A 68,623-nucleotide genomic window follows, 5' to 3' on the forward strand; every position below is an offset into this window, starting at 1 on the left:
GCCTCGGCTCAGGAAAGCAGCGCAAGCCGTTTTCTCACCCGGGCCTCCGTTCTCCATATGGATAAAGGGGGGCTGGGTTGCCCCTGGTTCCCTGGGCCCTGCTGCCCTGCTGGGGGTCTCAGGCACTTGAAGCCCACTGCCAACGTGTTCTGCTTCGTGGGGAAGCAGGATTGGGCATGCCACTGCCCTCTGCGCCCAGGCCCCTGCCATGCCGCCTGAGCCATCTTGGCCGCTCACTGCCGAGCCCCCGTCGCACCAACAGCCCAAAACGAGCTTCTGGGAGCTGCATTCTGCAAGGTGAAACTCTTCTCGGGGAGGAAATATGAGCCCCAATGCGCCAATGCTCAAGGAAGCAGCGCAAGTCGTTTACTCACCCGTCCATCCGCTCTCCATAGGGCAAAGGTGGGCTTGACTGCCCCTGGCTCCCTGGCACTGCTTCTTTGATGGGGGTCTCCAGCGCCTGAAACCCAGTCCTAACGGGTTCTTCTTCGTGGGGAAGCAGGATTGGGCTTGCCAAAGCCCTCTGCGCCCAGACGCATGCCATGCCCCCTGAGCCAGCTCGGCCGCTCAGCGCCGAAGCGCCGTCGCACCAACGACGCAAAAGGAGCTTCTGGGAGCTGCATTCAGCAAGGTGAAACTCTCCTCGGGGAGCAAACAAAAGCCCTAAGAAGCCTCAGCTCAGTAAAGCAATGCAAGCCGTTTTCTCACCCGGCCCTCCGCTCTCCATAGGGTAAAGAGGGGCTGGGCTGCCCCTGGCTCCCTGGGCACTGCTGCTTTGCTGGGGAACCGGGGCCTGAAACCCACTTCTAACGTGTACTCCTTCGTGGGGAGGAAGGACTGGGGATGAGAAGGCCTTCTGCGCCCAGGCCCCAGCCATGCCACCTGAGCAAGCTAGGCTGCTCAGCGCCTAGAACCCGACCCACCAACGGCCCAAAACGAGCTTCTGGGAGCTGCATTCGGCAAGGTGAAAAATCATCGTGGAGCAAACAACTACCCCAACATTCCTTTGCTCAGAAAAGCAACGCAAACCGTTTTCTCACCCGGCCCTCCGTTCTCCATGGGCAAAGCGGGGCAGGACTGCATCTGGCTCACTGGACACTGCTGCTTTGCTGGGGTTCTCTGGCGCCTGAAACCCACTTCCAACGTGTTCTCCTTCGTGGGGAAGCAGGATTGGGTGCGTGAAGGCCTTCAGCGCACAGGCCCCAGCCATGCACCCTGAGCCAGCTCGGCCGCACAGGGCTGAGGCCCCGTCGCACCAAGGGCCCAAAACGAGCTTCTGGCAGCTGCATTCAGCAAGGTGTAACTCTCCTTGGGGAGCAAACAACAGCCCCAACGCGCCTCATCTAAGGAAAGCATCCGAAGCCGTTTTCTCACCCGGCCTTCCGCTCTCCATAGGCCAAAGCGGGGATGGGCTGCCCCTGTCTCCCTGGGCACTGCTGCTTTGCTGGGGGTTTCCCGTGCCTGAATCCCACTCCCAACGAGTTCTCCTTCGTGGGGACGCAGGATTGGGCACGCGAATGCATTCTGCGCCCAGGCCCCAGCCATGCCCCCTGAGCCAGCTAGGCTGCTCAGCTCTGAGGCCCCTTAGCACCAACGGCCCAAAACAGGCTGCTTGGAGCTGCATTCAGCAAGGTGAAACTCCCCTCAGGGAGCAATCAACAGCCACAATGTGCCTTTTGTCAGGAAACCAAGCAAGCTCTTTTCTAACCCAGCACTCTGCTCTCCAGGGGCAAAGAGGGGCTGGGCTACTATGGGCTCCCTGGGCAGTGCTGCTTTGCTGGGGGTCTCCGGCGCCTGAAACCCACTCCCAAAGTGTACTCCTTCGTGCGGAAGCAGGATTGGGCGCGCCACTGCCCTCTGCGCCCAGGCCCCTGCCATACCCCCTGAGCCAGCTAGGCCGCTCAGCACCGAGGCCCCGTCGCACCGACGGCCCCAAACGAGCTTCTGGCAGCTGCATTCAGCAAGGTGCAACTCTCCTCAGGCAGCAAACAACAGCCCCAACGCGCCTCGGCTCAGGAAAGCAGCGCAAGCCGTTTTCTCACCCGGGCCTCGGTTCTCCATATGGATAAAGGGGGGCTGGGTTGCCCCTGGTTCCCTGGGTACTGCTGCTTTGCTGGGGGTCTCCGGCACCTGAAACCCACTCTAAACGTGTTCTCCTTCGTGGGGAAGCAGGATTGGGCACGCGAAGGCCTTCAGCGCACAGGCCCCAGCCATGCACCCTGAGCCAGCTAGGCCGCTCGGTGCTTAGCCCCGTCGCACCAACGGCCCAAAATGAGCTTCTGGGAGGTGCATTCGTCAAAGTGAAAGACTCCTCGGGGAGCAAACAAAAGCCCCATCGCACCTCTGCTCAGGAAAGTAACGCAAGCCGTTTTCTACCCGGCCTTCCGCTCTCCATAGGGCAAAGCGGGTCTGGGCTTCCCCTGGCTCCCTGGGCACTGCTGCTTTGCTGGGGTGTCCGGCACCTGAAACCCACTCCCAACGTGTTCTCCTTCGTGGGGTGAAAGGCCAGTAAAAGAACAATCCCCCTCGTCCGGGCTCGGAAGAGGCGACACCCCAAATCACTCACGAGAAGCGGTCTTGATGTAAACAGCAAGAGGATTTTTATTCCAAGCGCGCTGCGGCCCACAGTCGTACACCACGCAGGGGTAGAGGACTGCAGCCCCGAGTGCGGAATCGGGACAGCTTTTATGGGGTTCACAACAAAGCCTGTGCGTCACAAACCAATCATTTTAAAATATTGAGAGCCCGCGCTCCGTGGACCAATCGTTTTAAAATATCGAGAGCCCGCGCTCCGTGGACCAATCATTTTAAAATAGCTCCGGAGGTCCGCATCTGCGTGGGCTCCTGGGCAGAGTGACAGATTGCAGTTGAGATAGGTCACTAGGGCTGTCAATGTGTAATCAATTCTTCTATGGTGCCAGTCAGTTTTACAGAATCCAGATAAGCCATTAGTCAACTCATTTCCTGTTATCTTACTTAGGCCAGGATAACAGGCCCTGGAACAATAGGAAGTGTGACCTTCTACCTATTTACTGGCAGCGAGCAGGGTCTGGAATTCGGGGGCATTTAGAGCTTTTTATAAACTTCCTGGGTTCTGGGAGGGTTAGGTTGCATTTTCATCCTTTCATTCCCCACTTCTTCTCTTGTTAATAGTTCTAATCTTAGAACTGGGAAGGCTAGAGGTCAGTTTCTCTTTGGCTCAGAAGGCCTTGGTACTGTTGCCTAAGTACCATGATCTGGACTGCACTCACTCGTTCTCTAACAAAGGCAACAAACCTATTAATTAAGCAAGGCCCAACTGTAAGTAACAGGAGCAGGACTACTAGCGGTCCCGTCAGAGCAGAAAGCAGGGTGGTCATCCAAGGAGACCTGTTGAACCATCCTTCAAACCACCCCTGGTCAGCCTCTCTTTCCCTTCGACGCCTCTCTAACCTTTCTCTAAGCTTGCTCATGGAGTCTCTGATGGCTCCTGAGTGATCTACATAGAAGCAACATTCTTCTTTTAAGGCTGCACATAACCCACCTTCTCTTAGAAACAGCAGATCTAATCCCCTCCGGTTCTGTAGAACCACTTCAGACAAAGAAGTCAGGGACTCTTCTAGGTTGCTAACAGACTCCTCTAAGGCTCGGAGATCTTCTGTCATGGCCGCATGTAGCTCACCAAGTCCTTTCTCTAGCTGCTGTGGTCCTGTGATCAGGGCAGCTATCCCTGTTCCTACGCCAACAGCCGTCCCTAATCCGAGCATTACAGCTAGGGTAAGGGATACAGGTTCTCTTTTCGGTCGGTTATACCGATAGTCATATTCATCAAGGACCACTTCCTCGGGATGGTAGTACACTCGGGGGACGATTTGGACCATGACACAGAAATCTTTGGATTGGTTGAAGACTGAGGTGGAAACACAGGGGGTTAACCCAGTATTGCATGCCCACCACCTGTTATAACCAGGTACTAAATACTGATTTTCTGAGGCCTGCTCATAAACCACAGTACTATAGCAAAGGTGTTGGTGGGATGGGGGAGCTTTTCCTATGCATGTCCCCTTCCCGGAAACTTCAGTGAGGGTAAGCTTATTTCGGGACCCCCATGTACATTGATTTCTATGCTCTTTGGTCACATTGAATTTTCCTTTTTTAGCCATCCCCTCATAATAAGGAGGCCCTGAGGATAGACAAAGCCAACAAGAAGAAGTGGCATCGGGATCGGTGGAGTTGATGGCTTGGAAAGCTCCCTGGATGAGACTGAAGGGTCTCTGTCCTGTCTTAACAGGAACACCTGGGGAGTTTCTAGGCGTGTTGGTAGGAATCAATCCAGTGGTACCGTTGCTAGGCGGCTGTGTTATGTCAGGCCGCAGCGAGGTTAATTGGGGCACCGGCAAGTTATGCGGTGGCTCCAGGGCTGGGGGCCCCTGTTCAGCCAGTACTTTATCGGGTCCCACTGCCACAGGGGGTTCCGTCCCCGTCTCTATCCTAAGGCGAATGGTTAAAGTGGACCCTGCTCCCCCGCCATATTTATAAAAAACTATTCCCCAGCTCATACCATTTATCCACTTTTGAATATTTTCCTGTTTTCCTTTTTCAGTGAAACTTATCTTTAGATAATCTAAGTCTGATGGGGAGCAGCTCTTATCTTTATATAGTTTCATCACTTTGTACTTGCCCGGGCCGGAATTGACAAAGGAGAATTTTACCCGGTCCTGGAGAGAGATCGGCCATTTCCAGTCTCCATCGTTGGAGGTGACGCAGCTCCATCTCCTACAGAAGGATTCCCCAGAACCCCCACAGTATTTCTCTTTCTCTGTGCCTGGGCAGCAATAGAACCCATAACTACGGACTAGGTTGGGAGGTGTGCTTTTAACAGCGGGGTTAATCAATTGGAGGCAGAAATGCAGTTCAGGCCACCAGGTGCCTCTAGGAGCAACACCTCGAGTGCTATTTACAGTGACACCCGTATCAGGGTCAATAATCAGCCAGGTAAGGGATAAAGGTCTATGGGGGTTCGAGCTGTCTATAAGGCGTTTACTACTGGCCTGGGGAGTTATTGTTAGAGTAAGGAACCAGGCGATGGAGGCGAAGCTTAAGGGGATTCTCAGTCTTTTCGGCTCTCCACCCCAAGTCGGGACGTGGCGCCAGCTTAACGTGGGACGCATGGATCCAGGTGGAGATTCCTTTGACATTCATAGCCGTTGGTGTGGTCAAAAGTACGAGATAAGGGCCCTTCCACTGAGTCTCGAGGTTTCCTGCACGGTGGCGTCTAACATAGACTGAATCTCCCACTTGGAAGCGATGTGGAACTTGCAAGTCTCCTTCTCCTGAGTAGGCCTCCCGGAGCTGCTTCCACGCTCGTTGCCTCACCCACTCGAGCGCCTTGAGCCTAAAGAACAAAGGCTGGGAAAGCAGCACATCAGCACTATGTACAGAAGCAATTTCTACCAACGGGGGGGGGGGGTCCCCCGTAGAGCAATTCATAGGGGGTCAGCCCAAACTGTCCAGGGGTGTTCCTAACCCTGAAGAGCACAAAGGGCAGGAGAGCTATCCAATCATTAATGCCAGTCTCTGTGGTCAATTTGGTAAGGGTCTCTTTAATGGTTCTATTCATCCTCTCTACCTGTCCTGAGCTTTGGGGTCTGTATGCACAATGCAGTTTCCAATCAATCCCCAATATCTTGGCCAGTCCCTGACTTACCTGGGCAATGAAAGCTGGACCATTGTCTGACCCGATTACCTTAGGTATTCCAAATCTCGGAAAAATTTCCTCCAGTATTTTTTTAGCCACCACGGTTGAAGTCTCTTTCTTAGTAGGATAAGCCTCTACCCATCCTGAAAAGGTGTCTACAAAAACCAATAGATATTTGTTTCCGTATTTAGCCGGCTTTACCTCAGTGAAGTCCACTTCCCAGTGAGCGCCTGGGTGGCTTCCCCTTAGTCTCTTTCCTGGAGGTATTCTGGAAGGATTAGCATTAACCAGCTGGCAGGGCACACAATGTTTGACCACCGAGTCAGCCACTCCTGGTAGCCTCAGAACATGATAAGGGGATGTTCTGACCAACTGCTGCAGGTGTTTAGTTCCTAGGTGGGTGAGACGATGTATCTGTTGGACATATTCTAACCCTTCTTTGTGGGGCAGGATTTCCTTCCCATATGAGGTATAGCAGGTCCCCTCCGGAGTCTCAGAGAACTGGTCTATCTTTTTTATCTCTTGCCAGTCTTCTAGGGTGTACTGTCGTCTGGGTTCTGGGGCTTTGGGTGTTTCTATTATAGGCATAAGGTTAACAGCCTGGGCTGCCTGCTTGGCAACCCGGTCAGCCATCTGGTTCCCTCTAGATATGAGATCTTTGGCTTTCTGATGTCCAGGACAGTGTATAATAGCTAGCCTTTTTGGCAAATGTAAGGCTTCTAATAGGCTTAGAATTTCCTCTTTGTTCTTTATTTCCCTCCCTGCTGAGGTAAGCAACCCCCTTTGTTTATAGATGGCCCCGTGTACGTGTGCAGTCGCAAAGGCATACCTGCTGTCCGTATAAATGTTTATGGATTTCCCTTCGGCCAGCCGCAAAGCTTGCGTGAGGGCCATGAGCTCAGCCTTTTGCACTGAAGTTCCTTCCGGCAGGCTGCTGGCCCAGATCGTGCGGGTCCCGTCCACCACCGCCGCCCCAGCCATCCTCTTACCTTCCACCACATAGCTGCTTCCGTCAGTGAACCAGGTTAGCACTTCTCCAGTCAGCGGTATGTCTGTAAGGTCCTTGCGGACCCCAGTCTCCTCAATCAATAGTTGATGGCAATCATGAGTCACTGGTTCATCAGTCTCTTCAGGCAGAAGAGTGGCAGGGTTGAGAGCGGCTGGTGGAGCAAACGTGACCCTCTCTGTGAGAAGCAGGCTTTGATAGTGGGTCATGCGGGCGTTGGTCATCCATCGGTCTGGGGGCTGCCGAACGATGTTCTCCAATGCATGGGGGGCTATTACAGTTATATTCTGTCCCAAAGTCAATTTGTCAGCGTCCTTGACCAGTATGGCCACAGCTGCGATAGCCTTCAGGCATACGGGCCAACCACTGGCTACAGGATCGAGCTTCTTTGACAGGTAGGCAACAGGTCTCCTCCATGGTCCTAGGGTTTGGGTTAAAACTCCCCGGGCTACTCTCTTACGCTCATCCACATAAAGGGTAAAGGGTTTAGTTACATCAGGGAGGGCCAGAGCAGGTGCGCTCAGCAGGGCCTTTTTGATAGCATCAAATGCCTTCTGGTGCTCAGGAGCCCAGGAGAATTCCCCTTTTTCTTTGGTTAGCGGGTAGAGTGGGGCTGCTAAGGTCGCAAACCCCGGGATCCACAGTCTGCAAAATCCAGCTGTCCCCAAAAACTCTCTCACTTGTTTGGCTGTGGTTGGGGCCGGTATCTGGACTACAGTTCTCTTCCGTGCCTCCGTCAGCCATCGCTGCCCGCCCCGCAAACTGTACCCCAAGTATGGTACCTCTCTCCTGCAAATCTGGGCCTTCTTAGCGGAGGCTCTGTAGCCTAGGTCAGACAATTCCAGCAGTAGTGCCTTCGTACCTTCTAAGCAGTCCTGTTTGGTGGCTCCCGCCAGAAGCAGGTCATCCACGTACTGGAGGAGGGTCACCTGAGGGTGTTGGATCCTGAAGTTGGCCAGGTCCCTGTGTAGGGCTTCGTCAAAGATGGTCGGGGAGTTCTTGAACCCTTGGGGCAGTCGGGTCCAGGTGAGCTGCCCGGTTCTTCCCGTACCTGGATCTCTCCATTCGAAGGCAAAAAGTGGTTGGCTAGTGGGGTGTAATCTCAGGCAGAAGAAGGCATCTTTTAAGTCCAATACTGTGTACCAGTTCCGTTCAGGCGGGAGGGCGCTCAAGAGGTTATAAGCGTTCGGGACCATTGGGTGTATGTCCTGCACCCTTTTATTGACCTCTCTCAAGTCCTGTACTGGTCGATAATCATTGGTCCCAGGCTTCCTAACCGGTAGCAGGGGAGTATTCCAAGGGGATTGGACAGGAACTAGGATGCCCTGTTGGATTAATCTTTGAACATGCGGCCAAATTCCTTCTCGAGCCTCTCTACTCAAGGGGTACTGTCTGACTGATACTGGTGTAGCACTGGCCTTCAGCTGAATAACCTGTGGGGGAACTTGCTTTGCCAAACCCATCCCTGCGGTTTCTGCCCAGGCTTGGGGAAACTGCTCCAACCAGGACTGTATATCTTGATCAGGCTTTACTTGGGGAGAATATAGTCGATATTCATCATCTAATTGGAGGGTCAACACAGTGATGGGTTTGTTATTCACAGACACTTCTGGTCTTCCTTGTTCAAAAGAAATTTGAGCTCCCATCTTGGTCAGTAAGTCTCTACCTAGAAGGGGTACTGGGCACTCAGGGATGACCAGAAACGAGTGGGTTACCCGTCCCACTCCCAAGTCAATGGTTCTTCGGGTAGTCCATGGATACTGCCGTTGCCCTGTGGCACCCATCACCCAGGATTTTTTTTTTTTTCTTTTAGTTTTCCTAATGGTTGTAGCAGCACTGAATGCTCCGCTCCGGTATCAACCAGGAACTCAACTGGTTGCCCCTCCACCTTCAAAGTTACCCTGGGCTCGGGGAGGGGGTCCAAACCCCGTCTCCCCTAATCTTTATCTTCTTCCAGAGCTAGGACCTTCGGTCCTTTGTTTCCCTTCTTGGGGCAGTTCCTTGCCCAGTGTCCTTTTTCTTTACAATACGCACACTGGTCCTTGTCGAGTGGGGTCCTATTGCCCAGGTTCCCTGACTGTCTAGGGCCTGACCTAATTTTCCTAAAATCTCTCTCTCTCCCCCTGCTGCTCTTCCCTTCAACCACTGCGGCCAAGATCTTAGTCAAATTCTTCTCTTGCCGTCTATCATGTCTTTCCTCCCTTTCTTCTCTCTCCTTTTCTTTTCTCTGTTCCTTCTCCTCTTCTGTCTCCCTTCTGTAATACACCTTCTCTGCCTCTCTCACTAGATCACGTAACTCAGCCTCCTGTAACCCTTCCAGTCTCTGAAGTTTCTTTCTGATATCCAGAGCCGACTGCCCAATGAAGGCCAGGGCCACTGAGGCTTTCTGGGCCTCCGAGGTAGGATCAAAAGGGGTGAACCGCCTGAAGGCTTCCATGAGCCTCTCAAGAAATACCGAGGGAGGTTCGTTCGGTCCCTGCATCACCTCTCTTACCTTAGCCAAATTAGTGGGCCGTCTTGAGGCGCCCCGGAGACCCGCCACCAGAGCCTGGCGATAGATTTTCAAGCTCTCCCTACCTTCAGCCGTGTTGTAGTCCCAACCGGGGCGAGTCAAGGGAAATCCCATGTCAATCTCATTTTGCAACTGCGTGGGTCGCCCGTCGGCCCCAGGAACATTTTTTCTAGCCTCTAACAGAATTCTCTCTCGCTCCTCGGTTGTGAAGAGTGTCTGCAGCAGCTGTTGACAATCATCCCAAGTAGGCTGGTGAGAGAACATAAGGGACTCCACCAACCCCGTGAGGCGTTGGGGATCCTCCGAGAAAGGGGGATGGTTAGTTTTCCAATTATAGAGATCTGCAGAAGAAAAGGGCCAATACTGGAGGGGCTGCAATTGGCCCCCCGGCATGGGAGGGCCATAGGTGCACAGCGGTAATATCGCGATCTCGTCTGTCCGCTCCGGGGTGGCGCCTCTCCGGCTCCGAGTCCCGGCAGCAGGTCCCTCCACCACCGGAGCTCCAGGAGGGGCAGAGGGTCCCCTCGCAGCACCCTGTGCTGGATAAGGGGGTGGGGGAACAGGTTGGGGTTCCGGCCAAGTCGGCGGCTCCTCGATCTCGGGGTAGATATGAGGAGAGGGCTCGACTTTTTCGGCCGAGTGTTTGTTTTTCTCTCCAAGAGCCAGGATTCGGGGGCCTGGCTTTCTTGGTTTATTTAGCCATGGTTTAACCCATGGCGGAGGATCTTCTGCCAAATCTTGCCACGTAAGGATATAGGGCTCCTGATCAGGATGAGAGCCGGGTCCAGTCTGAAAAATGATTGCTTTAACAGCCAGGATAATTTCAGAATTAAAAGTCCCCTCTGATGGCCATCCAACATCGAATGTTGGCCATTCAGAGGCACAGAAAGTCTGCCAAGGTCCCTTCTTAACCTGAACTGACAAATTATGAGCCCTGGATCTAACTTCAGTCCAATGGTCGAGAGTCAAACTAAGGGGGGTCGTCACTGTCTGTCCCATATTAAAACTGTAGACAAGGACGCACAAGACAAAGACACACGAAACAGAAACCAACAGATCCAGACACACGCGACCCGTCCGCGTCTTCCACAAGCAGGCAAAAGAGTCGGACGGCCGCGGAGGGGGAAGCTTTCGCTTCAACAACAGAACTCGGTCCTCTGACCGACAGTAGGAGACCACCAGGCGTCCCTGGCTCTCCCCACCTCCCAGGGCGTCCCCCAGGGCGGCAGCCTGTGATCCTCCTAGCACGTCTGCTGATCACAGTCCTCCAGTCCTTACGGTCTGAGAGGACAGCTGCAAACCGAAAGCGCGCATCACCGAAAACAGACACTCAGAACAGAGACGCCGGCCGACACACACACACGTTCCAAAGGGGATCCCTTTACCTCCAAGTCGGTTCTCGGGTGTAAGGGGTGGTCGCAGGAGTTCCCGGCCAACGCACCAAATGAAAGGCCAGTAAAAGAACAATCCCCCTCGTCCGGGCTCGGAAGAGGCGACACCCCAAATCACTCACGAGAAGCGGTCTTGATGCAAACAGCAAGAGGATTTTTATTCCAAGCGCGCTGGGGCCCACAGTCGTACACCACGCAGGGGTAGAGGACTGCGGCCCCGAGTGCGGAATCGGGACAGCTTTTATGGGGTTCACAACAAAGCCTGTGCGTCACAAACCAATCATTTTAAAATATTGAGAGCCCGCGCTCCGTGGACCAATCATTTTAAAATAGCTCCGGAGGTCCGCATCTGCGTGGGCTCCTGGGCAGAGTGACAGATTGCAGTTGAGATAGGTCACTAGGGCTGTCAATGTGTAATCAATTCTTCTATGGTGCCAGTCAGTTTTACAGAATCCAGATAAGCGATTAGTCAACTCATTTCCTGTTATCTTACTTAGGCCAGGATAGCAGGCCCTGGAACAATAGGAAGTGTGACCTTCTACCTATTTACTGGCAGCGAGCAGGGTCTGGAATTCGGGGACATTTAGAGCTTTTTATAAACTTCCTGGGTTCTGGGAGGGTTAGGTTGCATTTTCATCCTTTCAGGGGAAGCAGGATTGGGCGCGCAAAGGCCTTCTGCGCCCACGCCCCAGCCATGCACCCAGAGCTAGCTAGGCCGCTCAGCACCGAGGACACGTCGAACCAACGACCCAAAACGAGCTTCTGGGAGCTGCATTCGGCAAGGTGAAATTCTCCTCAGGGAGCAAACAACAGCCCCAACCCGCCAATGCTCAGGAAAGCAACGCAAGCCGTTTTCTCACCCGGCCCTCCGTTCTCCATGGACAAAGCGGGGCAGGACTGCAAATGGCTCCTTGGGCACTACTGCTTTGCGGGGGATCTCCGGCTCCTGAAACCCACTCCCAACGTGTTCTCCTTCGTGGGGAAGCAGGATTGGGCGCGCGGAAGCCTTCTGCGCCCACGCCCCAGCCATGCCCCCTGAGGCAGCTAGGCCACCCAGCGCCGAGGCTCCGTCGCACCGAAGGCCCAAAACGAGCTTCTGGCAGCTGCTTTCTGCAAAGGGAAACTCTCTGCTGGCAGGAAACAACAGCCCCAATGCGCCTCGGCTCAGGAAAGCAGCGCAAGCCCTTTTCTCACCCGGGCCTCCGATCTCCATATGGATAAAGGGGGGCTGGGTTGCCCCTGGTTCCCTGGGTACTGCTGCTTTGCTGGGGGTCTCCGGCACCTGAAACCCACTCCCAACGTGTTCTGCTTCGTGGGGAAGCAGGATTGGGCGCGCGAAGGCCTTCAGCGCACAGGCCCCAGCCATGCCCCCTGAGCCAGCTCGGCCGCTCAGCACCGAGGACACGTCTCACCAACGACACAAAAGGAGCTTCTGGGAGGTGCATTCGTCAAAGTGAAAGACTCCTCGGGGAGCAAACAAAAGCCCCATCACACCTCTGCTCAGGAAAGTAACGCAAGCCGTTTTCTCACCCGGCCTTCCGCTCTCCATAGGCCAAAGCGGGGATGGGCTGCCCCTGGCTCCCTGGGCACTGCTGCTTTGCTGGGGGTTTCCCGTGCCTGAATCCCACTCCCAACGAGTTCTCCTTCGTGGGGACGCAGGATTGGGCACGCGAATGCATTCTGCGCCCAGGCCCCAGCCATGCCCCCTGAGCCAGCTAGGCTGCTCAGCTCTGAGGCCCCTTAGCACCAACGGCCCAAAACAGGCTGCTTGGAGCTGCATTCAGCAAGGTGAAACTCCCCTCAGGGAGCAATCAACAGCCACAATGTGCCTTTTTGTCAGGAAACCAACGCAAGCTCTTTTCTAACCCAGCACTCTGCTCTCCAGGGGCAAAGAGGGGCTGGGCTACTATGGGCTCCCTGGGCAGTGCTGTTTGCTGGGGGTCTCCGGCGCCTGAAACCCATTCCCAAAGTGTACTCCTTCGTGCGGAAGCAGGATTGGGCGCGCCACTGCCCTCTGCGCCCAGGCCCCTGCCATACCCCCTGAGCCAGCTAGGCCGCTCAGCACCGAGGCCCCGTCGCACCGACGGCCCCAAACGAGCTTCTGGGAGCTGCATTCAGCAAGGTGCAACTCTCCTCAGGTAGCAAACAACAGCCCCAACGCGCCTCGGCTCAGGAAAGCAGCGCAAGCTGTTTTCTCACCCGGGCCTCCGTACTTCTTATGGCAAAGGGGGGCTGGGTTGCCCCTGGTTCCCTGGGTACTGCTGCTTTGCTGGGGGTCTCCGGCGCCTGAAACCCACTCTCAATGTGTTCTCCTTCGTGGGGAAGCAGGATTGGGCACGCGAAGGCCTTCAGCGCACAGGCCCAAGCCATTCCCCCTGAGCCAGCTAGGCCGCTCGGTGCTTAGTCCCCTCGCACCAACGGCCCAAAATGAGCTTCTGGGAGGTGCATTCGTCAAAGTGAAAGACTCCTCGGGGAGCAAACAAAAGCCCCATCGCACCTCTGCTCAGGAAAGTAACGCAAGCCGTTTTCTACCCGGCCCTCCGCTCTCCATAGGGCAAAGCGGGGCTGGGCTTCCCCTGGCTCCATGGGCACTGCTGCTTTCCTGGGGTGTCCGGCACCTGAAACCCACTCTCAACGTGTTCTCCTTCGTGGGGAAGCAGGATTGGGCGTGCAAAGGCCTTCTGCCCCCAAGCCCCAGACATGCCCTCTGAGACTGCTAGGCCACCCAGCGCCGAGGCTCCGTCGTACCGAAGGCCCCAAACGAGCTTCTGGCAGTTGCATTCTGCAAAGGGAAACTCTCCTCCGGCAGCAAACCACAGCCCCAATGCACCTCGGCTCAGGAAAGCAGCGCAAGCCGTTTTCTCACCCGGGCCTCCGTTCTCCATATGGATAAAGGGGGGCTGGGTTGCCCCTGGTTCCCTGGGTACTGCTGCTTTGCTGGTGGTCTCCGGCACTTGAAGCCCACTGCCAACGTGTTCTGCTTCGTGGGGAAGCAGGATTGGGCATGCCACTGCCCTCTGCGCCCAGGCCCCTGCCATGCCGCCTGAGCCAGCTTGGCTGCTCAGTGCCGAGCCCCCGTCGCACCAACAGCCCAAAACGAGCTTCTGGGAGCTGCATCTGCAAGGTGAAACTCTTCTCGTGGAGGTAATATGAGCCCCAATGCGCCAATGCTCAAGGAAGCAGCGCAAGTCGTTTACTCACCCGTCCATCCGCTCTCCATAGGGCAAAGGTGGGCTTGACTGCCCCTGGCTCCCTGGCACTGCTTCTTTGATGGGGGTCTCCAGCGCCTGAAACCCAGTCCTAACGGGTTCTTCTTCGTGGGGAAGCAGGATTGGGCGTGCGAAGGCCCTCTGCGCCCAGACGCATGCCATGCCCCCTGAGCCAGCTCGGCCGCTCAGCGCCGAAGCGCCGTCGCACCAACGATGCAAAAGGAGCTTCTGGGAGCTGCATTCAGCAAGGTGAAACTCTCCTCGGGGAGCAAACAAAAGCCCTAAGAAGCCTCAGCTCAGTAAAGCAATGCAAGCCGTTTTCTCACCCGGCCCTCCGCTCTCCATAGGGTAAAGAGGGGCTGGGCTGCCCCTGGCTCCCTGGGCACTGCTGCTTTGCTGGGGAACCGGGGCCTGAAACCCACTTCTAACGTGTACTCCTTCGTGGGGAAGAAGGATTGGGCATGAGAAGGCCTTCTGCACCCAGGCCCCAGCCATGCCACCTGAGCAAGCTAGGCTGCTCAGCGCCTAGAACCCGACCCACCAACGGCCCAAAACGAGCTTCTGGGAGCTGCATTCGGCAAGGTGAAAAATCATCGTGGAGCAAACAACTACCCCAACATTCCTTTGCTCAGAAAAGCAACGCAAACCGTTTTCTCACCCGGCCCTCCGTTCTCCATGGGCAAAGCGGGGCAGGACTGCATCTGGCTCACTGGACACTGCTGCTTTGCTGGGGTTCTCTGGCGCCTGAAACCCACTTCCAACGTGTTCTCCTTCGTGGGGAAGCAGGATTGGGTGCGTGAAGGCCTTCAGCGCACAGGCCCCAGCCATGCACCCTGAGCCAGCTCGGCCGCACAGGGCTGAGGCCCCGTCGCACCAAGGGCCCAAAACGAGCTTCTGGCAGCTGCATTCAGCAAGGTGTAACTCTCCTTGGGGAGCAAACAACAGCCCCAACGCGCCTCATCTAAGGAAAGCATCCGAAGCCGTTTTCTCACCCGGCCTTCCGCTCTCCATAGGCCAAAGCGGGGATGGGCTGCCCCTGTCTCCCTGGGCACTGCTGCTTTGCTGGGGGTTTCCCGTGCCTGAATCCCACTCCCAACGAGTTCTCCTTCGTGGGGACGCAGGATTGGGCACGCGAATGCATTCTGCGCCCAGGCCCCAGCCATGCCCCCTGAGCCAGCTAGGCTGCTCAGCTCTGAGGCCCCTTAGCACCAACGGCCCAAAACAGGCTGCTTGGAGCTGCATTCAGCAAGGTGAAACTCCCCTCAGGGAGCAATCAACAGCCACAATGTGCCTTTTGTCAGGAAACCAAGCAAGCTCTTTTCTAACCCAGCACTCTGCTCTCCAGGGGCAAAGAGGGGCTGGGCTACTATGGGCTCCCTGGGCAGTGCTGCTTTGCTGGGGTTCTCCGGCGCCTGAAACCCACTCCCAAAGTGTACTCCTTCGTGCGGAAGCAGGATTGGGCGCGCCACTGCCCTCTGCGCCCAGGCCCCTGCCATACCCCCTGAGACAGCTAGGCCGCTCAGCACCGAGACCCTGTCGCACCGACGGCCCCAAACGAGCTTCTGGCAGCTGCATTCGGCAAGGTGAAATTCTCCTCAGGCAGCAAACAACAGCCCCAATCCGCCAATGCTCAGGAAAGCAACGCAAGCCGTTTTCTCACCCGGCCCTCCGTTCTCCATATGGCAAAGGGGGGCTGGGTTGCCCCTGGTTCCCTGGGTACTGCTGCTTTGCTGGGGGTCTCCGGCGCCTGAAACCCACTCTCAATGTGTTCTCCTTCGTGGGGAAGCAGGATTGGGCACGCGAAGGCCTTCAGCGCACAGGCCCAAGCCATTCCCCCTGAGCCAGCTAGGCCGCTCGGTGCTTAGTCCCGTCGCACCAACGGCCCAAAATGAGCTTCTGGGAGGTGCATTCGTCAAAGTGAAAGACTCCTCGGGGAGCAAACAAAAGCCCCATCGCACCTCTGCTCAGTAAAGTAACGCAAGCCGTTTTCTACCCGGCCCTCCGCTCTCCATAGGGCAAAGCGGGGATGGGCTTCCCCTGGCTCCCTGGGCACTGCTGCTTTCCTGGGGTGTCCGGCACCTGAAACCCACTCTCAACGTGTTCTCCTTCGTGGGGAAGCAGGATTGGGCACGCAAAGGCCTTCTGTGCCCACGCCCCAGCCATGCCCCCTGAGCTAGCTAGGCCACACAGCGCCGATTCTCCGTCGCAGCGACGGACCCAAAGGAGCTTCTGGCAGCTGCATTCTGCAAAGGGAAACTCTCCTCCTGCAGCAAACAACAGCCCCAACGCGCCTCAGCTCAGGAAAGCAGCGCAAGCCGTTTTCTCACCCGGGCCTCCGTTCTCCATATGGATAAAGTGGGGCTGGGTTGCCCCTGGTTCCCTGGGTACTGCTGCTTTGCTGGGGGTCTCCGGCACTTGAAGCCCACTGCCAACGTGTTCTGCTTCGTGGGGAAGCAGGATTGGGCATGCCACTGCCCTCTGCGCCCAGGCCCCTGCCATGCCGCCTGAGCCATCTTGGCCGCTCAGTGCCGAGCCCCCGTCGCACCAACAGCCCAAAACGAGCTTCTGGGAGCTGCATTCTGCAAGGTGAAACTCTTCTCGGGGAGGAAATATGAGCCCCAATGCGCCAATGCTCAAGGAAGCAGCGCAAGTCGTTTACTCACCCGTCCATCCGCTCTCCATAGGGCAAAGGTGGGCTTGACTGCCCCTGGCTCCCTGGCACTGCTTCTTTGATGGGGGTCTCCAGCGCCTGAAACCCAGTCCTAACGGGTTCTTCTTCGTGGGGAAGCAGGATTGGGCTTGCCAAAGCCCTCTGCGCCCAGACGCATGCCATGCCCCCTGAGCCAGCTCGGCCGCTCAGCGCCGAAGCGCCGTCGCACCAACGACGCAGAAGGAGCTTCTGGGAGCTGCATTCAGCAAGGTGAAACTCTCCTCGGGGAGCAAACAAAAGCCCTAAGAAGCCTCAGCTCAGTAAAGCAATGCAAGCCGTTTTCTCACCCGGCCCTCCGCTCTCCATAGGGTAAAGAGGGGCTGGGCTGCCCCTGGCTCCCTGGGCACTGCTGCTTTGCTGGGGAACCGGGGCCTGAAACCCACTTCTAACGTGTACTCCTTCGTGGGGAAGAAGGATTGGGCATGAGAAGGCCTTCTGCGCCCAGGCCCAAAATGTGCCCCTGGGAGGTGCATTCGTCAAAGTGAAAGACTCCTTGGGGAGCAAACAAAAGCCCCATCGCACCTCTGCTCAGGAAAGTAACGCAAGCCATTTTCTACTCAGCCCTCTGCTCTCCATAGGGCAAAGCGGGGCTGGGCTTCCCCTGGCTCCCTGGGCACTGCTGCTTTCCTGGGGTGTCCGGCACCTGAAACCCACTCTCAACGTGTTCTCCTTCGTGGGGACGCAGGATTGGGCACGCAAAGGCCTTCTGCGCACACGCCCCATCAATGCCCCCTGAGCTAGCTAGGCCGCTCAGCACCGAGGACACGTCGCACCAACGACCCAAAACAAGCTTCTGGGAGCTGCATTCGGCAAGGTGAAATTCTCCTCAGGGAGCAAACAAGAGCCCCAATCCGCCAATGCTCAGGAAAGCAACGCAAGCCGTTTTCTCACCCGGCCCTCCGTTCTCCATGGGCAAAGCGGGGCAGGACTGCAAATGGCTCCCTGGGCACTACTGCTTTGCGGGGGATCTCCGGCTCCTGAAACCCACTCCCAACGTGTTCTCCTTCGTGGGGAAGCAGGATTGGGCGCGCGAAAGCCTTCTGCCCCCACGCCCCAGCCATGCCCCCTGAGACAGCTAGGCCAACGAGCACCGTTGCTCCGTCGCAACAACGGCCCAAAACGAGCTTCTGGCAGCTGCATTCTGCAAAGGGAAACTCTCCTCCGGCAGCAAACAACAGCCCCAAGGCGCCTCTGCTCAGGAAAGCACAGCAAGCCTTTTTCTCACCCGGCCTCCGATCTCCCTAAGGAAAAGCGGGGCTGGGTTGCCCCTGGTTCCCTGGGTACTGATGCTTTGCTGGGGGAGTCCGGTACCTGAAGCCCACTCTCAACGTGTTCTCCTTCGTGGGGAAGCAGGATTGGGCGCGCAAAGCCTTCTGCGCCCTCTCCACATCAATGCCCACTGAGCTAGCAACTCCGCTCAGCAACGAGCCCCCGTCACACCAACAGCCCAAAACGAGCTTCTGGGAGCTGCATTCTGCAAGGTGAAACTCTCCTCGGGGAGCAAACAAAAGCCCTAACAAGCCTCAGCTCAGTAAAGCAATGCAAGCCGTTTTCTCACCCGACCATCCACTCTCCATAGGGCAAAGATGGGCTTGATTGCCCCTGGCTCCCTGGCACTGCTTCTTTGATGGGGGTCTCCAGCGCCTGAAACCCAGTCCTAACGGGTTCTTCTTCATGGGGAAGCAGGATTGGGCGTGCGAAGGCCCTCTGCGCCCAGACGCATGCCATGCCCCCTGAGCCAGCTCGGCCGCTCAGCGCCGAAGCACCGTCGAAGCAATGACGCAAAAGGAGCTTCTGGGAGGTGCATTCGTCAAAGCGAAAGACTCCTCGGGGAGCAAACAAAAGCCCCATCGCAACTCTGCTCAGGTAAGTAACGCAAGCCGTTTTCTACCCGGCCCTCCGCTCTCCATAGGGCAAAGCGGGGCTGGGCTTCCCCTGGCTCCCTGGGGACTGCTGCTTTGCTGGGGTGTCCGGCACCTGAAACCCACTCTTAACGTGTTCTCCTTCGTGGGGAAGCAGGATTGGACATGCAAAGACCTTCTGCGCCCACGCCCCATTAATGCCCCCTGAGCTAGCTAGGCCGCTCAGCACCGAGGACACGTCGCACCAACGACCCAAAACGAGCTTCTGGGAGCTGCATTCGGCAAGGTGAAATTCTCCTCAGGGAGCAAACAACAGCCCCAACGCGCCTCAGCTCAGGAAAGCAACGCAAGCCGTTTTCTCACCCGGCCCTCCGTTCTCCATGGGCAAAGCGGGGCAGGACTGCAAATGGCTCCCTGGGCACTACTGCTTTGCGGGGGATCTCCGGCTCCTGAAACCCACTCCCAACGTGTTCTCCTTCGTGGGGAAGCAGGATTGGGCGCGCGAAAGCCTTCTGCCCCCACGCCCCAGCCATGCCCCCTGAGGCAGCTAGGCCACCCAGCGCCGAGGCTCCGTCGTACCGACGGCCCAAAACGAGCTTCTGGCAGCTGCATTCTGCAAAGGGAAACTCTCCTCCGGCAGCAAACAACAGCCCCAAGGCGCCTCGGCTCAGGAAAGCAGCGCAAGCCGTTTTCTCACCCGGGCCTCCGTTCTCCATATGGATAAAGGGGGGCTGGGTTGCCCCTGGTTCCCTGGGCCCTGCTGCCCTGCTGGGGGTCTCAGGCACTTGAAGCCCACTGCCAACGTGTTCTGCTTCGTGGGGAAGCAGGATTGGGCATGCCACTGCCCTCTGCGCCCAGGCCCCTGCCATGCCGCCTGAGCCATCTTGGCCGCTCACTGCCGAGCCCCCGTCGCACCAACAGCCCAAAACGAGCTTCTGGGAGCTGCATTCTGCAAGGTGAAACTCTTCTCGGGGAGGAAATATGAGCCCCAATGCGCCAATGCTCAAGGAAGCAGCGCAAGTCGTTTACTCACCCGTCCATCCGCTCTCCATAGGGCAAAGGTGGGCTTGACTGCCCCTGGCTCCCTGGCACTGCTTCTTTGATGGGGGTCTCCAGCGCCTGAAACCCAGTCCTAACGGGTTCTTCTTCGTGGGGAAGCAGGATTGGGCGTGCGAAGGCCCTCTGCGCCCAGACGCATGCCATGCCCCCTGAGCCAGCTCGGCCGCTCAGCGCCGAAGCGCCGTCGCACCAACGATGCAAAAGGAGCTTCTGGGAGCTGCATTCAGCAAGGTGAAACTCTCCTCGGGGAGCAAACAAAAGCCCTAAGAAGCCTCAGCTCAGTAAAGCAATGCAAGCCGTTTTCTCACCCGGCCCTCCGCTCTCCATAGGGTAAAGAGGGGCTGGGCTGCCCCTGGCTCCCTGGGCACTGCTGCTTTGCTGGGGAACCGGGGCCTGAAACCCACTTCTAACGTGTACTCCTTCGTGGGGAGGAAGGACTGGGGATGAGAAGGCCTTCTGCGCCCAGGCCCCAGCCATGCCACTGAGCAAGCTAGGCTGCTCAGCGCCTAGAACCCGACCCACCAACGGCCCAAAACGAGCTTCTGGGAGCTGCATTCGGCAAGGTGAAAAATCATCGTGGAGCAAACAACTACCCCAACATTCCTTTGCTCAGAAAAGCAACGCAAACCGTTTTCTCACCCGGCCCTCCGTTCTCCATGGGCAAAGCGGGGCAGGACTGCATCTGGCTCACTGGACACTGCTGCTTTGCTGGGGTTCTCTGGCGCCTGAAACCCACTTCCAACGTGTTCTCCTTCGTGGGGAAGCAGGATTGGGTGCGTGAAGGCCTTCAGCGCACAGGCCCCAGCCATGCACCCTGAGCCAGCTCGGCCGCACAGGGCTGAGGCCCCGTCGCACCAAGGGCCCAAAACGAGCTTCTGGCAGCTGCATTCAGCAAGGTGTAACTCTCCTTGGGGAGCAAACAACAGCCCCAACGCGCCTCATCTAAGGAAAGCATCCGAAGCCGTTTTCTCACCCGGCCTTCCGCTCTCCATAGGCCAAAGCGGGGATGGGCTGCCCCTGGCTCCCTGGGCACTGCTGCTTTGCTGGGGGTTTCCCGTGCCTGAATCCCACTCCCAACGAGTTCTCCTTCGTGGGGACGCAGGATTGGGCACGCGAATGCATTCTGCGCCCAGGCCCCAGCCATGCCCCCTGAGCCAGCTAGGCTGCTCAGCTCTGAGGCCCCTTAGCACCAACGGCCCAAAACAGGCTGCTTGGAGCTGCATTCAGCAAGGTGAAACTCCCCTCAGGGAGCAATCAACAGCCACAATGTGCCTTTTGTCAGGAAACCAACGCAAGCTCTTTTCTAACCCAGCACTCTGCTCTCCAGGGGCAAAGAGGGGCTGGGCTACTATGGGCTCCCTGGGCAGTGCTGCTTTGCTGGGGAACCGGGGCCTGAAACCCACTTCTAACGTGTACTCCTTCGTGGGGAAGAAGGATTGGGCATGAGAAGGCCTTCGCACGCCCAATCCTGCTTCCCCACGAAGAAGAACCCGTTAGGACTGGGTTTCAGGCGCTGGAGACCCCCATCAAAGAAGCAGTGCCAGGGAGCCAGGGGCAGTCAAGCCCACCTTTGCCCTATGGAGAGCGGATGGACGGGTGAGTAAACGACTTGCGCTGCTTCCTTGAGCATTGGCGCATTGGGGCTCATATTACCTCCACGAGAAGAGTTTCACCTTGCAGATGCAGCTCCCAGAAGCTCGTTTTGGGCTGTTGGTGCGACGGGGGCTCGGCACTGAGCAGCCAAGCTGGCTCAGGCGGCATGGAAGGGGCCTGGGCGCAGAGGGCAGTGGCATGCCCAATCCTGCTTCCCCACGAAGCAGAACACGTTGGCAGTGGGCTTCAAGTGCCGGAGACCACCAGCAAAGCAGCAGTACCCAGGGAACCAGGGGCAACCCAGCCCCCCTTTATCCATATGGAGAACGGAGGCCCGGGTGAGAAAACGGCTTGCGCTGCTTTCCTGAGCCGAGGTGCATTGGGGCTGTGGTTTGCTGCCGGAGGAGAGTTTCCCTTTGCAGAATGCAACTGCCAGAAGCTCGTTTGGGGCCTTCGGTACGACGGAGCCTCGGCGCTGGGTGGCCTAGCAGTCTCAGAGGGCATGTCTGGGGCTTGGGGGCAGAAGGCCTTTGCACGCCCAATCCTGCTTCCCCACGAAGGAGAACACGTTGAGAGTGGGTTTCAGGTGCCGGACACCCCAGGAAAGCAGCAGTGCCCATGGAGCCAGGGGAAGCCCAGCCCCGCTTTGCCCTATGGAGAGCGGAGGGCCGGGTAGAAAACGGCTTGCGTTACTTTCCTGAGCAGAGGTGCGATGGGGCTTTTGTTTGCTCCCCGAGGAGTCTTTCACTTTGACGAATGCACCTCCCAGAAGCTCATTTTGGGCCGTTGGTGCGAGGGGACTAAGCACCGAGCGGCCTAGCTGGCTCAGGGGGAATGGCTTGGGCCTGTGCGCTGAAGGCCTTCGCGTGCCCAATCCTGCTTCCCCACGAAGGAGAACACATTGAGAGTGGGTTTCAGGCGCCGGAGACCCCCAGCAAAGCAGCAGTACCCAGGGAACCAGGGGCAACCCAGCCCCCCTTTGCCATAAGAAGTACGGAGGCCCGGGTGAGAAAACAGCTTGCGCTGCTTTCCTGAGCCGAGGCGCGTTGGGGCTGTTGTTTGCTACCTGAGGAGAGTTGCACCTTGCTGAATGCAGCTCCCAGAAGCTCGTTTGGGGCCGTCGGTGCGACGGGGCCTCGGTGCTGAGCGGCCTAGCTGGCTCAGGGGGTATGGCAGGGGCCTGGGCGCAGAGGGCAGTGGCGCGCCCAATCCTGCTTCCGCACGAAGGAGTACACTTTGGGAATGGGTTTCAGGCGCCGGAGACCCCCAGCAAACAGCACTGCCCAGGGAGCCCATAGTAGCCCAGCCCCTCTTTGCCCCTGGAGAGCAGAGTGCTGGGTTAGAAAAGAGCTTGCGTTGGTTTCCTGACAAAAAGGCACATTGTGGCTGTTGATTGCTCCCTGAGGGGAGTTTCACCTTGCTGAATGCAGCTCCAAGCAGCCTGTTTTGGGCCGTTGGTGCTAAGGGGCCTCAGAGCTGAGCAGCCTAGCTGGCTCAGGGGGCATGGCTGGGGCCTGGGCGCAGAATGCATTCGCGTGCCCAATCCTGCGTCCCCACGAAGGAGAACTCGTTGGGAGTGGGATTCAGGCACGGGAAACCCCCAGCAAAGCAGCAGTGCCCAGGGAGCCAGGGGCAGCCCATCCCCGCTTTGGCCTATGGAGAGCGGAAGGCCGGGTGAGAAAACGGCTTGCGTTACTTTCCTGAGCAGAGGTGTGATGGGGCTTTTGTTTGCTCCCCGAGGAGTCTTTCACTTTGACGAATGCACCTCCCAGAAGCTCCTTTTGTGTCGTTGGTGAGACGTGTCCTCGGTGCTGAGCGGCCGAGCTGGCTCAGGGGGCATGGCTGGGGCCTGTGCGCTGAAGGCCTTCGCGCGCCCAATCCTGCTTCCCCACGAAGCAGAACACGTTGGGAGTGGGTTTCAGGTGCCGGAGACCCCCAGCAAAGCAGCAGTACCCAGGGAACCAGGGGCAACCCAGCCCCCCTTTATCCATATGGAGATCGGAGGCCCGGGTGAGAAAAGGGCTTGCGCTGCTTTCCTGAGCCGAGGCGCATTGGGGCTGTTGTTTCCTGCCAGCAGAGAGTTTCCCTTTGCAGAAAGCAGCTGCCAGAAGCTCGTTTTGGGCCTTCGGTGCGACGGAGCCTCGGCGCTGGGTGGCCTAGCTGCCTCAGGGGGCATGGCTGGGGCGTGGGCGCAGAAGGCTTCCGCGCGCCCAATCCTGCTTCCCCACGAAGGAGAACACGTTGGGAGTGGGTTTCAGGAGCCGGAGATCCCCCGCAAAGCAGTAGTGCCCAAGGAGCCATTTGCAGTCCTGCCCCGCTTTGTCCATGGAGAACGGAGGGCCGGGTGAGAAAACGGCTTGCGTTGCTTTCCTGAGCATTGGCGGGTTGGGGCTGTTGTTTGCTCCCTGAGGAGAATTTCACCTTGCCGAATGCAGCTCCCAGAAGCTCGTTTTGGGTCGTTGGTTCGACGTGTCCTCGGTGCTGAGCGGCCTAGCTAGCTCTGGGTGCATGGCTGGGGCGTGGGCGCAGAAGGCCTTTGCGCGCCCAATCCTGCTTCCCCTGAAAGGATGAAAATGCAACCTAACCCTCCCAGAACCCAGGAAGTTTATAAAAAGCTCTAAATGTCCCCGAATTCCAGACCCTGCTCGCTGCCAGTAAATAGGTAGAAGGTCACACTTCCTATTGTTCCAGGGCCTGCTATCCTGGCCTAAGTAAGATAACAGGAAATGAGTTGACTAATCGCTTATCTGGATTCTGTAAAACTGACTGGCACCATAGAAGAATTGATTACACATTGACAGCCCTAGTGACCTATCTCAACTGCAATCTGTCACTCTGCCCAGGAGCCCACGCAGATGCGGACCTCCGGAGCTATTTTAAAATGATTGGTCCACGGAGCGCGGGCTCTCAATATTTTAAAATGATTGGTTTGTGACGCACAGGCTTTGTTGTGAACCCCATAAAAGCTGTCCCGATTCCGCACTCGGGGCCGCAGTCCTCTACCCCTGCGTGGTGTACGACTGTGGGCCCCAGCGCGCTTGGAATAAAAATCCTCTTGCTGTTTGCATCAAGACCGCTTCTCGTGAGTGATTTGGGGTGTCGCCTCTTCCGAGCCCGGACGAGGGGGATTGTTCTTTTACTGGCCTTTCATTTGGTGCGTTGGCCGGGAACTCCTGCGACCACCCCTTACACCCGAGAACCGACTTGGAGGTAAAGGGATCCCCTTTGGAACGTGTGTGTGTGTCGGCCGGCGTCTCTGTTCTGAGTGTCTGTTTTCGGTGATGCGCGCTTTCGGTTTGCAGCTGTCCTCTCAGACCGTAAGGACTGGAGGACTGTGATCAGCAGACGTGCTAGGAGGATCACAGGCTGCCGCCCTGGGGGACGCCCTGGGAGGTGGGGAGAGCCAGGGACGCCTGGTGGTCTCCTACTGTCGGTCAGAGGACCGAGTTCTGTTGTTGAAGCGAAAGCTTCCCCCTCCGCGGCCGTCCGACTCTTTTGCCTGCTTGTGGAAGACGCGGACGGGTCGCGTGTGTCTGGATCTGTTGGTTTCTGTTTCGTGTGTCTTTGTCTTGTGCGTCCTTGTCTACAGTTTTAATATGGGACAGACAGTGACGACCCCCCTTAGTTTGACTCTCGACCATTGGACTGAAGTTAGATCCAGGGCTCATAATTTGTCAGTTCAGGTTAAGAAGGGACCTTGGCAGACTTTCTGTGCCTCTGAATGGCCAACATTCGATGTTGGATGGCCATCAGAGGGGACTTTTAATTCTGAAATTATCCTGGCTGTTAAAGCAATCATTTTTCAGACTGGACCCGGCTCTCATCCTGATCAGGAGCCCTATATCCTTACGTGGCAAGATTTGGCAGAAGATCCTCCGCCATGGGTTAAACCATGGCTAAATAAACCAAGAAAGCCAGGCCCCCGAATCCTGGCTCTTGGAGAGAAAAACAAACACTCGGCCGAAAAAGTCGAGCCCTCTCCTCATATCTACCCCGAGATCGAGGAGCCGCCGACTTGGCCGGAACCCCAACCTGTTCCCCCACCCCCTTATCCAGCACAGGGTGCTGCGAGGGGACCCTCTGCCCCTCCTGGAGCTCCGGTGGTGGAGGGACCTGCTGCCGGGACTCGGAGCCGGAGAGGCGCCACCCCGGAGCGGACAGACGAGATCGCGATATTACCGCTGTGCACCTATGGCCCTCCCATGCCGGGGGGCCAATTGCAGCCCCTCCAGTATTGGCCCTTTTCTTCTGCAGATCTCTATAATTGGAAAACTAACCATCCCCCTTTCTCGGAGGATCCCCAACGCCTCACGGGGTTGGTGGAGTCCCTTATGTTCTCTCACCAGCCTACTTGGGATGATTGTCAACAGCTGCTGCAGACACTCTTCACAACCGAGGAGCGAGAGAGAATTCTGTTAGAGGCTAGAAAAAATGTTCCTGGGGCCGACGGGCGACCCACGCAGTTGCAAAATGAGATTGACATGGGATTTCCCTTGACTCGCCCCGGTTGGGACTACAACACGGCTGAAGGTAGGGAGAGCTTGAAAATCTATCGCCAGGCTCTGGTGGCGGGTCTCCGGGGCGCCTCAAGACGGCCCACTAATTTGGCTAAGGTAAGAGAGGTGATGCAGGGACCGAACGAACCTCCCTCGGTATTTCTTGAGAGGCTCATGGAAGCCTTCAGGCGGTTCACCCCTTTTGATCCTACCTCGGAGGCCCAGAAAGCCTCAGTGGCCCTGGCCTTCATTGGGCAGTCGGCTCTGGATATCAGAAAGAAACTTCAGAGACTGGAAGGGTTACAGGAGGCTGAGTTACGTGATCTAGTGAGAGAGGCAGAGAAGGTGTATTACAGAAGGGAGACAGAAGAGGAGAAGGAACAGAGAAAAGAAAAGGAGAGAGAAGAAAGGGAGGAAAGACATGATAGACGGCAAGAGAAGAATTTGACTAAGATCTTGGCCGCAGTGGTTGAAGGGAAGAGCAGCAGGGGGAGAGAGAGAGATTTTAGGAAAATTAGGTCAGGCCCTAGACAGTCAGGGAACCTGGGCAATAGGACCCCACTCGACAAGGACCAGTGTGCGTATTGTAAAGAAAAAGGACACTGGGCAAGGAACTGCCCCAAGAAGGGAAACAAAGGACCGAAGGTCCTAGCTCTGGAAGAAGATAAAGATTAGGGGAGACGGGGTTTGGACCCCCTCCCCGAGCCCAGGGTAACTTTGAAGGTGGAGGGGCAACCAGTTGAGTTCCTGGTTGATACCGGAGCGGAGCATTCAGTGCTGCTACAACCATTAGGAAAACTAAAAGAAAAAAAAAAAATCCTGGGTGATGGGTGCCACAGGGCAACGGCAGTATCCATGGACTACCCGAAGAACCATTGACTTGGGAGTGGGACGGGTAACCCACTCGTTTCTGGTCATCCCTGAGTGCCCAGTACCCCTTCTAGGTAGAGACTTACTGACCAAGATGGGAGCTCAAATTTCTTTTGAACAAGGAAGACCAGAAGTGTCTGTGAATAACAAACCCATCACTGTGTTGACCCTCCAATTAGATGATGAATATCGACTATATTCTCCCCAAGTAAAGCCTGATCAAGATATACAGTCCTGGTTGGAGCAGTTTCCCCAAGCCTGGGCAGAAACCGCAGGGATGGGTTTGGCAAAGCAAGTTCCCCCACAGGTTATTCAGCTGAAGGCCAGTGCTACACCAGTATCAGTCAGACAGTACCCCTTGAGTAGAGAGGCTCGAGAAGGAATTTGGCCGCATGTTCAAAGATTAATCCAACAGGGCATCCTAGTTCCTGTCCAATCCCCTTGGAATACTCCCCTGCTACCGGTTAGGAAGCCTGGGACCAATGATTATCGACCAGTACAGGACTTGAGAGAGGTCAATAAAAGGGTGCAGGACATACACCCAATGGTCCCGAACGCTTATAACCTCTTGAGCGCCCTCCCGCCTGAACGGAACTGGTACACAGTATTGGACTTAAAAGATGCCTTCTTCTGCCTGAGATTACACCCCACTAGCCAACCACTTTTTGCCTTCGAATGGAGAGATCCAGGTACGGGAAGAACCGGGCAGCTCACCTGGACCCGACTGCCCCAAGGGTTCAAGAACTCCCCGACCATCTTTGACGAAGCCCTACACAGGGACCTGGCCAACTTCAGGATCCAACACCCTCAGGTGACCCTCCTCCAGTACGTGGATGACCTGCTTCTGGCGGGAGCCACCAAACAGGACTGCTTAGAAGGTACGAAGGCACTACTGCTGGAATTGTCTGACCTAGGCTACAGAGCCTCCGCTAAGAAGGCCCAGATTTGCAGGAGAGAGGTACCATACTTGGGGTACAGTTTGCGGGGCGGGCAGCGATGGCTGACGGAGGCACGGAAGAGAACTGTAGTCCAGATACCGGCCCCAACCACAGCCAAACAAGTGAGAGAGTTTTTGGGGACAGCTGGATTTTGCAGACTGTGGATCCCGGGGTTTGCGACCTTAGCAGCCCCACTCTACCCGCTAACCAAAGAAAAAGGGGAATTCTCCTGGGCTCCTGAGCACCAGAAGGCATTTGATGCTATCAAAAAGGCCCTGCTGAGCGCACCTGCTCTGGCCCTCCCTGATGTAACTAAACCCTTTACCCTTTATGTGGATGAGCGTAAGAGAGTAGCCCGGGGAGTTTTAACCCAAACCCTAGGACCATGGAGGAGACCTGTTGCCTACCTGTCAAAGAAGCTCGATCCTGTAGCCAGTGGTTGGCCCGTATGCCTGAAGGCTATCGCAGCTGTGGCCATACTGGTCAAGGACGCTGACAAATTGACTTTGGGACAGAATATAACTGTAATAGCCCCCCATGCATTGGAGAACATCGTTCGGCAGCCCCCAGACCGATGGATGACCAACGCCCGCATGACCCACTATCAAAGCCTGCTTCTCACAGAGAGGGTCACGTTTGCTCCACCAGCCGCTCTCAACCCTGCCACTCTTCTGCCTGAAGAGACTGATGAACCAGTGACTCATGATTGCCATCAACTATTGATTGAGGAGACTGGGGTCCGCAAGGACCTTACAGACATACCGCTGACTGGAGAAGTGCTAACCTGGTTCACTGACGGAAGCAGCTATGTGGTGGAAGGTAAGAGGATGGCTGGGGCGGCGGTGGTGGACGGGACCCGCACGATCTGGGCCAGCAGCCTGCCGGAAGGAACTTCAGTGCAAAAGGCTGAGCTCATGGCCCTCACGCAAGCTTTGCGGCTGGCCGAAGGGAAATCCATAAACATTTATACGGACAGCAGGTATGCCTTTGCGACTGCACACGTACACGGGGCCATCTATAAACAAAGGGGGTTGCTTACCTCAGCAGGGAGGGAAATAAAGAACAAAGAGGAAATTCTAAGCCTATTAGAAGCCTTACATTTGCCAAAAAGGCTAGCTATTATACACTGTCCTGGACATCAGAAAGCCAAAGATCTCATATCTAGAGGGAACCAGATGGCTGACCGGGTTGCCAAGCAGGCAGCCCAGGCTGTTAACCTTATGCCTATAATAGAAACACCCAAAGCCCCAGAACCCAGACGACAGTACACCCTAGAAGACTGGCAAGAGATAAAAAAGATAGACCAGTTCTCTGAGACTCCGGAGGGGACCTGCTATACCTCATATGGGAAGGAAATCCTGCCCCACAAAGAAGGGTTAGAATATGTCCAACAGATACATCGTCTCACCCACCTAGGAACTAAACACCTGCAGCAGTTGGTCAGAACATCCCCTTATCATGTTCTGAGGCTACCAGGAGTGGCTGACTCGGTGGTCAAACATTGTGTGCCCTGCCAGCTGGTTAATGCTAATCCTTCCAGAATACCTCCAGGAAAGAGACTAAGGGGAAGCCACCCAGGCGCTCACTGGGAAGTGGACTTCACTGAGGTAAAGCCGGCTAAATACGGAAACAAATATCTATTGGTTTTTGTAGACACCTTTTCAGGATGGGTAGAGGCTTATCCTACTAAGAAAGAGACTTCAACCGTGGTGGCTAAAAAAATACTGGAGGAAATTTTTCCGAGATTTGGAATACCTAAGGTAATCGGGTCAGACAATGGTCCAGCTTTCATTGCCCAGGTAAGTCAGGGACTGGCCAAGATATTGGGGATTGATTGGAAACTGCATTGTGCATACAGACCCCAAAGCTCAGGACAGGTAGAGAGGATGAATAGAACCATTAAAGAGACCCTTACCAAATTGACCACAGAGACTGGCATTAATGATTGGATAGCTCTCCTGCCCTTTGTGCTCTTCAGGGTTAGGAACACCCCTGGACAGTTTGGGCTGACCCCCTATGAATTGCTCTACGGGGGACCCCCCCCCCCCGTTGGTAGAAATTGCTTCTGTACATAGTGCTGATGTGCTGCTTTCCCAGCCTTTGTTCTTTAGGCTCAAGGCGCTCGAGTGGGTGAGGCAACGAGCGTGGAAGCAGCTCCGGGAGGCCTACTCAGGAGAAGGAGACTTGCAAGTTCCACATCGCTTCCAAGTGGGAGATTCAGTCTATGTTAGACGCCACCGTGCAGGAAACCTCGAGACTCAGTGGAAGGGCCCTTATCTCGTACTTTTGACCACACCAACGGCTATGAATGTCAAAGGAATCTCCACCTGGATCCATGCGTCCCACGTTAAGCTGGCGCCACGTCCCGACTTGGGGTGGAGAGCCGAAAAGACTGAGAATCCCCTTAAGCTTCGCCTCCATCGCCTGGTTCCTTACTCTAACAATAACTCCCCAGGCCAGTAGTAAACGCCTTATAGACAGCTCGAACCCCCATAGACCTTTATCCCTTACCTGGCTGATTATTGACCCTGATACGGGTGTCACTGTAAATAGCACTCGAGGTGTTGCTCCTAGAGGCACCTGGTGGCCTGAACTGCATTTCTGCCTCCAATTGATTAACCCCGCTGTTAAAAGCACACCTCCCAACCTAGTCCGTAGTTATGGGTTCTATTGCTGCCCAGGCACAGAGAAAGAGAAATACTGTGGGGGTTCTGGGGAATCCTTCTGTAGGAGATGGAGCTGCGTCACCTCCAACGATGGAGACTGGAAATGGCCGATCTCTCTCCAGGACCGGGTAAAATTCTCCTTTGTCAATTCCGGCCCGGGCAAGTACAAAGTGATGAAACTATATAAAGATAAGAGCTGCTCCCCATCAGACTTAGATTATCTAAAGATAAGTTTCACTGAAAAAGGAAAACAGGAAAATATTCAAAAGTGGATAAATGGTATGAGCTGGGGAATAGTTTTTTATAAATATGGCGGGGGAGCAGGGTCCACTTTAACCATTCGCCTTAGGATAGAGACGGGGACGGAACCCCCTGTGGCAGTGGGACCCGATAAAGTACTGGCTGAACAGGGGCCCCCAGCCCTGGAGCCACCGCATAACTTGCCGGTGCCCCAATTAACCTCGCTGCGGCCTGACATAACACAGCCGCCTAGCAACGGTACCACTGGATTGATTCCTACCAACACGCCTAGAAACTCCCCAGGTGTTCCTGTTAAGACAGGACAGAGACCCTTCAGTCTCATCCAGGGAGCTTTCCAAGCCATCAACTCCACCGATCCCGATGCCACTTCTTCTTGTTGGCTTTGTCTATCCTCAGGGCCTCCTTATTATGAGGGGATGGCTAAAAAAGGAAAATTCAATGTGACCAAAGAGCATAGAAATCAATGTACATGGGGGTCCCGAAATAAGCTTACCCTCACTGAAGTTTCCGGGAAGGGGACATGCATAGGAAAAGCTCCCCCATCCCACCAACACCTTTGCTATAGTACTGTGGTTTATGAGCAGGCCTCAGAAAATCAGTATTTAGTACCTGGTTATAACAGGTGGTGGGCATGCAATACTGGGTTAACCCCCTGTGTTTCCACCTCAGTCTTCAACCAATCCAAAGATTTCTGTGTCATGGTCCAAATCGTCCCCCGAGTGTACTACCATCCCGAGGAAGTGGTCCTTGATGAATATGACTATTGGTATAACCGACCGAAAAGAGAACCCGTATCCCTTACCCTAGCTGTAATGCTCGGATTAGGGATGGCCGTTGGTGTAGGAACAGGGACAGCTGCCCTGATCACAGGACCACAGCAGCTAGAGAAAGGACTTGGTGAGCTACATGCGGCCATGACAGAAGATCTCCGAGCCTTAGAGGAGTCTGTCAGCAACCTAGAAGAGTCCCTGACTTCTTTGTCTGAAGTGGTTCTACAGAACCGGAGGGGATTAGATCTGCTGTTTCTAAGAGAAGGTGGGTTATGTGCAGCCTTAAAAGAAGAATGTTGCTTCTATGTAGATCACTCAGGAGCCATCAGAGACTCCATGAGCAAGCTTAGAGAAAGGTTAGAGAGGCGTCGAAGGGAAAGAGAGGCTGACCAGGGGTGGTTTGAAGGATGGTTCAACAGGTCTCCTTGGATGACCACCCTGCTTTCTGCTCTGATGGGACCCCTAGTAGTCCTGCTCCTGTTACTTACAGTTGGGCCTTGCTTAATTAATAGGTTTGTTGCCTTTGTTAGAGAACGAGTGAGTGCAGTCCAGATCATGGTACTTAGGCAACAGTACCAAGGCCTTCTGAGCCAAAGAGAAACTGACCTCTAGCCTTCCCAGTTCTAAGATTAGAACTATTAACAAGAGAAGAAGTGGGGAATGAAAGGATGAAAATGCAACCTAACCCTCCCAGAACCCAGGAAGTTAATAAAAAGCTCTAAATGCCCCCGAATTCCAGACCCTGCTCGCTGCCAGTAAATAGGTAGAAGGTCACACTTCCTATAGTTCCAGGGCCTGCTATCCTGGCCAAAGTAAGATAACAGGAAATGAGTTGACTAACCGCTTATCTGGATTCTGTAAAACTGACTGGCACCATAGAAGAATTGATTACACATTGACAGCCCTAGTGACCTATGTCAATTGCAATCTGTCACTCTGCCCAGGAGCCCACGCAGATGCGGACCTCCGGAGCTATTTTAAAATGATTGGTCCACGGAGCGTGGGCTCTCGATATTTTAAAATGATTGGTTCACGGAGAGCGGGCTCTCGATATTTTAAAACGATTGGTCCACGGAGCGCGGGCTCTCAATATTTTAAAATGATTGGTTTGTGACGCACAGGCTTTGTTGTGAACCCCATAAAAGCTGTCCCGATTCCGCACTCGGGGCCGCAGTCCTCTACCCCTGCGTGGCGTACGACTGTGGGCCCCAGCGCGCTTGGAATAAAAATCCTCTTGCTGTTTGCATCAAGACCGCTTCTCGTGCGTGATTTGGGGTGTCGCCTCTTCCGAGCCCGGACGAGGGGGATTGTTCTTTTACTGGCCTTTCACATCCCGCTTGTGAAGTGTCAGCATTTTCAAACCAAGCCAGGCTTCCCCACACAAGAGCCCGCGCTTGGAGTGCCTTGCACGCAGTGGGAAAGCCCTTGCACACACCCGGGGCCAAGGGAGCCCTGGGGAGCCAGGGGCCTGTCTGGCCTGAGCTTGCCAGAGGCCTACGTGCGACCACGGCTAGGGTGGCTTGGCACATCACAACCACATTGGGGCTGGCATTGGTTCCCTGAGTAGGCCAGCGCTCGCCAGGAGACAGCCGTCCGCCTCTTCTTTGGTCGAGTGTGTCAGAGTGCCCCCAGGCCAGGATTGCCCTGGCTCAGCAGAGGCCCCTGCAGGCCGCTTGGGACACGTATGGGTTTTCACACCAAATCAGGCTTCTCCCCCCCAAGAGGACAGGTTTGGAGGGATTTTCAAACCCGGGGAGGCCCTGGCACACCACCGGGGCAAAGGGTGCATTGGGCAGCCGGCTGCCCGCTTCGCCTGAGTCTTCGGAGAGGCCTGGCTGGGCCAAAGGCTAGGCTTGCGCTCGGAAGCACGCCCCCCACTGCGGCGGGTGTTCGTTGGCTGAGCAGAATGTAAAATTGGCCAAGAGGACGCTTCCACCCTCTCTCTGGGTGTGTGGCGTTTGTGAGACCGCCACCAGGTGTGGCTCGCCCTTCCCTTGCTAAGCGATGATGCGTCCGACTTTCGAAAGAAGGCCTTTGGGGGGCCACATCCGGGGGCTCCCCGCAGGTGAGTCCGTTTGGAGTGATTTTCAAGCAATGGCAACCCCCTGCACACAACCAGGGCCAAGGGAGCTCTGGGGGAGCCGAGGCGGCTCCCCGCCCGAGGCCGAGGAGTGGCCGAGGTGGCAAAAGGCTGTAGGCGATGTCCAGAGCAAACCCACGTTGGGGCTGGCGTTCGTTCACTGGTACACCGTCATTTGCCAGGGGGGCAGCTTCCAGAGCCTTGCCTTGTCGTGTGTGTGAGCGAGAGCTCCCAGGCCAAGAGCGCCGAAGCTCAGTATGTATATGTGGCTCGATCCCACCTGTGAAACGGATGCCCTTGGATGCCAAAGCAGGCTCCTCCACACACGAGGACGCCTTTGGCATGAGTGGAAAGCAGGGGAAAGCCCCTGCACACCACTGGGGCCAAGGCCGCATTGGGCAGCCAGGGGCTTGCTTGCCCCGCCTGACTCTTCGGAGAGGCCTAGCTGGGGAGGAGGCTAGGCTTGCCTTCCGAGGCACGCGCGCAGTGTGTGGCTGGTGTTCACTCGATGAGGAGAAGGGAATTTGCCTGGAGGGAGCTTCCAGCCTCCGTGGTTGTGGGGTTTGTGAGACAGCCACCAGGCACTGAGGGCCCTTACCTTGCTTAGAGAGGATGTTTCCTACTTTGGGAAGAAGGCCTTTGGGGGCCCAACCGGGGTGCTCCCCCCGGGTGAGTCCGTTTGGCGTGAGTTCCAAGCCACGGCGGCCGCCGGCACACCACCAGGGCATAGGGAATTTTGGTCAGCCGAGGGGCTGCCTCGCCCCAGGCATAAGAAAGGCCCTGTGGGACAAAGGCTAGGGTTGCTTTCCGGAGGAGTCCCACATTGGGGCTGGTAGTGGCCAGGAGGCAGCGTCCAGACCCTTGTTTGGCCATGAGCGTGAGGCAGGTCCCAGGCCAAGAGCACCCTTGGGCAGTGTATGCGGCTCGACCTCACGCGGGAAAGGTATGCTTTTTCCAAGCCAAACCAGGCTTCTCCACACGCGAGGACGCCTTTGGAGGGATTTTCAAGCGATGGACACGCCCTGCCCTGCGTCACAACCAGGGCCAAGGGCGCGTCCGGGAGCCCGGGGCCTGCTTCCCACGCCTTATAGGAGAGGCCCAGGCGGGAACTAGGCTAGGGCCGCTTTCCGGAGCAAACCCGCCTCGGGGCAGGTGTTCCTCCACGGATTAGCATATCCTTTGACAGGAGGCCGCTTCCAGGCTCTGGCATTGTGGAGGTTGTGGGCCAGTTAACGTCCCAGATCGCCCCCGGCTCGGCACCGTGTGGCTGTATCGCCCTTGGGAAACGTGTGCATTGCCGAACCACATCGGGCTTCTCCACACAAGGGGAGCTGTTTGGAGGGATTCTCGAGCCAGGGCAATCCCCTGCACGCAAGCAGGGTGAAGGGAGCCTTGGGGAGCCTGGTGCCTGCCTCGCCTGATGTCCAGCAGAGGCCTTGCTGGAGAAAAGGCCAGGGCCGCTGTCCGGAGCAACCCCACACGGAGGCTGGGGTTCATTCACGGAGTAGACTGCCCGTGGCCCGGAGGCATCTGCCAGTCTCTTCTGGGGTCCAGTGAGTGGGGGATCGACCAGGCCAAGAGCACCCAAGCTTGCTGTGTGGTGTTGTCCCCTGCTTGGGAAGTGCATGCTTTTTCCGCCCACACCAGGCCTCGCCACACTCGTGGGCACGTTTGGAGTGCAGATCAAGCCCTGGCCACCCCCGGCCGACAACCGCGGCCAAGGGCGCATTGGGCAGGCTGGCGCCGTCGTTGCCGCAGCTATAGGAGAAGCCTAGCTGGGAAAAAGTCTAGGGTGGCTTTCGGGAGCAAAGCCCCATTGAGGCTGGTGTTTGGCCTCCGAGCCGAACATAGGTTTCCACGAGGCAGAGTGCGGGCTCCTGTTTCGCTTGAGTGCGTGAGCTGGGTAGCAGGCCAAGACGGCCCTGGCTCGGTGTAACCTGCTGCATCCCGCCTGGGAAGTGTCAGCATTTTCAAACCAAGCCAGGCTTCCCCACACAAGAGCCCGCGCTTGGAGTGCCTTGCACGCAGTGGGAAATCCCTTGCACACACCCGGGGCCAAGGGAGCCCTGGGGAGCCAGGGGCCTGTCTGGCCTGAGCTTGCCAGAGGCCTACGTGCGACCACGGCTAGGGTGGCTTGGCACATCACAACCACATTGGGGCTGGCGTTGGTTCCCTGAGTAGGCCAGCGCTCGCCAGGAGACAGCCGTCCGCCTCTTCTTTGGTCGAGTGTGTCAGAGTGCCCCCAGGCCAGGATTGCCCTGGCTCAGCAGAGGCCCCTGCAGGCCGCTTGGGACACGTATGGGTTTTCACACCAAATCAGGCTTCTCCCCCCCAAGAGGACAGGTTTGGAGGGATTTTCAAACCCGGGGAGGCCCTGGCACACCACCGGGGCAAAGGGTGCATTGGGCAGCCGGCTGCCCGCTTCGCCTGAGTCTTCGGAGAGGCCTGGCTGGGCCAAAGGCTAGGCTTGCGCTCGGAAGCACGCCCCCCACTGCGGCGGGTGTTCGTTGGCTGAGCAGAATGTAAAATTGGCCAAGAGGACGCTTCCACCCTCTCTCTGGGTGTGTGGCGTTTGTGAGACCGCCACCAGGTGTGGCTCGCCCTTCCCTTGCTAAGCGATGATGCGTCCGACTTTCGAAAGAAGGCCTTTGGGGGGCCACATCCGGGGGCTCCCCGCAGGTGAGTCCGTTTGGAGTGATTTTCAAGCAATGGCAACCCCCTGCACACAACCAGGGCCAAGGGAGCTCTGGGGGAGCCGAGGCGGCTCCCCGCCCGAGGCCGAGGAGTGGCCGAGGTGGCAAAAGGCTGTAGGCGATGTCCAGAGCAAACCCACGTTGGGGCTGGCGTTCGTTCACTGGTACACCGTCATTTGCCAGGGGGGCAGCTTCCAGAGCCTTGCCTTGTCGTGTGTGTGAGCGAGAGCTCCCAGGCCAAGAGCGCCGAAGCTCAGTATGTATATGTGGCTCGATCCCACCTGTGAAACGGATGCCCTTGGATGCCAAAGCAGGCTCCTCCACACACGAGGACGCCTTTGGCATGAGTGGAAAGCAGGGGAAAGCCCCTGCACACCACTGGGGCCAAGGCCGCATTGGGCAGCCAGGGGCTTGCTTGCCCCGCCTGACTCTTCGGAGAGGCCTAGCTGGGGAGGAGGCTAGGCTTGCCTTCCGAGGCACGCGCGCAGTGTGTGGCTGGTGTTCACTCGATGAGGAGAAGGGAATTTGCCTGGAGGGAGCTTCCAGCCTCCGTGGTTGTGGGGTTTGTGAGACAGCCACCAGGCACTGAGGGCCCTTACCTTGCTTAGAGAGGATGTTTCCTACTTTGGGAAGAAGGCCTTTGGGGGCCCAACCGGGGTGCTCCCCCCGGGTGAGTCCGTTTGGCGTGAGTTCCAAGCCACGGCGGCCGCCGGCACACCACCAGGGCATAGGGAATTTTGGTCAGCCGAGGGGCTGCCTCGCCCCAGGCATAAGAAAGGCCCTGTGGGACAAAGGCTAGGGTTGCTTTCCGGAGGAGTCCCACATTGGGGCTGGTAGTGGCCAGGAGGCAGCGTCCAGACCCTTGTTTGGCCATGAGCGTGAGGCAGGTCCCAGGCCAAGAGCACCCTTGGGCAGTGTATGCGGCTCGACCTCACGCGGGAAAGGTATGCTTTTTCCAAGCCAAACCAGGCTTCTCCACACGCGAGGACGCCTTTGGAGGGATTTTCAAGCGATGGACACGCCCTGCCCTGCGTCACAACCAGGGCCAAGGGCGCGTCCGGGAGCCCGGGGCCTGCTTCCCACGCCTTATAGGAGAGGCCCAGGCGGGAACTAGGCTAGGGCCGCTTTCCGGAGCAAACCCGCCTCGGGGCAGGTGTTCCTCCACGGATTAGCATATCCTTTGACAGGAGGCCGCTTCCAGGCTCTGGCATTGTGGAGGTTGTGGGCCAGTTAACGTCCCAGATCGCCCCCGGCTCGGCACCGTGTGGCTGTATCGCCCTTGGGAAACGTGTGCATTGCCGAACCACATCGGGCTTCTCCACACAAGGGGAGCTGTTTGGAGGGATTCTCGAGCCAGGGCAATCCCCTGCACGCAAGCAGGGTGAAGGGAGCCTTGGGGAGCCTGGTGCCTGCCTCGCCTGATGTCCAGCAGAGGCCTTGCTGGAGAAAAGGCCAGGGCCGCTGTCCGGAGCAACCCCACACGGAGGCTGGGGTTCATTCACGGAGTAGACTGCCCGTGGCCCGGAGGCATCTGCCAGTCTCTTCTGGGGTCCAGTGAGTGGGGGATCGACCAGGCCAAGAGCACCCAAGCTTGCTGTGTGGTGTTGTCCCCTGCTTGGGAAGTGCATGCTTTTTCCGCCCACACCAGGCCTCGCCACACTCGTGGGCACGTTTGGAGTGCAGATCAAGCCCTGGCCACCCCCGGCCGACAACCGCGGCCAAGGGCGCATTGGGCAGGCTGGCGCCGTCGTTGCCGCAGCTATAGGAGAAGCCTAGCTGGGAAAAAGTCTAGGGTGGCTTTCGGGAGCAAAGCCCCATTGAGGCTGGTGTTTGGCCTCCGAGCCGAACATAGGTTTCCACGAGGCAGAGTGCGGGCTCCTGTTTCGCTTGAGTGCGTGAGCTGGGTAGCAGGCCAAGACGGCCCTGGCTCGGTGTAACCTGCTGCATCCCGCCTGGGAAGTGTCAGCATTTTCAAACCAAGCCAGGCTTCCCCACACAAGAGCCCGCGCTTGGAGTGCCTTGCACGCAGTGGGAAATCCCTTGCACACACCCGGGGCCAAGGGAGCCCTGGGGAGCCAGGGGCCTGTCTGGCCTGAGCTTGCCAGAGGCCTACGTGCGACCACGGCTAGGGTGGCTTGGCACATCACAACCACATTGGGGCTGGCGTTGGTTCCCTGAGTAGGCCAGCGCTCGCCAGGAGACAGCCGTCCGCCTCTTCTTTGGTCGAGTGTGTCAGAGTGCCCCCAGGCCAGGATTGCCCTGGCTCAGCAGAGGCCCCTGCAGGCCGCTTGGGACACGTATGGGTTTTCACACCAAATCAGGCTTCTCCCCCCCAAGAGGACAGGTTTGGAGGGATTTTCAAACCCGGGGAGGCCCTGGCACACCACCGGGGCAAAGGGTGCATTGGGCAGCCGGCTGCCCGCTTCGCCTGAGTCTTCGGAGAGGCCTGGCTGGGCCAAAGGCTAGGCTTGCGCTCGGAAGCACGCCCCCCACTGCGGCGGGTGTTCGTTGGCTGAGCAGAATGTAAAATTGGCCAAGAGGACGCTTCCACCCTCTCTCTGGGTGTGTGGCGTTTGTGAGACCGCCACCAGGTGTGGCTCGCCCTTCCCTTGCTAAGCGATGATGCGTCCGACTTTCGAAAGAAGGCCTTTGGGGGGCCACATCCGGGGGCTCCCCGCAGGTGAGTCCGTTTGGAGTGATTTTCAAGCAATGGCAACCCCCTGCACACAACCAGGGCCAAGGGAGCTCTGGGGGAGCCGAGGCGGCTCCCCGCCCGAGGCCGAGGAGTGGCCGAGGTGGCAAAAGGCTGTAGGCGATGTCCAGAGCAAACCCACGTTGGGGCTGGCGTTCGTTCACTGGTACACCGTCATTTGCCAGGGGGGCAGCTTCCAGAGCCTTGCCTTGTCGTGTGTGTGAGCGAGAGCTCCCAGGCCAAGAGCGCCGAAGCTCAGTATGTATATGTGGCTCGATCCCACCTGTGAAACGGATGCCCTTGGATGCCAAAGCAGGCTCCTCCACACACGAGGACGCCTTTGGCATGAGTGGAAAGCAGGGGAAAGCCCCTGCACACCACTGGGGCCAAGGCCGCATTGGGCAGCCAGGGGCTTGCTTGCCCCGCCTGACTCTTCGGAGAGGCCTAGCTGGGGAGGAGGCTAGGCTTGCCTTCCGAGGCACGCGCGCAGTGTGTGGCTGGTGTTCACTCGATGAGGAGAAGGGAATTTGCCTGGAGGGAGCTTCCAGCCTCCGTGGTTGTGGGGTTTGTGAGACAGCCACCAGGCACTGAGGGCCCTTACCTTGCTTAGAGAGGATGTTTCCTACTTTGGGAAGAAGGCCTTTGGGGGCCCAACCGGGGTGCTCCCCCCGGGTGAGTCCGTTTGGCGTGAGTTCCAAGCCACGGCGGCCGCCGGCACACCACCAGGGCATAGGGAATTTTGGTCAGCCGAGGGGCTGCCTCGCCCCAGGCATAAGAAAGGCCCTGTGGGACAAAGGCTAGGGTTGCTTTCCGGAGGAGTCCCACATTGGGGCTGGTAGTGGCCAGGAGGCAGCGTCCAGACCCTTGTTTGGCCATGAGCGTGAGGCAGGTCCCAGGCCAAGAGCACCCTTGGGCAGTGTATGCGGCTCGACCTCACGCGGGAAAGGTATGCTTTTTCCAAGCCAAACCAGGCTTCTCCACACGCGAGGACGCCTTTGGAGGGATTTTCAAGCGATGGACACGCCCTGCCCTGCGTCACAACCAGGGCCAAGGGCGCGTCCGGGAGCCCGGGGCCTGCTTCCCACGCCTTATAGGAGAGGCCCAGGCGGGAACTAGGCTAGGGCCGCTTTCCGGAGCAAACCCGCCTCGGGGCAGGTGTTCCTCCACGGATTAGCATATCCTTTGACAGGAGGCCGCTTCCAGGCTCTGGCATTGTGGAGGTTGTGGGCCAGTTAACGTCCCAGATCGCCCCCGGCTCGGCACCGTGTGGCTGTATCGCCCTTGGGAAACGTGTGCATTGCCGAACCACATCGGGCTTCTCCACACAAGGGGAGCTGTTTGGAGGGATTCTCGAGCCAGGGCAATCCCCTGCACGCAAGCAGGGTGAAGGGAGCCTTGGGGAGCCTGGTGCCTGCCTCGCCTGATGTCCAGCAGAGGCCTTGCTGGAGAAAAGGCCAGGGCCGCTGTCCGGAGCAACCCCACACGGAGGCTGGGGTTCATTCACGGAGTAGACTGCCCGTGGCCCGGAGGCATCTGCCAGTCTCTTCTGGGGTCCAGTGAGTGGGGGATCGACCAGGCCAAGAGCACCCAAGCTTGCTGTGTGGTGTTGTCCCCTGCTTGGGAAGTGCATGCTTTTTCCGCCCACACCAGGCCTCGCCACACTCGTGGGCACGTTTGGAGTGCAGATCAAGCCCTGGCCACCCCCGGCCGACAACCGCGGCCAAGGGCGCATTGGGCAGGCTGGCGCCGTCGTTGCCGCAGCTATAGGAGAAGCCTAGCTGGGAAAAAGTCTAGGGTGGCTTTCGGGAGCAAAGCCCCATTGAGGCTGGTGTTTGGCCTCCGAGCCGAACATAGGTTTCCACGAGGCAGAGTGCGGGCTCCTGTTTCGCTTGAGTGCGTGAGCTGGGTAGCAGGCCAAGACGGCCCTGGCTCGGTGTAACCTGCTGCATCCCGCCTGGGAAGTGTCAGCATTTTCAAACCAAGCCAGGCTTCCCCACACAAGAGCCCGCGCTTGGAGTGCCTTGCACGCAGTGGGAAAGCCCTTGCACACACCCGGGGCCAAGGGAGCCCTGGGGAGCCAGGGGCCTGTCTGGCCTGAGCTTGCCAGAGGCCTACGTGCGACCACGGCTAGGGTGGCTTGGCACATCACAACCACATTGGGGCTGGCGTTGGTTCCCTGAGTAGGCCAGCGCTCGCCAGGAGACAGCCGTCCGCCTCTTCTTTGGTCGAGTGTGTCAGAGTGCCCCCAGGCCAGGATTGCCCTGGCTCAGCAGAGGCCCCTGCAGGCCGCTTGGGACACGTATGGGTTTTCACACCAAATCAGGCTTCTCCCCCCCAAGAGGACAGGTTTGGAGGGATTTTCAAACCCGGGGAGGCCCTGGCACACCACCGGGGCAAAGGGTGCATTGGGCAGCCGGCTGCCCGCTTCGCCTGAGTCTTCGGAGAGGCCTGGCTGGGCCAAAGGCTAGGCTTGCGCTCGGAAGCACGCCCCCCACTGCGGCGGGTGTTCGTTGGCTGAGCAGAATGTAAAATTGGCCAAGAGGACGCTTCCACCCTCTCTCTGGGTGTGTGGCGTTTGTGAGACCGCCACCAGGTGTGGCTCGCCCTTCCCTTGCTAAGCGATGATGCGTCCGACTTTCGAAAGAAGGCCTTTGGGGGGCCACATCCGGGGGCTCCCCGCAGGTGAGTCCGTTTGGAGTGATTTTCAAGCAATGGCAACCCCCTGCACACAACCAGGGCCAAGGGAGCTCTGGGGGAGCCGAGGCGGCTCCCCGCCCGAGGCCGAGGAGTGGCCGAGGTGGCAAAAGGCTGTAGGCGATGTCCAGAGCAAACCCACGTTGGGGCTGGCGTTCGTTCACTGGTACACCGTCATTTGCCAGGGGGGCAGCTTCCAGAGCCTTGCCTTGTCGTGTGTGTGAGCGAGAGCTCCCAGGCCAAGAGCGCCGAAGCTCAGTATGTATATGTGGCTCGATCCCACCTGTGAAACGGATGCCCTTGGATGCCAAAGCAGGCTCCTCCACACACGAGGACGCCTTTGGCATGAGTGGAAAGCAGGGGAAAGCCCCTGCACACCACTGGGGCCAAGGCCGCATTGGGCAGCCAGGGGCTTGCTTGCCCCGCCTGACTCTTCGGAGAGGCCTAGCTGGGGAGGAGGCTAGGCTTGCCTTCCGAGGCACGCGCGCAGTGTGTGGCTGGTGTTCACTCGATGAGGAGAAGGGAATTTGCCTGGAGGGAGCTTCCAGCCTCCGTGGTTGTGGGGTTTGTGAGACAGCCACCAGGCACTGAGGGCCCTTACCTTGCTTAGAGAGGATGTTTCCTACTTTGGGAAGAAGGCCTTTGGGGGCCCAACCGGGGTGCTCCCCCCGGGTGAGTCCGTTTGGCGTGAGTTCCAAGCCACGGCGGCCGCCGGCACACCACCAGGGCATAGGGAATTTTGGTCAGCCGAGGGGCTGCCTCGCCCCAGGCATAAGAAAGGCCCTGTGGGACAAAGGCTAGGGTTGCTTTCCGGAGGAGTCCCACATTGGGGCTGGTAGTGGCCAGGAGGCAGCGTCCAGACCCTTGTTTGGCCATGAGCGTGAGGCAGGTCCCAGGCCAAGAGCACCCTTGGGCAGTGTATGCGGCTCGACCTCACGCGGGAAAGGTATGCTTTTTCCAAGCCAAACCAGGCTTCTCCACACGCGAGGACGCCTTTGGAGGGATTTTCAAGCGATGGACACGCCCTGCCCTGCGTCACAACCAGGGCCAAGGGCGCGTCCGGGAGCCCGGGGCCTGCTTCCCACGCCTTATAGGAGAGGCCCAGGCGGGAACTAGGCTAGGGCCGCTTTCCGGAGCAAACCCGCCTCGGGGCAGGTGTTCCTCCACGGATTAGCATATCCTTTGACAGGAGGCCGCTTCCAGGCTCTGGCATTGTGGAGGTTGTGGGCCAGTTAACGTCCCAGATCGCCCCCGGCTCGGCACCGTGTGGCTGTATCGCCCTTGGGAAACGTGTGCATTGCCGAACCACATCGGGCTTCTCCACACAAGGGGAGCTGTTTGGAGGGATTCTCGAGCCAGGGCAATCCCCTGCACGCAAGCAGGGTGAAGGGAGCCTTGGGGAGCCTGGTGCCTGCCTCGCCTGATGTCCAGCAGAGGCCTTGCTGGAGAAAAGGCCAGGGCCGCTGTCCGGAGCAACCCCACACGGAGGCTGGGGTTCATTCACGGAGTAGACTGCCCGTGGCCCGGAGGCATCTGCCAGTCTCTTCTGGGGTCCAGTGAGTGGGGGATCGACCAGGCCAAGAGCACCCAAGCTTGCTGTGTGGTGTTGTCCCCTGCTTGGGAAGTGCATGCTTTTTCCGCCCACACCAGGCCTCGCCACACTCGTGGGCACGTTTGGAGTGCAGATCAAGCCCTGGCCACCCCCGGCCGACAACCGCGGCCAAGGGCGCATTGGGCAGGCTGGCGCCGTCGTTGCCGCAGCTATAGGAGAAGCCTAGCTGGGAAAAAGTCTAGGGTGGCTTTCGGGAGCAAAGCCCCATTGAGGCTGGTGTTTGGCCTCCGAGCCGAACATAGGTTTCCACGAGGCAGAGTGCGGGCTCCTGTTTCGCTTGAGTGCGTGAGCTGGGTAGCAGGCCAAGACGGCCCTGGCTCGGTGTAACCTGCTGCATCCCGCCTGGGAAGTGTCAGCATTTTCAAACCAAGCCAGGCTTCCCCACACAAGAGCCCGCGCTTGGAGTGCCTTGCACGCAGTGGGAAAGCCCTTGCACACACCCGGGGCCAAGGGAGCCCTGGGGAGCCAGGGGCCTCTCTGGCCTGAGCTTGCCAGAGGCCTACGTGCGACCACGGCTAGGGTGGCTTGGCACATCACAACCACATTGGGGCTGGCGTTGGTTCCCTGAGTAGGCCAGCGCTCGCCAGGAGACAGCCGTCCGCCTCTTCTTTGGTCGAGTGTGTCAGAGTGCCCCCAGGCCAGGATTGCCCTGGCTCAGCAGAGGCCCCTGCAGGCCGCTTGGGACACGTATGGGTTTTCACACCAAATCAGGCTTCTCCCCCCCAAGAGGACAGGTTTGGAGGGATTTTCAAACCCGGGGAGGCCCTGGCACACCACCGGGGCAAAGGGTGCATTGGGCAGCCGGCTGCCCGCTTCGCCTGAGTCTTCGGAGAGGCCTGGCTGGGCCAAAGGCTAGGCTTGCGCTCGGAAGCACGCCCCCCACTGCGGCGGGTGTTCGTTGGCTGAGCAGAATGTAAAATTGGCCAAGAGGACGCTTCCACCCTCTCTCTGGGTGTGTGGCGTTTGTGAGACCGCCACCAGGTGTGGCTCGCCCTTCCCTTGCTAAGCGATGATGCGTCCGACTTTCGAAAGAAGGCCTTTGGGGGGCCACATCCGGGGGCTCCCCGCAGGTGAGTCCGTTTGGAGTGATTTTCAAGCAATGGCAACCCCCTGCACACAACCAGGGCCAAGGGAGCTCTGGGGGAGCCGAGGCGGCTCCCCGCCCGAGGCCGAGGAGTGGCCGAGGTGGCAAAAGGCTGTAGGCGATGTCCAGAGCAAACCCACGTTGGGGCTGGCGTTCGTTCACTGGTACACCGTCATTTGCCAGGGGGGCAGCTTCCAGAGCCTTGCCTTGTCGTGTGTGTGAGCGAGAGCTCCCAGGCCAAGAGCGCCGAAGCTCAGTATGTATATGTGGCTCGATCCCACCTGTGAAACGGATGCCCTTGGATGCCAAAGCAGGCTCCTCCACACACGAGGACGCCTTTGGCATGAGTGGAAAGCAGGGGAAAGCCCCTGCACACCACTGGGGCCAAGGCCGCATTGGGCAGCCAGGGGCTTGCTTGCCCCGCCTGACTCTTCGGAGAGGCCTAGCTGGGGAGGAGGCTAGGCTTGCCTTCCGAGGCACGCGCGCAGTGTGTGGCTGGTGTTCACTCGATGAGGAGAAGGGAATTTGCCTGGAGGGAGCTTCCAGCCTCCGTGGTTGTGGGGTTTGTGAGACAGCCACCAGGCACTGAGGGCCCTTACCTTGCTTAGAGAGGATGTTTCCTACTTTGGGAAGAAGGCCTTTGGGGGCCCAACCGGGGTGCTCCCCCCGGGTGAGTCCGTTTGGCGTGAGTTCCAAGCCACGGCGGCCGCCGGCACACCACCAGGGCATAGGGAATTTTGGTCAGCCGAGGGGCTGCCTCGCCCCAGGCATAAGAAAGGCCCTGTGGGACAAAGGCTAGGGTTGCTTTCCGGAGGAGTCCCACATTGGGGCTGGTAGTGGCCAGGAGGCAGCGTCCAGACCCTTGTTTGGCCATGAGCGTGAGGCAGGTCCCAGGCCAAGAGCACCCTTGGGCAGTGTATGCGGCTCGACCTCACGCGGGAAAGGTATGCTTTTTCCAAGCCAAACCAGGCTTCTCCACACGCGAGGACGCCTTTGGAGGGATTTTCAAGCGATGGACACGCCCTGCCCTGCGTCACAACCAGGGCCAAGGGCGCGTCCGGGAGCCCGGGGCCTGCTTCCCACGCCTTATAGGAGAGGCCCAGGCGGGAACTAGGCTAGGGCCGCTTTCCGGAGCAAACCCGCCTCGGGGCAGGTGTTCCTCCACGGATTAGCATATCCTTTGACAGGAGGCCGCTTCCAGGCTCTGGCATTGTGGAGGTTGTGGGCCAGTTAACGTCCCAGATCGCCCCCGGCTCGGCACCGTGTGGCTGTATCGCCCTTGGGAAACGTGTGCATTGCCGAACCACATCGGGCTTCTCCACACAAGGGGAGCTGTTTGGAGGGATTCTCGAGCCAGGGCAATCCCCTGCACGCAAGCAGGGTGAAGGGAGCCTTGGGGAGCCTGGTGCCTGCCTCGCCTGATGTCCAGCAGAGGCCTTGCTGGAGAAAAGGCCAGGGCCGCTGTCCGGAGCAACCCCACACGGAGGCTGGGGTTCATTCACGGAGTAGACTGCCCGTGGCCCGGAGGCATCTGCCAGTCTCTTCTGGGGTCCAGTGAGTGGGGGATCGACCAGGCCAAGAGCACCCAAGCTTGCTGTGTGGTGTTGTCCCCTGCTTGGGAAGTGCATGCTTTTTCCGCCCACACCAGGCCTCGCCACACTCGTGGGCACGTTTGGAGTGCAGATCAAGCCCTGGCCACCCCCGGCCGACAACCGCGGCCAAGGGCGCATTGGGCAGGCTGGCGCCGTCGTTGCCGCAGCTATAGGAGAAGCCTAGCTGGGAAAAAGTCTAGGGTGGCTTTCGGGAGCAAAGCCCCATTGAGGCTGGTGTTTGGCCTCCGAGCCGAACATAGGTTTCCACGAGGCAGAGTGCGGGCTCCTGTTTCGCTTGAGTGCGTGAGCTGGGTAGCAGGCCAAGACGGCCCTGGCTCGGTGTAACCTGCTGCATCCCGCCTGGGAAGTGTCAGCATTTTCAAACCAAGCCAGGCTTCCCCACACAAGAGCCCGCGCTTGGAGTGCCTTGCACGCAGTGGGAAAGCCCTTGCACACACCCGGGGCCAAGGGAGCCCTGGGGAGCCAGGGGCCTGTCTGGCCTGAGCTTGCCAGAGGCCTACGTGCGACCACGGCTAGGGTGGCTTGGCACATCACAACCACATTGGGGCTGGCGTTGGTTCCCTGAGTAGGCCAGCGCTCGCCAGGAGACAGCCGTCCGCCTCTTCTTTGGTCGAGTGTGTCAGAGTGCCCCCAGGCCAGGATTGCCCTGGCTCAGCAGAGGCCCCTGCAGGCCGCTTGGGACACGTATGGGTTTTCACACCAAATCAGGCTTCTCCCCCCCAAGAGGACAGGTTTGGAGGGATTTTCAAACCCGGGGAGGCCCTGGCACACCACCGGGGCAAAGGGTGCATTGGGCAGCCGGCTGCCCGCTTCGCCTGAGTCTTCGGAGAGGCCTGGCTGGGCCAAAGGCTAGGCTTGCGCTCGGAAGCACGCCCCCCACTGCGGCGGGTGTTCGTTGGCTGAGCAGAATGTAAAATTGGCCAAGAGGACGCTTCCACCCTCTCTCTGGGTGTGTGGCGTTTGTGAGACCGCCACCAGGTGTGGCTCGCCCTTCCCTTGCTAAGCGATGATGCGTCCGACTTTCGAAAGAAGGCCTTTGGGGGGCCACATCCGGGGGCTCCCCGCAGGTGAGTCCGTTTGGAGTGATTTTCAAGCAATGGCAACCCCCTGCACACAACCAGGGCCAAGGGAGCTCTGGGGGAGCCGAGGCGGCTCCCCGCCCGAGGCCGAGGAGTGGCCGAGGTGGCAAAAGGCTGTAGGCGATGTCCAGAGCAAACCCACGTTGGGGCTGGCGTTCGTTCACTGGTACACCGTCATTTGCCAGGGGGGCAGCTTCCAGAGCCTTGCCTTGTCGTGTGTGTGAGCGAGAGCTCCCAGGCCAAGAGCGCCGAAGCTCAGTATGTATATGTGGCTCGATCCCACCTGTGAAACGGATGCCCTTGGATGCCAAAGCAGGCTCCTCCACACACGAGGACGCCTTTGGCATGAGTGGAAAGCAGGGGAAAGCCCCTGCACACCACTGGGGCCAAGGCCGCATTGGGCAGCCAGGGGCTTGCTTGCCCCGCCTGACTCTTCGGAGAGGCCTAGCTGGGGAGGAGGCTAGGCTTGCCTTCCGAGGCACGCGCGCAGTGTGTGGCTGGTGTTCACTCGATGAGGAGAAGGGAATTTGCCTGGAGGGAGCTTCCAGCCTCCGTGGTTGTGGGGTTTGTGAGACAGCCACCAGGCACTGAGGGCCCTTACCTTGCTTAGAGAGGATGTTTCCTACTTTGGGAAGAAGGCCTTTGGGGGCCCAACCGGGGTGCTCCCCCCGGGTGAGTCCGTTTGGCGTGAGTTCCAAGCCACGGCGGCCGCCGGCACACCACCAGGGCATAGGGAATTTTGGTCAGCCGAGGGGCTGCCTCGCCCCAGGCATAAGAAAGGCCCTGTGGGACAAAGGCTAGGGTTGCTTTCCGGAGGAGTCCCACATTGGGGCTGGTAGTGGCCAGGAGGCAGCGTCCAGACCCTTGTTTGGCCATGAGCGTGAGGCAGGTCCCAGGCCAAGAGCACCCTTGGGCAGTGTATGCGGCTCGACCTCACGCGGGAAAGGTATGCTTTTTCCAAGCCAAACCAGGCTTCTCCACACGCGAGGACGCCTTTGGAGGGATTTTCAAGCGATGGACACGCCCTGCCCTGCGTCACAACCAGGGCCAAGGGCGCGTCCGGGAGCCCGGGGCCTGCTTCCCACGCCTTATAGGAGAGGCCCAGGCGGGAACTAGGCTAGGGCCGCTTTCCGGAGCAAACCCGCCTCGGGGCAGGTGTTCCTCCACGGATTAGCATATCCTTTGACAGGAGGCCGCTTCCAGGCTCTGGCATTGTGGAGGTTGTGGGCCAGTTAACGTCCCAGATCGCCCCCGGCTCGGCACCGTGTGGCTGTATCGCCCTTGGGAAACGTGTGCATTGCCGAACCACATCGGGCTTCTCCACACAAGGGGAGCTGTTTGGAGGGATTCTCGAGCCAGGGCAATCCCCTGCACGCAAGCAGGGTGAAGGGAGCCTTGGGGAGCCTGGTGCCTGCCTCGCCTGATGTCCAGCAGAGGCCTTGCTGGAGAAAAGGCCAGGGCCGCTGTCCGGAGCAACCCCACACGGAGGCTGGGGTTCATTCACGGAGTAGACTGCCCGTGGCCCGGAGGCATCTGCCAGTCTCTTCTGGGGTCCAGTGAGTGGGGGATCGACCAGGCCAAGAGCACCCAAGCTTGCTGTGTGGTGTTGTCCCCTGCTTGGGAAGTGCATGCTTTTTCCGCCCACACCAGGCCTCGCCACACTCGTGGGCACGTTTGGAGTGCAGATCAAGCCCTGGCCACCCCCGGCCGACAACCGCGGCCAAGGGCGCATTGGGCAGGCTGGCGCCGTCGTTGCCGCAGCTATAGGAGAAGCCTAGCTGGGAAAAAGTCTAGGGTGGCTTTCGGGAGCAAAGCCCCATTGAGGCTGGTGTTTGGCCTCCGAGCCGAACATAGGTTTCCACGAGGCAGAGTGCGGGCTCCTGTTTCGCTTGAGTGCGTGAGCTGGGTAGCAGGCCAAGACGGCCCTGGCTCGGTGTAACCTGCTGCATCCCGCCTGGGAAGTGTCAGCATTTTCAAACCAAGCCAGGCTTCCCCACACAAGAGCCCGCGCTTGGAGTGCCTTGCACGCAGTGGGAAATCCCTTGCACACACCCGGGGCCAAGGGAGCCCTGGGGAGCCAGGGGCCTGTCTGGCCTGAGCTTGCCAGAGGCCTACGTGCGACCACGGCTAGGGTGGCTTGGCACATCACAACCACATTGGGGCTGGCGTTGGTTCCCTGAGTAGGCCAGCGCTCGCCAGGAGACAGCCGTCCGCCTCTTCTTTGGTCGAGTGTGTCAGAGTGCCCCCAGGCCAGGATTGCCCTGGCTCAGCAGAGGCCCCTGCAGGCCGCTTGGGACACGTATGGGTTTTCACACCAAATCAGGCTTCTCCCCCCCAAGAGGACAGGTTTGGAGGGATTTTCAAACCCGGGGAGGCCCTGGCACACCACCGGGGCAAAGGGTGCATTGGGCAGCCGGCTGCCCGCTTCGCCTGAGTCTTCGGAGAGGCCTGGCTGGGCCAAAGGCTAGGCTTGCGCTCGGAAGCACGCCCCCCACTGCGGCGGGTGTTCGTTGGCTGAGCAGAATGTAAAATTGGCCAAGAGGACGCTTCCACCCTCTCTCTGGGTGTGTGGCGTTTGTGAGACCGCCACCAGGTGTGGCTCGCCCTTCCCTTGCTAAGCGATGATGCGTCCGACTTTCGAAAGAAGGCCTTTGGGGGGCCACATCCGGGGGCTCCCCGCAGGTGAGTCCGTTTGGAGTGATTTTCAAGCAATGGCAACCCCCTGCACACAACCAGGGCCAAGGGAGCTCTGGGGGAGCCGAGGCGGCTCCCCGCCCGAGGCCGAGGAGTGGCCGAGGTGGCAAAAGGCTGTAGGCGATGTCCAGAGCAAACCCACGTTGGGGCTGGCGTTCGTTCACTGGTACACCGTCATTTGCCAGGGGGGCAGCTTCCAGAGCCTTGCCTTGTCGTGTGTGTGAGCGAGAGCTCCCAGGCCAAGAGCGCCGAAGCTCAGTATGTATATGTGGCTCGATCCCACCTGTGAAACGGATGCCCTTGGATGCCAAAGCAGGCTCCTCCACACACGAGGACGCCTTTGGCATGAGTGGAAAGCAGGGGAAAGCCCCTGCACACCACTGGGGCCAAGGCCGCATTGGGCAGCCAGGGGCTTGCTTGCCCCGCCTGACTCTTCGGAGAGGCCTAGCTGGGGAGGAGGCTAGGCTTGCCTTCCGAGGCACGCGCGCAGTGTGTGGCTGGTGTTCACTCGATGAGGAGAAGGGAATTTGCCTGGAGGGAGCTTCCAGCCTCCGTGGTTGTGGGGTTTGTGAGACAGCCACCAGGCACTGAGGGCCCTTACCTTGCTTAGAGAGGATGTTTCCTACTTTGGGAAGAAGGCCTTTGGGGGCCCAACCGGGGTGCTCCCCCCGGGTGAGTCCGTTTGGCGTGAGTTCCAAGCCACGGCGGCCGCCGGCACACCACCAGGGCATAGGGAATTTTGGTCAGCCGAGGGGCTGCCTCGCCCCAGGCATAAGAAAGGCCCTGTGGGACAAAGGCTAGGGTTGCTTTCCGGAGGAGTCCCACATTGGGGCTGGTAGTGGCCAGGAGGCAGCGTCCAGACCCTTGTTTGGCCATGAGCGTGAGGCAGGTCCCAGGCCAAGAGCACCCTTGGGCAGTGTATGCGGCTCGACCTCACGCGGGAAAGGTATGCTTTTTCCAAGCCAAACCAGGCTTCTCCACACGCGAGGACGCCTTTGGAGGGATTTTCAAGCGATGGACACGCCCTGCCCTGCGTCACAACCAGGGCCAAGGGCGCGTCCGGGAGCCCGGGGCCTGCTTCCCACGCCTTATAGGAGAGGCCCAGGCGGGAACAAGGCTAGGGCCGCTTTCCGGAGCAAACCCGCCTCGGGGCAGGTGTTCCTCCACGGATTAGCATATCCTTTGACAGGAGGCCGCTTCCAGGCTCTGGCATTGTGGAGGTTGTGGGCCAGTTAACGTCCCAGATCGCCCCCGGCTCGGCACCGTGTGGCTGTATCGCCCTTGGGAAACGTGTGCATTGCCGAACCACATCGGGCTTCTCCACACAAGGGGAGCTGTTTGGAGGGATTCTCGAGCCAGGGCAATCCCCTGCACGCAAGCAGGGTGAAGGGAGCCTTGGGGAGCCTGGTGCCTGCCTCGCCTGATGTCCAGCAGAGGCCTTGCTGGAGAAAAGGCCAGGGCCGCTGTCCGGAGCAACCCCACACGGAGGCTGGGGTTCATTCACGGAGTAGACTGCCCGTGGCCCGGAGGCATCTGCCAGTCTCTTCTGGGGTCCAGTGAGTGGGGGATCGACCAGGCCAAGAGCACCCAAGCTTGCTGTGTGGTGTTGTCCCCTGCTTGGGAAGTGCATGCTTTTTCCGCCCACACCAGGCCTCGCCACACTCGTGGGCACGTTTGGAGTGCAGATCAAGCCCTGGCCACCCCCGGCCGACAACCGCGGCCAAGGGCGCATTGGGCAGGCTGGCGCCGTCGTTGCCGCAGCTATAGGAGAAGCCTAGCTGGGAAAAAGTCTAGGGTGGCTTTCGGGAGCAAAGCCCCATTGAGGCTGGTGTTTGGCCTCCGAGCCGAACATAGGTTTCCACGAGGCAGAGTGCGGGCTCCTGTTTCGCTTGAGTGCGTGAGCTGGGTAGCAGGCCAAGACGGCCCTGGCTCGGTGTAACCTGCTGCATCCCGCCTGGGAAGTGTCAGCATTTTCAAACCAAGCCAGGCTTCCCCACACAAGAGCCCGCGCTTGGAGTGCCTTGCACGCAGTGGGAAATCCCTTGCACACACCCGGGGCCAAGGGAGCCCTGGGGAGCCAGGGGCCTGTCTGGCCTGAGCTTGCCAGAGGCCTACGTGCGACCACGGCTAGGGTGGCTTGGCACATCACAACCACATTGGGGCTGGCGTTGGTTCCCTGAGTAGGCCAGCGCTCGCCAGGAGACAGCCGTCCGCCTCTTCTTTGGTCGAGTGTGTCAGAGTGCCCCCAGGCCAGGATTGCCCTGGCTCAGCAGAGGCCCCTGCAGGCCGCTTGGGACACGTATGGGTTTTCACACCAAATCAGGCTTCTCCCCCCCAAGAGGACAGGTTTGGAGGGATTTTCAAACCCGGGGAGGCCCTGGCACACCACCGGGGCAAAGGGTGCATTGGGCAGCCGGCTGCCCGCTTCGCCTGAGTCTTCGGAGAGGCCTGGCTGGGCCAAAGGCTAGGCTTGCGCTCGGAAGCACGCCCCCCACTGCGGCGGGTGTTCGTTGGCTGAGCAGAATGTAAAATTGGCCAAGAGGACGCTTCCACCCTCTCTCTGGGTGTGTGGCGTTTGTGAGACCGCCACCAGGTGTGGCTCGCCCTTCCCTTGCTAAGCGATGATGCGTCCGACTTTCGAAAGAAGGCCTTTGGGGGGCCACATCCGGGGGCTCCCCGCAGGTGAGTCCGTTTGGAGTGATTTTCAAGCAATGGCAACCCCCTGCACACAACCAGGGCCAAGGGAGCTCTGGGGGAGCCGAGGCGGCTCCCCGCCCGAGGCCGAGGAGTGGCCGAGGTGGCAAAAGGCTGTAGGCGATGTCCAGAGCAAACCCACGTTGGGGCTGGCGTTCGTTCACTGGTACACCGTCATTTGCCAGGGGGGCAGCTTCCAGAGCCTTGCCTTGTCGTGTGTGTGAGCGAGAGCTCCCAGGCCAAGAGCGCCGAAGCTCAGTATGTATATGTGGCTCGATCCCACCTGTGAAACGGATGCCCTTGGATGCCAAAGCAGGCTCCTCCACACACGAGGACGCCTTTGGCATGAGTGGAAAGCAGGGGAAAGCCCCTGCACACCACTGGGGCCAAGGCCGCATTGGGCAGCCAGGGGCTTGCTTGCCCCGCCTGACTCTTCGGAGAGGCCTAGCTGGGGAGGAGGCTAGGCTTGCCTTCCGAGGCACGCGCGCAGTGTGTGGCTGGTGTTCACTCGATGAGGAGAAGGGAATTTGCCTGGAGGGAGCTTCCAGCCTCCGTGGTTGTGGGGTTTGTGAGACAGCCACCAGGCACTGAGGGCCCTTACCTTGCTTAGAGAGGATGTTTCCTACTTTGGGAAGAAGGCCTTTGGGGGCCCAACCGGGGTGCTCCCCCCGGGTGAGTCCGTTTGGCGTGAGTTCCAAGCCACGGCGGCCGCCGGCACACCACCAGGGCATAGGGAATTTTGGTCAGCCGAGGGGCTGCCTCGCCCCAGGCATAAGAAAGGCCCTGTGGGACAAAGGCTAGGGTTGCTTTCCGGAGGAGTCCCACATTGGGGCTGGTAGTGGCCAGGAGGCAGCGTCCAGACCCTTGTTTGGCCATGAGCGTGAGGCAGGTCCCAGGCCAAGAGCACCCTTGGGCAGTGTATGCGGCTCGACCTCACGCGGGAAAGGTATGCTTTTTCCAAGCCAAACCAGGCTTCTCCACACGCGAGGACGCCTTTGGAGGGATTTTCAAGCGATGGACACGCCCTGCCCTGCGTCACAACCAGGGCCAAGGGCGCGTCCGGGAGCCCGGGGCCTGCTTCCCACGCCTTATAGGAGAGGCCCAGGCGGGAACTAGGCTAGGGCCGCTTTCCGGAGCAAACCCGCCTCGGGGCAGGTGTTCCTCCACGGATTAGCATATCCTTTGACAGGAGGCCGCTTCCAGGCTCTGGCATTGTGGAGGTTGTGGGCCAGTTAACGTCCCAGATCGCCCCCGGCTCGGCACCGTGTGGCTGTATCGCCCTTGGGAAACGTGTGCATTGCCGAACCACATCGGGCTTCTCCACACAAGGGGAGCTGTTTGGAGGGATTCTCGAGCCAGGGCAATCCCCTGCACGCAAGCAGGGTGAAGGGAGCCTTGGGGAGCCTGGTGCCTGCCTCGCCTGATGTCCAGCAGAGGCCTTGCTGGAGAAAAGGCCAGGGCCGCTGTCCGGAGCAACCCCACACGGAGGCTGGGGTTCATTCACGGAGTAGACTGCCCGTGGCCCGGAGGCATCTGCCAGTCTCTTCTGGGGTCCAGTGAGTGGGGGATCGACCAGGCCAAGAGCACCCAAGCTTGCTGTGTGGTGTTGTCCCCTGCTTGGGAAGTGCATGCTTTTTCCGCCCACACCAGGCCTCGCCACACTCGTGGGCACGTTTGGAGTGCAGATCAAGCCCTGGCCACCCCCGGCCGACAACCGCGGCCAAGGGCGCATTGGGCAGGCTGGCGCCGTCGTTGCCGCAGCTATAGGAGAAGCCTAGCTGGGAAAAAGTCTAGGGTGGCTTTCGGGAGCAAAGCCCCATTGAGGCTGGTGTTTGGCCTCCGAGCCGAACATAGGTTTCCACGAGGCAGAGTGCGGGCTCCTGTTTCGCTTGAGTGCGTGAGCTGGGTAGCAGGCCAAGACGGCCCTGGCTCGGTGTAACCTGCTGCATCCCGCCTGGGAAGTGTCAGCATTTTCAAACCAAGCCAGGCTTCCCCACACAAGAGCCCGCGCTTGGAGTGCCTTGCACGCAGTGGGAAAGCCCTTGCACACACCCGGGGCCAAGGGAGCCCTGGGGAGCCAGGGGCCTGTCTGGCCTGAGCTTGCCAGAGGCCTACGTGCGACCACGGCTAGGGTGGCTTGGCACATCACAACCACATTGGGGCTGGCGTTGGTTCCCTGAGTAGGCCAGCGCTCGCCAGGAGACAGCCGTCCGCCTCTTCTTTGGTCGAGTGTGTCAGAGTGCCCCCAGGCCAGGATTGCCCTGGCTCAGCAGAGGCCCCTGCAGGCCGCTTGGGACACGTATGGGTTTTCACACCAAATCAGGCTTCTCCCCCCCAAGAGGACAGGTTTGGAGGGATTTTCAAACCCGGGGAGGCCCTGGCACACCACCGGGGCAAAGGGTGCATTGGGCAGCCGGCTGCCCGCTTCGCCTGAGTCTTCGGAGAGGCCTGGCTGGGCCAAAGGCTAGGCTTGCGCTCGGAAGCACGCCCCCCACTGCGGCGGGTGTTCGTTGGCTGAGCAGAATGTAAAATTGGCCAAGAGGACGCTTCCACCCTCTCTCTGGGTGTGTGGCGTTTGTGAGACCGCCACCAGGTGTGGCTCGCCCTTCCCTTGCTAAGCGATGATGCGTCCGACTTTCGAAAGAAGGCCTTTGGGGGGCCACATCCGGGGGCTCCCCGCAGGTGAGTCCGTTTGGAGTGATTTTCAAGCAATGGCAACCCCCTGCACACAACCAGGGCCAAGGGAGCTCTGGGGGAGCCGAGGCGGCTCCCCGCCCGAGGCCGAGGAGTGGCCGAGGTGGCAAAAGGCTGTAGGCGATGTCCAGAGCAAACCCACGTTGGGGCTGGCGTTCGTTCACTGGTACACCGTCATTTGCCAGGGGGGCAGCTTCCAGAGCCTTGCCTTGTCGTGTGTGTGAGCGAGAGCTCCCAGGCCAAGAGCGCCGAAGCTCAGTATGTATATGTGGCTCGATCCCACCTGTGAAACGGATGCCCTTGGATGCCAAAGCAGGCTCCTCCACACACGAGGACGCCTTTGGCATGAGTGGAAAGCAGGGGAAAGCCCCTGCACACCACTGGGGCCAAGGCCGCATTGGGCAGCCAGGGGCTTGCTTGCCCCGCCTGACTCTTCGGAGAGGCCTAGCTGGGGAGGAGGCTAGGCTTGCCTTCCGAGGCACGCGCGCAGTGTGTGGCTGGTGTTCACTCGATGAGGAGAAGGGAATTTGCCTGGAGGGAGCTTCCAGCCTCCGTGGTTGTGGGGTTTGTGAGACAGCCACCAGGCACTGAGGGCCCTTACCTTGCTTAGAGAGGATGTTTCCTACTTTGGGAAGAAGGCCTTTGGGGGCCCAACCGGGGTGCTCCCCCCGGGTGAGTCCGTTTGGCGTGAGTTCCAAGCCACGGCGGCCGCCGGCACACCACCAGGGCATAGGGAATTTTGGTCAGCCGAGGGGCTGCCTCGCCCCAGGCATAAGAAAGGCCCTGTGGGACAAAGGCTAGGGTTGCTTTCCGGAGGAGTCCCACATTGGGGCTGGTAGTGGCCAGGAGGCAGCGTCCAGACCCTTGTTTGGCCATGAGCGTGAGGCAGGTCCCAGGCCAAGAGCACCCTTGGGCAGTGTATGCGGCTCGACCTCACGCGGGAAAGGTATGCTTTTTCCAAGCCAAACCAGGCTTCTCCACACGCGAGGACGCCTTTGGAGGGATTTTCAAGCGATGGACACGCCCTGCCCTGCGTCACAACCAGGGCCAAGGGCGCGTCCGGGAGCCCGGGGCCTGCTTCCCACGCCTTATAGGAGAGGCCCAGGCGGGAACTAGGCTAGGGCCGCTTTCCGGAGCAAACCCGCCTCGGGGCAGGTGTTCCTCCACGGATTAGCATATCCTTTGACAGGAGGCCGCTTCCAGGCTCTGGCATTGTGGAGGTTGTGGGCCAGTTAACGTCCCAGATCGCCCCCGGCTCGGCACCGTGTGGCTGTATCGCCCTTGGGAAACGTGTGCATTGCCGAACCACATCGGGCTTCTCCACACAAGGGGAGCTGTTTGGAGGGATTCTCGAGCCAGGGCAATCCCCTGCACGCAAGCAGGGTGAAGGGAGCCTTGGGGAGCCTGGTGCCTGCCTCGCCTGATGTCCAGCAGAGGCCTTGCTGGAGAAAAGGCCAGGGCCGCTGTCCGGAGCAACCCCACACGGAGGCTGGGGTTCATTCACGGAGTAGACTGCCCGTGGCCCGGAGGCATCTGCCAGTCTCTTCTGGGGTCCAGTGAGTGGGGGATCGACCAGGCCAAGAGCACCCAAGCTTGCTGTGTGGTGTTGTCCCCTGCTTGGGAAGTGCATGCTTTTTCCGCCCACACCAGGCCTCGCCACACTCGTGGGCACGTTTGGAGTGCAGATCAAGCCCTGGCCACCCCCGGCCGACAACCGCGGCCAAGGGCGCATTGGGCAGGCTGGCGCCGTCGTTGCCGCAGCTATAGGAGAAGCCTAGCTGGGAAAAAGTCTAGGGTGGCTTTCGGGAGCAAAGCCCCATTGAGGCTGGTGTTTGGCCTCCGAGCCGAACATAGGTTTCCACGAGGCAGAGTGCGGGCTCCTGTTTCGCTTGAGTGCGTGAGCTGGGTAGCAGGCCAAGACGGCCCTGGCTCGGTGTAACCTGCTGCATCCCGCCTGGGAAGTGTCAGCATTTTCAAACCAAGCCAGGCTTCCCCACACAAGAGCCCGCGCTTGGAGTGCCTTGCACGCAGTGGGAAATCCCTTGCACACACCCGGGGCCAAGGGAGCCCTGGGGAGCCAGGGGCCTGTCTGGCCTGAGCTTGCCAGAGGCCTACGTGCGACCACGGCTAGGGTGGCTTGGCACATCACAACCACATTGGGGCTGGCGTTGGTTCCCTGAGTAGGCCAGCGCTCGCCAGGAGACAGCCGTCCGCCTCTTCTTTGGTCGAGTGTGTCAGAGTGCCCCCAGGCCAGGATTGCCCTGGCTCAGCAGAGGCCCCTGCAGGCCGCTTGGGACACGTATGGGTTTTCACACCAAATCAGGCTTCTCCCCCCCAAGAGGACAGGTTTGGAGGGATTTTCAAACCCGGGGAGGCCCTGGCACACCACCGGGGCAAAGGGTGCATTGGGCAGCCGGCTGCCCGCTTCGCCTGAGTCTTCGGAGAGGCCTGGCTGGGCCAAAGGCTAGGCTTGCGCTCGGAAGCACGCCCCCCACTGCGGCGGGTGTTCGTTGGCTGAGCAGAATGTAAAATTGGCCAAGAGGACGCTTCCACCCTCTCTCTGGGTGTGTGGCGTTTGTGAGACCGCCACCAGGTGTGGCTCGCCCTTCCCTTGCTAAGCGATGATGCGTCCGACTTTCGAAAGAAGGCCTTTGGGGGGCCACATCCGGGGGCTCCCCGCAGGTGAGTCCGTTTGGAGTGATTTTCAAGCAATGGCAACCCCCTGCACACAACCAGGGCCAAGGGAGCTCTGGGGGAGCCGAGGCGGCTCCCCGCCCGAGGCCGAGGAGTGGCCGAGGTGGCAAAAGGCTGTAGGCGATGTCCAGAGCAAACCCACGTTGGGGCTGGCGTTCGTTCACTGGTACACCGTCATTTGCCAGGGGGGCAGCTTCCAGAGCCTTGCCTTGTCGTGTGTGTGAGCGAGAGCTCCCAGGCCAAGAGCGCCGAAGCTCAGTATGTATATGTGGCTCGATCCCACCTGTGAAACGGATGCCCTTGGATGCCAAAGCAGGCTCCTCCACACACGAGGACGCCTTTGGCATGAGTGGAAAGCAGGGGAAAGCCCCTGCACACCACTGGGGCCAAGGCCGCATTGGGCAGCCAGGGGCTTGCTTGCCCCGCCTGACTCTTCGGAGAGGCCTAGCTGGGGAGGAGGCTAGGCTTGCCTTCCGAGGCACGCGCGCAGTGTGTGGCTGGTGTTCACTCGATGAGGAGAAGGGAATTTGCCTGGAGGGAGCTTCCAGCCTCCGTGGTTGTGGGGTTTGTGAGACAGCCACCAGGCACTGAGGGCCCTTACCTTGCTTAGAGAGGATGTTTCCTACTTTGGGAAGAAGGCCTTTGGGGGCCCAACCGGGGTGCTCCCCCCGGGTGAGTCCGTTTGGCGTGAGTTCCAAGCCACGGCGGCCGCCGGCACACCACCAGGGCATAGGGAATTTTGGTCAGCCGAGGGGCTGCCTCGCCCCAGGCATAAGAAAGGCCCTGTGGGACAAAGGCTAGGGTTGCTTTCCGGAGGAGTCCCACATTGGGGCTGGTAGTGGCCAGGAGGCAGCGTCCAGACCCTTGTTTGGCCATGAGCGTGAGGCAGGTCCCAGGCCAAGAGCACCCTTGGGCAGTGTATGCGGCTCGACCTCACGCGGGAAAGGTATGCTTTTTCCAAGCCAAACCAGGCTTCTCCACACGCGAGGACGCCTTTGGAGGGATTTTCAAGCGATGGACACGCCCTGCCCTGCGTCACAACCAGGGCCAAGGGCGCGTCCGGGAGCCCGGGGCCTGCTTCCCACGCCTTATAGGAGAGGCCCAGGCGGGAACTAGGCTAGGGCCGCTTTCCGGAGCAAACCCGCCTCGGGGCAGGTGTTCCTCCACGGATTAGCATATCCTTTGACAGGAGGCCGCTTCCAGGCTCTGGCATTGTGGAGGTTGTGGGCCAGTTAACGTCCCAGATCGCCCCCGGCTCGGCACCGTGTGGCTGTATCGCCCTTGGGAAACGTGTGCATTGCCGAACCACATCGGGCTTCTCCACACAAGGGGAGCTGTTTGGAGGGATTCTCGAGCCAGGGCAATCCCCTGCACGCAAGCAGGGTGAAGGGAGCCTTGGGGAGCCTGGTGCCTGCCTCGCCTGATGTCCAGCAGAGGCCTTGCTGGAGAAAAGGCCAGGGCCGCTGTCCGGAGCAACCCCACACGGAGGCTGGGGTTCATTCACGGAGTAGACTGCCCGTGGCCCGGAGGCATCTGCCAGTCTCTTCTGGGGTCCAGTGAGTGGGGGATCGACCAGGCCAAGAGCACCCAAGCTTGCTGTGTGGTGTTGTCCCCTGCTTGGGAAGTGCATGCTTTTTCCGCCCACACCAGGCCTCGCCACACTCGTGGGCACGTTTGGAGTGCAGATCAAGCCCTGGCCACCCCCGGCCGACAACCGCGGCCAAGGGCGCATTGGGCAGGCTGGCGCCGTCGTTGCCGCAGCTATAGGAGAAGCCTAGCTGGGAAAAAGTCTAGGGTGGCTTTCGGGAGCAAAGCCCCATTGAGGCTGGTGTTTGGCCTCCGAGCCGAACATAGGTTTCCACGAGGCAGAGTGCGGGCTCCTGTTTCGCTTGAGTGCGTGAGCTGGGTAGCAGGCCAAGACGGCCCTGGCTCGGTGTAACCTGCTGCATCCCGCCTGGGAAGTGTCAGCATTTTCAAACCAAGCCAGGCTTCCCCACACAAGAGCCCGCGCTTGGAGTGCCTTGCACGCAGTGGGAAATCCCTTGCACACACCCGGGGCCAAGGGAGCCCTGGGGAGCCAGGGGCCTGTCTGGCCTGAGCTTGCCAGAGGCCTACGTGCGACCACGGCTAGGGTGGCTTGGCACATCACAACCACATTGGGGCTGGCGTTGGTTCCCTGAGTAGGCCAGCGCTCGCCAGGAGACAGCCGTCCGCCTCTTCTTTGGTCGAGTGTGTCAGAGTGCCCCCAGGCCAGGATTGCCCTGGCTCAGCAGAGGCCCCTGCAGGCCGCTTGGGACACGTATGGGTTTTCACACCAAATCAGGCTTCTCCCCCCCAAGAGGACAGGTTTGGAGGGATTTTCAAACCCGGGGAGGCCCTGGCACACCACCGGGGCAAAGGGTGCATTGGGCAGCCGGCTGCCCGCTTCGCCTGAGTCTTCGGAGAGGCCTGGCTGGGCCAAAGGCTAGGCTTGCGCTCGGAAGCACGCCCCCCACTGCGGCGGGTGTTCGTTGGCTGAGCAGAATGTAAAATTGGCCAAGAGGACGCTTCCACCCTCTCTCTGGGTGTGTGGCGTTTGTGAGACCGCCACCAGGTGTGGCTCGCCCTTCCCTTGCTAAGCGATGATGCGTCCGACTTTCGAAAGAAGGCCTTTGGGGGGCCACATCCGGGGGCTCCCCGCAGGTGAGTCCGTTTGGAGTGATTTTCAAGCAATGGCAACCCCCTGCACACAACCAGGGCCAAGGGAGCTCTGGGGGAGCCGAGGCGGCTCCCCGCCCGAGGCCGAGGAGTGGCCGAGGTGGCAAAAGGCTGTAGGCGATGTCCAGAGCAAACCCACGTTGGGGCTGGCGTTCGTTCACTGGTACACCGTCATTTGCCAGGGGGGCAGCTTCCAGAGCCTTGCCTTGTCGTGTGTGTGAGCGAGAGCTCCCAGGCCAAGAGCGCCGAAGCTCAGTATGTATATGTGGCTCGATCCCACCTGTGAAACGGATGCCCTTGGATGCCAAAGCAGGCTCCTCCACACACGAGGACGCCTTTGGCATGAGTGGAAAGCAGGGGAAAGCCCCTGCACACCACTGGGGCCAAGGCCGCATTGGGCAGCCAGGGGCTTGCTTGCCCCGCCTGACTCTTCGGAGAGGCCTAGCTGGGGAGGAGGCTAGGCTTGCCTTCCGAGGCACGCGCGCAGTGTGTGGCTGGTGTTCACTCGATGAGGAGAAGGGAATTTGCCTGGAGGGAGCTTCCAGCCTCCGTGGTTGTGGGGTTTGTGAGACAGCCACCAGGCACTGAGGGCCCTTACCTTGCTTAGAGAGGATGTTTCCTACTTTGGGAAGAAGGCCTTTGGGGGCCCAACCGGGGTGCTCCCCCCGGGTGAGTCCGTTTGGCGTGAGTTCCAAGCCACGGCGGCCGCCGGCACACCACCAGGGCATAGGGAATTTTGGTCAGCCGAGGGGCTGCCTCGCCCCAGGCATAAGAAAGGCCCTGTGGGACAAAGGCTAGGGTTGCTTTCCGGAGGAGTCCCACATTGGGGCTGGTAGTGGCCAGGAGGCAGCGTCCAGACCCTTGTTTGGCCATGAGCGTGAGGCAGGTCCCAGGCCAAGAGCACCCTTGGGCAGTGTATGCGGCTCGACCTCACGCGGGAAAGGTATGCTTTTTCCAAGCCAAACCAGGCTTCTCCACACGCGAGGACGCCTTTGGAGGGATTTTCAAGCGATGGACACGCCCTGCCCTGCGTCACAACCAGGGCCAAGGGCGCGTCCGGGAGCCCGGGGCCTGCTTCCCACGCCTTATAGGAGAGGCCCAGGCGGGAACTAGGCTAGGGCCGCTTTCCGGAGCAAACCCGCCTCGGGGCAGGTGTTCCTCCACGGATTAGCATATCCTTTGACAGGAGGCCGCTTCCAGGCTCTGGCATTGTGGAGGTTGTGGGCCAGTTAACGTCCCAGATCGCCCCCGGCTCGGCACCGTGTGGCTGTATCGCCCTTGGGAAACGTGTGCATTGCCGAACCACATCGGGCTTCTCCACACAAGGGGAGCTGTTTGGAGGGATTCTCGAGCCAGGGCAATCCCCTGCACGCAAGCAGGGTGAAGGGAGCCTTGGGGAGCCTGGTGCCTGCCTCGCCTGATGTCCAGCAGAGGCCTTGCTGGAGAAAAGGCCAGGGCCGCTGTCCGGAGCAACCCCACACGGAGGCTGGGGTTCATTCACGGAGTAGACTGCCCGTGGCCCGGAGGCATCTGCCAGTCTCTTCTGGGGTCCAGTGAGTGGGGGATCGACCAGGCCAAGAGCACCCAAGCTTGCTGTGTGGTGTTGTCCCCTGCTTGGGAAGTGCATGCTTTTTCCGCCCACACCAGGCCTCGCCACACTCGTGGGCACGTTTGGAGTGCAGATCAAGCCCTGGCCACCCCCGGCCGACAACCGCGGCCAAGGGCGCATTGGGCAGGCTGGCGCCGTCGTTGCCGCAGCTATAGGAGAAGCCTAGCTGGGAAAAAGTCTAGGGTGGCTTTCGGGAGCAAAGCCCCATTGAGGCTGGTGTTTGGCCTCCGAGCCGAACATAGGTTTCCACGAGGCAGAGTGCGGGCTCCTGTTTCGCTTGAGTGCGTGAGCTGGGTAGCAGGCCAAGACGGCCCTGGCTCGGTGTAACCTGCTGCATCCCGCCTGGGAAGTGTCAGCATTTTCAAACCAAGCCAGGCTTCCCCACACAAGAGCCTGCGCTTGGAGTGCCTTGCACGCAGTGGGAAATCCCTTGCACACACCCGGGGCCAAGGGAGCCCTGGGGAGCCAGGGGCCTGTCTGGCCTGAGCTTGCCAGAGGCCTACGTGCGACCACGGCTAGGGTGGCTTGGCACATCACAACCACATTGGGGCTGGCGTTGGTTCCCTGAGTAGGCCAGCGCTCGCCAGGAGACAGCCGTCCGCCTCTTCTTTGGTCGAGTGTGTCAGAGTGCCCCCAGGCCAGGATTGCCCTGGCTCAGCAGAGGCCCCTGCAGGCCGCTTGGGACACGTATGGGTTTTCACACCAAATCAGGCTTCTCCCCCCCAAGAGGACAGGTTTGGAGGGATTTTCAAACCCGGGGAGGCCCTGGCACACCACCGGGGCAAAGGGTGCATTGGGCAGCCGGCTGCCCGCTTCGCCTGAGTCTTCGGAGAGGCCTGGCTGGGCCAAAGGCTAGGCTTGCGCTCGGAAGCACGCCCCCCACTGCGGCGGGTGTTCGTTGGCTGAGCAGAATGTAAAATTGGCCAAGAGGACGCTTCCACCCTCTCTCTGGGTGTGTGGCGTTTGTGAGACCGCCACCAGGTGTGGCTCGCCCTTCCCTTGCTAAGCGATGATGCGTCCGACTTTCGAAAGAAGGCCTTTGGGGGGCCACATCCGGGGGCTCCCCGCAGGTGAGTCCGTTTGGAGTGATTTTCAAGCAATGGCAACCCCCTGCACACAACCAGGGCCAAGGGAGCTCTGGGGGAGCCGAGGCGGCTCCCCGCCCGAGGCCGAGGAGTGGCCGAGGTGGCAAAAGGCTGTAGGCGATGTCCAGAGCAAACCCACGTTGGGGCTGGCGTTCGTTCACTGGTACACCGTCATTTGCCAGGGGGGCAGCTTCCAGAGCCTTGCCTTGTCGTGTGTGTGAGCGAGAGCTCCCAGGCCAAGAGCGCCGAAGCTCAGTATGTATATGTGGCTCGATCCCACCTGTGAAACGGATGCCCTTGGATGCCAAAGCAGGCTCCTCCACACACGAGGACGCCTTTGGCATGAGTGGAAAGCAGGGGAAAGCCCCTGCACACCACTGGGGCCAAGGCCGCATTGGGCAGCCAGGGGCTTGCTTGCCCCGCCTGACTCTTCGGAGAGGCCTAGCTGGGGAGGAGGCTAGGCTTGCCTTCCGAGGCACGCGCGCAGTGTGTGGCTGGTGTTCACTCGATGAGGAGAAGGGAATTTGCCTGGAGGGAGCTTCCAGCCTCCGTGGTTGTGGGGTTTGTGAGACAGCCACCAGGCACTGAGGGCCCTTACCTTGCTTAGAGAGGATGTTTCCTACTTTGGGAAGAAGGCCTTTGGGGGCCCAACCGGGGTGCTCCCCCCGGGTGAGTCCGTTTGGCGTGAGTTCCAAGCCACGGCGGCCGCCGGCACACCACCAGGGCATAGGGAATTTTGGTCAGCCGAGGGGCTGCCTCGCCCCAGGCATAAGAAAGGCCCTGTGGGACAAAGGCTAGGGTTGCTTTCCGGAGGAGTCCCACATTGGGGCTGGTAGTGGCCAGGAGGCAGCGTCCAGACCCTTGTTTGGCCATGAGCGTGAGGCAGGTCCCAGGCCAAGAGCACCCTTGGGCAGTGTATGCGGCTCGACCTCACGCGGGAAAGGTATGCTTTTTCCAAGCCAAACCAGGCTTCTCCACACGCGAGGACGCCTTTGGAGGGATTTTCAAGCGATGGACACGCCCTGCCCTGCGTCACAACCAGGGCCAAGGGCGCGTCCGGGAGCCCGGGGCCTGCTTCCCACGCCTTATAGGAGAGGCCCAGGCGGGAACTAGGCTAGGGCCGCTTTCCGGAGCAAACCCGCCTCGGGGCAGGTGTTCCTCCACGGATTAGCATATCCTTTGACAGGAGGCCGCTTCCAGGCTCTGGCATTGTGGAGGTTGTGGGCCAGTTAACGTCCCAGATCGCCCCCGGCTCGGCACCGTGTGGCTGTATCGCCCTTGGGAAACGTGTGCATTGCCGAACCACATCGGGCTTCTCCACACAAGGGGAGCTGTTTGGAGGGATTCTCGAGCCAGGGCAATCCCCTGCACGCAAGCAGGGTGAAGGGAGCCTTGGGGAGCCTGGTGCCTGCCTCGCCTGATGTCCAGCAGAGGCCTTGCTGGAGAAAAGGCCAGGGCCGCTGTCTGGAGCAACCCCACACGGAGGCTGGGGTTCATTCACGGAGTAGACTGCCCGTGGCCCGGAGGCATCTGCCAGTCTCTTCTGGGGTCCAGTGAGTGGGGGATCGACCAGGCCAAGAGCACCCAAGCTTGCTGTGTGGTGTTGTCCCCTGCTTGGGAAGTGCATGCTTTTTCCGCCCACACCAGGCCTCGCCACACTCGTGGGCACGTTTGGAGTGCAGATCAAGCCCTGGCCACCCCCGGCCGACAACCGCGGCCAAGGGCGCATTGGGCAGGCTGGCGCCGTCGTTGCCGCAGCTATAGGAGAAGCCTAGCTGGGAAAAAGTCTAGGGTGGCTTTCGGGAGCAAAGCCCCATTGAGGCTGGTGTTTGGCCTCCGAGCCGAACATAGGTTTCCACGAGGCAGAGTGCGGGCTCCTGTTTCGCTTGAGTGCGTGAGCTGGGTAGCAGGCCAAGACGGCCCTGGCTCGGTGTAACCTGCTGCATCCCGCCTGGGAAGTGTCAGCATTTTCAAACCAAGCCAGGCTTCCCCACACAAGAGCCCGCGCTTGGAGTGCCTTGCACGCAGTGGGAAAGCCCTTGCACACACCCGGGGCCAAGGGAGCCCTGGGGAGCCAGGGGCCTCTCTGGCCTGAGCTTGCCAGAGGCCTACGTGCGACCACGGCTAGGGTGGCTTGGCACATCACAACCACATTGGGGCTGGCGTTGGTTCCCTGAGTAGGCCAGCGCTCGCCAGGAGACAGCCGTCCGCCTCTTCTTTGGTCGAGTGTGTCAGAGTGCCCCCAGGCCAGGATTGCCCTGGCTCAGCAGAGGCCCCTGCAGGCCGCTTGGGACACGTATGGGTTTTCACACCAAATCAGGCTTCTCCCCCCCAAGAGGACAGGTTTGGAGGGATTTTCAAACCCGGGGAGGCCCTGGCACACCACCGGGGCAAAGGGTGCATTGGGCAGCCGGCTGCCCGCTTCGCCTGAGTCTTCGGAGAGGCCTGGCTGGGCCAAAGGCTAGGCTTGCGCTCGGAAGCACGCCCCCCACTGCGGCGGGTGTTCGTTGGCTGAGCAGAATGTAAAATTGGCCAAGAGGACGCTTCCACCCTCTCTCTGGGTGTGTGGCGTTTGTGAGACCGCCACCAGGTGTGGCTCGCCCTTCCCTTGCTAAGCGATGATGCGTCCGACTTTCGAAAGAAGGCCTTTGGGGGGCCACATCCGGGGGCTCCCCGCAGGTGAGTCCGTTTGGAGTGATTTTCAAGCAATGGCAACCCCCTGCACACAACCAGGGCCAAGGGAGCTCTGGGGGAGCCGAGGCGGCTCCCCGCCCGAGGCCGAGGAGTGGCCGAGGTGGCAAAAGGCTGTAGGCGATGTCCAGAGCAAACCCACGTTGGGGCTGGCGTTCGTTCACTGGTACACCGTCATTTGCCAGGGGGGCAGCTTCCAGAGCCTTGCCTTGTCGTGTGTGTGAGCGAGAGCTCCCAGGCCAAGAGCGCCGAAGCTCAGTATGTATATGTGGCTCGATCCCACCTGTGAAACGGATGCCCTTGGATGCCAAAGCAGGCTCCTCCACACACGAGGACGCCTTTGGCATGAGTGGAAAGCAGGGGAAAGCCCCTGCACACCACTGGGGCCAAGGCCGCATTGGGCAGCCAGGGGCTTGCTTGCCCCGCCTGACTCTTCGGAGAGGCCTAGCTGGGGAGGAGGCTAGGCTTGCCTTCCGAGGCACGCGCGCAGTGTGTGGCTGGTGTTCACTCGATGAGGAGAAGGGAATTTGCCTGGAGGGAGCTTCCAGCCTCCGTGGTTGTGGGGTTTGTGAGACAGCCACCAGGCACTGAGGGCCCTTACCTTGCTTAGAGAGGATGTTTCCTACTTTGGGAAGAAGGCCTTTGGGGGCCCAACCGGGGTGCTCCCCCCGGGTGAGTCCGTTTGGCGTGAGTTCCAAGCCACGGCGGCCGCCGGCACACCACCAGGGCATAGGGAATTTTGGTCAGCCGAGGGGCTGCCTCGCCCCAGGCATAAGAAAGGCCCTGTGGGACAAAGGCTAGGGTTGCTTTCCGGAGGAGTCCCACATTGGGGCTGGTAGTGGCCAGGAGGCAGCGTCCAGACCCTTGTTTGGCCATGAGCGTGAGGCAGGTCCCAGGCCAAGAGCACCCTTGGGCAGTGTATGCGGCTCGACCTCACGCGGGAAAGGTATGCTTTTTCCAAGCCAAACCAGGCTTCTCCACACGCGAGGACGCCTTTGGAGGGATTTTCAAGCGATGGACACGCCCTGCCCTGCGTCACAACCAGGGCCAAGGGCGCGTCCGGGAGCCCGGGGCCTGCTTCCCACGCCTTATAGGAGAGGCCCAGGCGGGAACAAGGCTAGGGCCGCTTTCCGGAGCAAACCCGCCTCGGGGCAGGTGTTCCTCCACGGATTAGCATATCCTTTGACAGGAGGCCGCTTCCAGGCTCTGGCATTGTGGAGGTTGTGGGCCAGTTAACGTCCCAGATCGCCCCCGGCTCGGCACCGTGTGGCTGTATCGCCCTTGGGAAACGTGTGCATTGCCGAACCACATCGGGCTTCTCCACACAAGGGGAGCTGTTTGGAGGGATTCTCGAGCCAGGGCAATCCCCTGCACGCAAGCAGGGTGAAGGGAGCCTTGGGGAGCCTGGTGCCTGCCTCGCCTGATGTCCAGCAGAGGCCTTGCTGGAGAAAAGGCCAGGGCCGCTGTCCGGAGCAACCCCACACGGAGGCTGGGGTTCATTCACGGAGTAGACTGCCCGTGGCCCGGAGGCATCTGCCAGTCTCTTCTGGGGTCCAGTGAGTGGGGGATCGACCAGGCCAAGAGCACCCAAGCTTGCTGTGTGGTGTTGTCCCCTGCTTGGGAAGTGCATGCTTTTTCCGCCCACACCAGGCCTCGCCACACTCGTGGGCACGTTTGGAGTGCAGATCAAGCCCTGGCCACCCCCGGCCGACAACCGCGGCCAAGGGCGCATTGGGCAGGCTGGCGCCGTCGTTGCCGCAGCTATAGGAGAAGCCTAGCTGGGAAAAAGTCTAGGGTGGCTTTCGGGAGCAAAGCCCCATTGAGGCTGGTGTTTGGCCTCCGAGCCGAACATAGGTTTCCACGAGGCAGAGTGCGGGCTCCTGTTTCGCTTGAGTGCGTGAGCTGGGTAGCAGGCCAAGACGGCCCTGGCTCGGTGTAACCTGCTGCATCCCGCCTGGGAAGTGTCAGCATTTTCAAACCAAGCCAGGCTTCCCCACACAAGAGCCCGCGCTTGGAGTGCCTTGCACGCAGTGGGAAAGCCCTTGCACACACCCGGGGCCAAGGGAGCCCTGGGGAGCCAGGGGCCTCTCTGGCCTGAGCTTGCCAGAGGCCTACGTGCGACCACGGCTAGGGTGGCTTGGCACATCACAACCACATTGGGGCTGGCGTTGGTTCCCTGAGTAGGCCAGCGCTCGCCAGGAGACAGCCGTCCGCCTCTTCTTTGGTCGAGTGTGTCAGAGTGCCCCCAGGCCAGGATTGCCCTGGCTCAGCAGAGGCCCCTGCAGGCCGCTTGGGACACGTATGGGTTTTCACACCAAATCAGGCTTCTCCCCCCCAAGAGGACAGGTTTGGAGGGATTTTCAAACCCGGGGAGGCCCTGGCACACCACCGGGGCAAAGGGTGCATTGGGCAGCCGGCTGCCCGCTTCGCCTGAGTCTTCGGAGAGGCCTGGCTGGGCCAAAGGCTAGGCTTGCGCTCGGAAGCACGCCCCCCACTGCGGCGGGTGTTCGTTGGCTGAGCAGAATGTAAAATTGGCCAAGAGGACGCTTCCACCCTCTCTCTGGGTGTGTGGCGTTTGTGAGACCGCCACCAGGTGTGGCTCGCCCTTCCCTTGCTAAGCGATGATGCGTCCGACTTTCGAAAGAAGGCCTTTGGGGGGCCACATCCGGGGGCTCCCCGCAGGTGAGTCCGTTTGGAGTGATTTTCAAGCAATGGCAACCCCCTGCACACAACCAGGGCCAAGGGAGCTCTGGGGGAGCCGAGGCGGCTCCCCGCCCGAGGCCGAGGAGTGGCCGAGGTGGCAAAAGGCTGTAGGCGATGTCCAGAGCAAACCCACGTTGGGGCTGGCGTTCGTTCACTGGTACACCGTCATTTGCCAGGGGGGCAGCTTCCAGAGCCTTGCCTTGTCGTGTGTGTGAGCGAGAGCTCCCAGGCCAAGAGCGCCGAAGCTCAGTATGTATATGTGGCTCGATCCCACCTGTGAAACGGATGCCCTTGGATGCCAAAGCAGGCTCCTCCACACACGAGGACGCCTTTGGCATGAGTGGAAAGCAGGGGAAAGCCCCTGCACACCACTGGGGCCAAGGCCGCATTGGGCAGCCAGGGGCTTGCTTGCCCCGCCTGACTCTTCGGAGAGGCCTAGCTGGGGAGGAGGCTAGGCTTGCCTTCCGAGGCACGCGCGCAGTGTGTGGCTGGTGT

The 68,623-nt window shown here is 59.5% G+C and overlaps 2 protein-coding genes across 2 annotated transcripts; one reads left to right on the forward strand and one right to left on the reverse strand.

Moving 5' to 3' along the window:
• Window positions 1-8,489: 8,489 nt before the first annotated feature.
• On the reverse strand, window positions 8,490-10,803 carry LOC146398165 (uncharacterized). Its single transcript, XM_084983099.1, has 2 exons — window positions 10,581-10,803; window positions 8,490-9,984 (listed from the first exon to the last, which is right to left on the reverse strand). The coding sequence occupies exon 2, from the start codon at window positions 9,586-9,588 to the stop codon at window positions 8,620-8,622; it is 969 nt and encodes a 322-aa protein (XP_084839225.1). The 5' UTR covers window positions 9,589-9,984; window positions 10,581-10,803; the 3' UTR covers window positions 8,490-8,619.
• A 7,478-nt stretch (window positions 10,804-18,281) lies between these two features.
• Window positions 18,282-26,308, forward strand: LOC146398166 (uncharacterized). Its single transcript, XM_084983009.1, has 3 exons — window positions 18,282-18,371; window positions 19,422-19,428; window positions 25,076-26,308. The coding sequence occupies exons 1-3, from the start codon at window positions 18,282-18,284 to the stop codon at window positions 26,188-26,190; spliced, it is 1,212 nt and encodes a 403-aa protein (XP_084839135.1). The 3' UTR covers window positions 26,191-26,308.
• Window positions 26,309-68,623: the final 42,315 nt, after the last annotated feature.

The sequence above is a fragment of the Sus scrofa genome, chromosome 12 (assembly GCF_054392235.1).
Source record: "Sus scrofa isolate SSC_HxYL_T2T_F1_AM1 chromosome 12, Sscrofa_HxYL_maternal_Yorkshire_Landrace_v2.0, whole genome shotgun sequence".
Taxonomy (NCBI): domain Eukaryota; kingdom Metazoa; phylum Chordata; class Mammalia; order Artiodactyla; family Suidae; genus Sus; species Sus scrofa.

Coding starts and splice junctions, on each gene's coding strand:
- LOC146398165 (XM_084983099.1), bottom strand. CDS start 9,588: ATGCCGGGGGGCCAATTGCAGCCCCTCCAGTATTGGCCCTTTTCTTCT.
- LOC146398166 (XM_084983009.1), top strand. CDS start 18,282: ATGACGCAAAAGGAGCTTCTGGGAGGTGCATTCGTCAAAGCGAAAGAC.